The following is a 64,503-nucleotide window of genomic DNA, read 5'->3' as shown; positions in this document are numbered from 1 at the left end:
AGTGTGTTTCTGTTTGGTATGTTTTGCATTCTTGCTTATGTCTGAGTGTTCTTCCTTGCTCTCCTGTCTGCAGCCTCAGGTGGGGAGCACCTCAGTGACCTCCTGCAGCCCAAACTGCAGCTGCCAGCACTTCCATCCAGTGAGCAGTGAGCTTCTCGGATTTGCTTCTAGTTGAAATCAATATTTGCTGAGAAGAATGCATCTTAATTTCAGCGGCCAGTTCTCTGGGCGAGAATTGCTCTAAAACAAACCTCCAAACCCGCAGACTTAATGCATCCGAGTTCAGTTGTTTAGTAAATCTTTCTGTGCGGAGAAAATCCATTAGCTGACGGGCGGGGATGGGGAGGGGGCCCAGGAGAGAGCATGAAGGCCCCAGTGAAGCCTCAGCAGCAGACATGGGATCAAGAGCACGCGGACCCAAGTGAGGTGTCAGCTGCATCCCTGAGCCCTAGCCCAGGACTTCCCCAGCTTGCTGCCAGCCAGGAGGCACAGCCAGTGTGTCATGGCCAGAATGAATGGGAAGTGGAATGAGACCCCTTTCCCCAGTGCCTGCCTGGGGAAGTGTTTTCTAATTGCCAACTGTCCCGTTCTAAATCTACAAGGAGGCTATCGATTTTCTTTTCAGCAGGACTGGGGGAAAGCAATCATTTACCCCAGAACACAGGCTTTAATGAATCCGTGAAGCATATGAGGTCACCCTGATTACATCTTCCCCTGACAGCCCGGGATGGCTCCGCAGCACTCAGAAGACTTCCTGAATGAGGAGCTTTTCCAAACCCGGGTTCCTCCCTGTTCTCTCACTCTGCTGAGTCAGGGTGTAGCTCTGAGCTCTTCTACCTGGAAGGCCTTGGGCCCACTGTGGAGAAGCAGCCGGACCAGGTGGGACCAGCTGTGGGCTCCAGAGTTACAGTCACTGGCATCAGTGTCCAGCTCTGCCAATTTCCAGTTGTGTGTCTATGCAGCTGCTTTAACCTCCTGGAGGTTCAGTTTCCTCAAGAATCTCTATAGGGCAGGGACACTTGGGTGGCTCAGTGGTTGACCATCTGCCTTTGGTGTAGGGTGTGATCCCGGGGTCCTGGGATCAAGTCCTATATCGGGCTCCCCACAGGGAGCCTGCTTCTCTCTCTGCCTGTGTCTCTGCCTCTCTCTCTGAGTCTCATGAATAAATAAATAAAATCTTTTTTTTTTTTTTTTTTAAATAAATAAAATCTTAAAAAAAATCTCTATAGGGCAGATTGTTGTCAGGATACAAGTTCATATATTTAAAGGATCAGACATATAATAGGCAGACAAGACAAAGTAATGACTCTGTGGCACTCCAGTTTCTCCTCTCTGTAAAATGGGATGAATTTTATTTGTTTCACAATGAATCGAGGACTGAGAAGTAAAGGATGAACCTACCATGGCATGGAAACCATCCAGAAATGAAAGGGGGAAGGAAGGAGCAGGGGTTCTTTCATGGTCAAACGCAGGAGATCAGAAATGAACTCAGCAGATAGGAACAAGATCTGCAGGCAACGGTATAGAAAGCAAGTCCCTTTGCCCCAAAAGGGTCCACTCCTGGACCACTGGCTACAAATGAGGACCCTACACGTTTAGACCTTCTCCTGATCTTCCAGATGGCACAAGAAAACTCAAAGGGGCAGACACTTGCATGGAGTCAACAGACCCCTGGTAACAGTGAGTCCCAAACCCAGGGCTAAGGATGCCGGGTCCCCAGCTCTTTCTGTGCTGGTAGGTTCTTGTCTTTACCTGCCTCATTTTGAAGTGGGGTCAGGCCACCCAATAGCTGGTAGAAGACCGCCTATGCCCAGAAGGGGAAATGGAAGCTGAGGTGGTGTTGGTGGGGAAGGAGGGAGCAGGGAGGAAGAGGTATTTTTACCTTGAATTATTTTTATTAAATGTCACAACGGCTTCGCAGCACTTGGGATCCGACTAGACAAATCAATGAAAATAATTATAGTGAACATCCTGCCTTCCTACCTCCCTCCTCTTTCCACCCCCGTGGCTCCCGTGGACTAACAGAGAGGATGGCTAGCTCAGCTTTGCACTCTAGCCCAGGGGGAGCAAGGGCAGCAGCCCCCTCTGACCTCTGCCTCCTCTTTGCTTTGTCTGCAGGCAGCCTGACTCAAGGCTCAAATCTTGGAGAGAGGAGCAGCTCCAGCAGCAGCAGGAAAAAATGAGCCAGAGGCCAGAGAGAGACAAGCAACTCCTACAGGGATTTAGAAACTGAGAAGAGGGCTTTTATTCTTAGAACCCATTTATGGCTTAGAAATAAACCTTCTAGCAAGCTTTATATTTCTAGTCAGGTGACAAGATTAGTCTAAATCACATGAATGAAGCCTGTAGGAGTTATCCAATCATCTGTCCATCTATCCATCCATCCATCCTCCCACCCACCCACTTGTCCACTCATCCATCTCCTCATCCACCTATCTACTTAGCCATCCATCCATCCATCCATCCATCCATCCATCCATCCATCCATCCATCTACTTAGCCATCCATCCATGCATCCACCCATCCATTCATCCTCCCATCTACTTATTCATCCATCCACCCACCCATCTATCCATTCATCCATCCGTCCATCCATCCATCCATCCATCCATCCATCCATCCACCCAGCTATGTGTGTTGGACATCCTCCATTTGTTCTCCAGATGCACTCTTCCTGCCTGTGCCCAGGGAGGTTGACCTGCGTGGACTGCATCAGTAGGCTCCCTTGCCCCTGCTTCTAGGTGAGTTCATCCCATGGAGAGCTCCAGTGGGAGATGAGGAGGGAGGTGAGCAAGGTTAGTGGATTTAATTCTCCATCTTTCTCCCTCAACTAAAGATCATAGGTCCTGACACGTGGTTCTCTCCACAAAGTCCTTTCTATCCTTGGCTTCTGGGAACCTTTCCCTCAGGTAAAGGCATCTCTTGTTATCTGCTCTCTGGTACTTTCATATCTCTTGCCATTTTTCTTTGCCCTGTTCAAGGCTTTGCAAATAACCCTTTTATTACACTTTCCTCAGGTTATTTTAATTTTAGTTGGCCATTAGCTTCCTACCGGGATCCAGACTGATACAGATACACTGTGTGACCCTGAGTAAACTATTTTATCTCTTTGAGTCTCAATTTCTCCATGCGTAAAATGGGAGTATAAAATCTGCTTTGCAGGAGTGTTGTGAGGCTCATGGAAGAAAAGGGACTTGTCCAAAATTGCATGGCTGGCTAAGTGACAGAGCTGAGAAGTGAAGACTGAGATATCTGGAGATATCTGGACCATAGCCTAATCTTCTAATTATCTCTTAGGGTCTGGGGCTCTTGAGTGGTGACCTTGGGCATTGTGGGATCAGGGGCAATGAAGGATCACAATAGTGAATTGATTAGGCTGGCATTGGTATCTTATACTCATCATTCAGGTGTTGGCTTGAAGTCCTAAGAAGGGGAGGCAGTTAGCATCCTTCTTCCCACTGCTGTAGGGAAAGTCTACCAGAGAGCTTGAGCTGTCAATTCCATTCAATAGCAGCAACTGAGAAAAGGATGCCCTGGTGTTGGCTGATAAGGTCAAAGAAATACTGTTAAATTTCTTTCTTGACTAAGCAGATGGTGGAGGGAAGGGGAACTGGTATTTGTTGAGAGACCTCCATGTGCCAGGCACCTTACAAATAAATTCTCCCTTCTAATCTCCCAGCATTATATGAGGTAGGAATTCTCCTCCTTAGACTTCAGGTGAGGAAACTGAGACATAGAAAGATCAAACCTCAGCCAGTACGGGGTGAGGTACATGAGGCACACCTCAAACCCAGTCTGTCTACCTGCATGGTCTCCACTCTTTCTACAAGCCTAGGATAAACAGAAGGAAACAGTAACCTATTTTATTTGCTCAGCATTTTATAGTTTTTTTCTGCATATTCAGGGCCTTTGGTCTATCAATTATCCTCTCCTTCCCTTCTGCATCTTCAAGCCTACCCTCTTCCTTGGCTCCTCCTCCTCAATGTAAGAATGTGTTTAAGTCTTCTGTGTCCTTGAAAAGTGTGCTCACTCAGCCCTGCTTGCTCTACCAGTCACCTCTCTTTCTTGCCCTATCCTCCTTCCTCACCTGCTGCAGCCAGCCTTCTGTCCCCATCAAGCCCTATCCAGCGAAGGCCACCAGTGACCTACTGGTTGCCAATTTCAACGGGGGAAATCTAGTTTCATCTTCTCCAGCTTCATTCATTCAGCAAATGTTGGGCCCCTATGGCGTGCCAGGCATGATCCTAGATGCTAGGGACAAAGTGGTGAATGAAACAGAAAGCCAAATCCCTGCCACTGTGGAGCTTCCATTCTAGTTGGGCTGCAGTGACATACCACCAGCTGGAATAGCAGCTCTCACAGCTCTATCCCTCTCACCTGATTGTGTGACTCCCTGACCAATTTTTCTTGGTCTTAGGTGAGAGCTTTCTGTCCTCTTCCCTTTCTCACCTGTGGAAGCTGACCTGCCCTGTGGCTCTGTCCTCTGTCCCTACATCCCTTACTCAATCCCTCCCTGGCTTCAACTAACTTAACCCACATAACTATTGAATCCCTGATTCAGCCCAGGCATTGCTTCTGTGCCCTAGATGTGTTTATCCACTACCTTCTTGACTCTTCTATACAAGTGGCTCACCTCAAGCACCCCTTGACCATAACATATCCTTAACTGAATATTCTCTTTGTCCCCACTATTCTGCTCCTTTCCCCATATTCCCAGGCATGCATGCCAGACTCCTGGTCTTTGTCTTCTGTATCCTCTGCTGTTGCTCTTCCGAGACCCAATATCTGCCACGCTGATTCCTCCTTTCCCACTTCCACTGCCATGACCTCACTCCATCACTTGTGGATCACCACAGCCCCATCCTCACTCAATTTCTGCCTCTGTACACACCTTCGCCACACTTGGCCTCTAGGGGCCTGGTCTACTGTTTGCATCTGGTTTTGAGTTTCCTGTTGGAATTCCCCAGTGGCGTCCTGGTGCATCCAGACAGTAACTCATATTTCTAGCTCCACCCACCATGTCTTCTCCTGGGCACACTGACACCTGGCAGTTCCAAACCCTATGCTGTCCCTCAAATCCCTTAGTGTTTGCATGTCTCTGTGGCTTTGTTCTATTGGTTTCTCTACCCTGGGACCTCTTGCCGGATGGTGCCTGATAAGCATCTTCTCTTCCTATAAGTCTCACCTAAAGACCACCTTGTTGTACAGGTGTGGCTCAGGCTTCCAGGGAGAGTTATTAACTCCCTCCATCCACAATTCTGAAACCCAGTGTTTCTACCTCTATTTACTTATGGAACGTCAATTTATGCCAGGCAGTGTGCTGTGCTACATTTTATGATTCCAGCCCTCAAAATGACTCTGGGGTAGCTAATCCTCTATCCATTTGTAGGTGGGACAGCTGAGGCTGAGGCTAGTTGAGTAGTTTGCCCCAGATATTAGAGCACTCAAGGGTTAGGGGCAAAGCTGGTACCCAGGACTTTGGGATTAAGAGCCTCTTGGCCAGGTAGCTTTTCCTTTGATGACACATCATGATCTTTTGCTTGTGTGTTTCCTCCCCTGACTATATTCCTCAAGAACAAGGACTGTGCCTTTTTTCCCTTCCTCTTCTCTCTCCCCTCTGCCTAGCGCAGTACTTGGCATGTGATGGGAAGCCACGGGTCATGTGTTGAAGGGATGTGTGCACATATACATAAGGGACTACAGACGGCTTCCGTGTCCACAATCTCATGGAATCCTCACCAAAATACTGAAAACGGCCATTAACATCTTGCTTTTGCAGCCCTGGAACCTTGAGGCAAAGGGAAAAGCAAGAGCTGCAGCTTTCTTGTTTCTGTGGATGTGAAGAAATCCCACACTTAGAGCTTCAGGGTTGGACTAGGCCAGCTCCAGTAGAGACTTGCCAAGACACAAGAAGTTCTCTGAGTGGATGAAGTGTTGTTTCCAGAGCTAATAAAGCCAAGTTTCTTGCTGCATTCTCCAAGGGAGAGAAATGGAGTGCAGCGTAGCCCTCATTGGCTCCAGGTGAATAGAGAGTGCAAGGTCAGTCCCGCCGGGGTGTGACTTGCCCCCACAAACATCCGCTGAGTGCTGATGGTGTGCATGGCACCGTTCTAGGCCTGGCCAAGTTGCTGAGTTAATACCGCTGCCTGATTGTAACATCAAGGGAAATGAACTCTTAAGAAAAAAAAAAAAAAAAAAAGCAAGCAAAATATGCTGCTGCAAGTAGGGAAAAAAAGGATCATTGTGGATGCATATTAAGTATATCTGACACTGTGTATAATATATTTTCAATGCCAGGCAACTTGTTAGCTTCCTAATATGTGTATTCTGGGATGTTTGCAAATATGTTACAGAGCTCCGCAAACAGCTCTGCACGCACGCTGGAGAGGCTGCTCCCATTTTAAGCGGATACTTAATCTGTGGCTTTTAAACTCTCTACTGCCCCGGTTAGCCCAGGCCTGGTTTGGTGACCCCCAGAGCACCTCATCTCACTGACACCCTTTTTGTCACTGGGGGACAGAATGTCAATGGATCTGTCATCTTAGCTCAGCTCCCAATGGAAGGTGCAGCCCCACCATTGGGTTGTCTTAAAATCCTGGAGTGCCAGGACTAGAGGGCCCTTTCTAGAGCATTAAGTCCTATTGCCCATTTTACAGCAGAGTAAATTGAGGCCCAGATAGGACAGTCATTAGCTTAAAGTCACTGGTAAAAGGTGATGGCAGAAGTAGGGCTAGGTCCAGGCCACCCACTGCATCCCTGGACATCCTGTTTGGTGGTCAGAGTTTAGGAAAGAGGCTGCATCTGTGCCAGGCGTCATGACATTTTTGGCAGAGGCCAGAACCAGGTATCAGGGAATGAAGGGGGAGACAGCATCCATTTCTCAGGCCTCTGGGTAGAATAAAAGCCCCTGTCCTTATCCACAGTCTCCTCCCGGCACCTTGCCTTCCAGAGCAAAAGGTGTAGGCCCCAGCCCCAGCCAGTCCTAAGCCCTGCTGGGATGGGAACTGGAAGCCTGGTGGGGGCAGGTACTGTCCTTAGCTGCTCCCTCTGGCTGACTTGCTGTCCTCTGGCCTAAGGAACAGAGCTTGCAGGACTCACCCCACTAAAGGAAATCCCCACTCAACTTGGTTTTCATAATCTGCCTGCAGATCTTGCCTGGTTAACCCATTGGGTCATTTTAATTTTCCAGAAGCTTTTCGACTTCCCTTGGATCCTTAATCAGATAAGGGGATCTGTGTATGTTTGTGTGTGTGCCTGCACGCTCGCGCCTGCGCACGGTGCCTGGGCTCCCTCGGTTCTCCGCCCCCACTTTCCCCTCCCTCGCTCCGTTCCCTGAGCGAGCTCTCTCTCTTCCCCTCTGTCTCCATAATCACTTCCCATCTCTTCCAGAATGCTTAATGGAGTCTGGGATGGGAGGAAGGACGAGCGCATTTCCAAACGGGAGCCCGCCGGCACCCTGTCCTGCCCCGTCCCTGGTCTCTCTCCCTGTCATTCCGCAGGTCCATCTGGTGAAGGGTTTTGTCGGAGGAGGGACAGCATCTTCCTTCCCGGCCTTTGCTCCCCTCTGGGAGGGTGCTGGTCCCCCTCCCCTCCCCCACGCTCCGTTGTCCCTGGGTCCCCACAGGGCGGCCTGCGGTCTCCAGCCAGCGCCGGCAGAGGGGAACGTAACCGGGAAGATGCATAATCGGACGAGGAGGGATGCCAATGGCTGGCGGGGGGCGGCAATGCCCAGGGAGAGAGAGCCCGATAGGACGCCTCTAATAGCTTATCTCCTAATACTTGTTGTTTGAGGCTGTCGTCTTCCCCTTCGAGCCTGTCTGCCCGGCCAAGCGCGGCGCGGCTGGTGTCAGCAGCCTCCTCCTGCCGAGCCGCTCAGCAACCCTCTGCCGCGGTGGCCTCAGCCACGCTCCTCTTAGTGGGCATCTTCTCAAGCCCCGGGGTTTGGGGGTGGGTGGAGGGCCTTGGGGGGGGGCGGGGGTTCAGCTCAGCACCGCAGGAGGAAGGGGAGCTAAGGGGGCTCCATGCTTTCTTGGCAGATCTTTTCCTGGGCCCCAGCTGTCTTTGTTCCGCTGGGCCTGGTGTGGTACTTGGCACACAGTAGGCACTTAATAAATGTTTATAGTTCTGAACTGCATTATCTGTTGATGGCATTGGGTTGGACCAGATCCCTCCAGGTCCTTTCCGGCCCTCGGGGCTATGATTCACATATCTCATCAGGACAGCACATGTACTGTTTCTGGGCACTGCTGGGAATGTGGGGTGTTCAGAGCACCGGCTCTGTCTCAGGAGCTCACGGGATGCAATCACAGGTGAGAGTGCCGGGGCTGCTCAGCATGGATCAGTACTTGCGCTGTGTTTTCCAGAATGAGACAATACCCACACTCTAAGGGGCTCTTGGAGAATCATCTTGCCTTACCCCACTGTTTAGCAATTAAGTACTAGAAGCCCCAGGATGACTTGCCCAGGGCCTCCCATCCATCAGAGTTAAGGGGCAAACTCAGGGTGGATGACTCCCCATGCAGTGCTCTTTCTCTATAATAGCAGATTGCAGAAGAGTTAAGACCTGGACACAGGAGAGGTACCTGTGCTACAAAGCTGGGTCAAGCATAGTTGGGCACTTGGGATCTATACGAAGTCCCCTAAGGATTCAGGAAAAGAAGATACATCCTAGCATTTGTGGCCTTTAATCTTCAATGGTTTGTCTGTTCCTTTGTTCATTCATTCATTCATTCATTCATTCAATGATGATTTAATTAGCACCGTCTCTATGCCAAAAACGGGGAATTAACTAGACTGAGTCTTTTCTGGACAGGAGTTGGCTCCTCCTTGTCCCCACGTTGGCTCTGTGTCTCTAGCCTTGCTCTCTGAGGATACTGTCTGCCCTCTGGATAATGTTGATGCCCCTCTCAGCAACCAGGAGACCTGCTCCTGAGCCCATACAGGCAGTACTTCTTATCTGGCCTGTCCCTGCTTCGTGGATGGAGCCCAGGCTCTCTGCCCAGTGTGGAGCATATCCCAGCTGCATGCTGTGTGCCCCACCCCCGCCCCACTGATGCCAGGAGTGTGCCCTGGCTTGGTTGCTTGGCTGCCCCTGGATCACCTGGAGCCCCTATCCTTTCTGTGGCCTCAGCTGTGCCCAGAGAAGGATGATCTTTGTCCCCAGGGAACTCAGATGAACTGCTACGCAGGCTCTGACCTTGGGCCCTGGCTCTTACCAACTTTGTGATCCATGGCCTGCCTGGCATCTCTGTTGGAAAGCTGCTTCCTCTGGGATAAGGGTTTTTCTAGGAGAGGAGTGCTGTTTCCACAGCTGTCTGCCTACTTCCTGCTGCCACAGTGCCCTATCCTTGCCTGCCCAGACCTCCTCATTTGGCCTGCTCCTGCTGGTCCTCCTCCCACGGGACCTCCTCCCACTGAGGCTGTGATACTGCTTGCTCTCTGGTTGTAGCCGTCCATGGTCTGGCCCAGAAGTCTGTGATCCAGAGCCAATTGGGCCAAGCCACATCCCCAGGCATCTTCATGTGTGTCTGCAATGCTAAGTCCCAGGTGAACAGGCAGGAAGAAGTGGACAGGCACTTAGCAAGTCAAGAAACACCTTCCTGTCCTATGAGCTGAGGCGTAGTCCATAGTTACCCTGGAGAGTGGTCACACACTGGCTGATAGCTTGTCTCTCCCTGGGAGTCTGGGGTTGGGCTGGAGTCTCAGAGCTGCCTGCTTTGGGGCCGTGGGCAAAGGTGCCTGGGGGGTAATAGGCAGTCCTATTAGCATTGCCTCTCCCCAGCCTCCCTCCTCCTCTGCCCCATATTCACTCTGCTTCCATTATTGGCGGGTGAAGTGGAAAATAACCTGGCTCTTAGGGGAATGCACATCTCTGCTCCTTTCTCTGGCTGCTAATGGAACCAGCAGCTGTCCCCAGCCATGTGTGGCTGCCCTGACCCTCTGAGACTAGGGGGTGGAGACCAGCCTGGGGAAAGTACTTTGCTCAGTTCTGTTTCGGGGGGGGGGGGGCACAGAGCTAACATCATGCAGGGACCACTGAGAAACAGCAATAACAGCAATTGATTTGGAGGTGGAGCCTTGAACAGAATAATCGCAGCCTTCATTTACTGAGCACCTCCTGTGAGTCAGGCAAAATGCAAATTGTTTCAGTTGCATTATCTCATTTAATCCTCTCACTGAGCCTGGGAGATAGTAGGGCTTGCTATCATCTTCCATTGTGGGGACCAAGGCTCAGAGAGGTTAAGTAACTTGCTTATTATAGTCACGCAGCTAGAAAGGGCCAGAGCCGAGATCTGGACCAGACGTCCCTGACCTCAAAGTTCTTTCCTCAGGCTGCAGGAGAGCTCTGAGAAGGGCCCTTATTCCTATCCCCCACCCCTCACCCCCTGCCACTGGGGAGGTGGGGAGGCTTCCTGGGACTACCTGATACATCAAATCTGGAGCCACAATTGGAATCTTGGTTGAGGGACCTTGTGGGTCCCTCAGGAACACAGGATTGTGTATCACACCTTTTGAATGGTCTTTAAGGTCACCTTTGCCTTTTGTTTATGGTGGTTCTATACAAATCGTGTGTTTGTATCTTACCTTGTCTGGGTTGCCCACCTGTGTTGTGCTGAAGAAATCCACCTCTGGATGGACCCAGGGATCAGCCCATGCAGAATGGGCGAGGTGAGATAAGGCTGGATATGTCCTTGGAGGTGGACAGTGGAAGTTCCAGGGCCAGCCAGAGCATGACAGAGCAAGAGGGTGAGGCACGGGGAGCAGCCTAAGGCTGCGCTGTCCTGCAGGGAGTCCCGGGCCAGCTCCACACCACGGGGGGCATGGCAGGGGCTCAGAGTGGCTGCCTGAGGGGGCTTCATGGGCAGGCATGACGCCCTGCACATAGGAGGTGCTCAATAAATTCTTGGGTGAAGAATGAATGGGCTCCCTTCGGAATACTTCCTATTCTAACTTGGGAACACCCCTTGCATAAAAAGGAAACAAATGAATGTCTTTTGAGCATCTGCGCTAGGTTAGCCTTGCTGACACAGGCGATCTCAGCTCGTCTGGGCTTTCAAAAAAGAATGTTCAAGCCTCCCCTTGGGTTCCAGAACAGCCCCACTGCCTGCAGAAGGGCGGGTCCCCATCTTTCGCCAGTTCTGCTTGGGAGCCAGGTGGACTCCGTTCTCCCTCTCCAGCTTTAGCTCCGCTCATTCCAATCTTCCACTTTTGTGACAGTGCCGTGGTGGTGCTGCTCTTGAAGCCACATCCATTCCCTGAAAGGGTCGAGCGACAGCAGCAAGGCACAGACCTGCACCTCCAGGGCGTGCCCTGTGGCCCCTGCGCATGCACTTCGTAGGCTCCATGGATTGCGGGGAGACCGGGGGCTCTGGGGCCCAGGACTTGTGCTCGGGTGATCTTAGACAAGCTGGAGCTGGGTTTCTGATGTCGAAAGGCAACAGGGGGTCGGGGGAGGGCTCGGTGCCTCTCCCGTCTGGCTCTGCATCTCAGGTTCTGCTCTGTGCTTCCTCTCCCCACTACCAGGCAGTTCATCACATGGGATTTGTGACCTCTGGCTCTCCCATGCTCTGGCTCTCTGACATTGGGCAAGTTATTAACCTCTTTGAGCCTCAATTTCCTCATCCATAAATGAATACCCATCCCATGGGCTGTTGTGGGGATTAAATGAGATAATGTATGTAACCAGGGAAAGTGCTCAGAAGAGGCCCAGCTGATGTTTCTTTGTCCTCCTCCCCCTGGTTCCCACAACCATCATCATCATGTGGAGGCAAGACAGGGATCCCTGCTGCCACCTCTCTCAGCTCCCAGACAGAGACAGAGCCATCCCCAGCACAGAGGGGACAAGCTACGAGAGCTTCTGTTCCCTTGGAAAAGCCCTGCTGCGTCCGCTCTGCTTCACTCTTTCCAAATGTTGGAGTGTTTCTCCCACTTTTTTTAAAAAAAATATTTTATTTATTTATGCATGAGAGACATAGAGAGAGGAGGAGGCAGAGACACAGGCAGAGGGAGAAGCAGGCTCCACACAGGGAGCCCGACGTGGGACTCCATCCCAGGTCTCCAGGATCATGCCCTGGGTGGAAGGTGGCACTAAACCACTGAGCCACACAGGCTGCCCTCTCCCACTTTTTTTTTTTTTTAATATTTTATTTATTTATTCATGAGAGACACAGAGAGAAAGAGAGGCAGAGACACAGGCAGAGGGAGAAGCAGGCCCCGTGCAAGGAGCCCGACGTGGGACTCGATCCGGGTCTCCAGGATCATCCCCTGGGATGAAGGCGGCGCTAAACTGCTGAGCCACACGGGCTGCCCTGTTTCTCCCACTTTAAATTCCATTGTCATTTGGTTTGATCTCTGCCAACCCCATCTCCTGGAGCAGGGGCAGAACGACTGTCTGTCTCTGAGTTCTAGGAAGGGGAAGGAGAATGGCCAAGGAGAAAGCAGTATAGATGGGCCTGGAATATCAATCATATCCCGCTCAGGAAATGGTCCTGGGGCAGGGGCTGGTACAGGGAAAGAGGGGCCGAGAGAAGTCAGCTGGCCATGCCACAGCCCTGAGGCCCAGGACCTGGAAGCCTGGGAGGATTGCTTTGCTTCCCTGTTCTGAGAGGTGGATGGGTGGACCCAGGCGATCTCTGAGGTCTGTTCCAGCAGTAGCATTCTCAGGTTCTGTGGCCTGCTGGTAGAAATCGCCTGCCTCCTTCAATGGCCTTTTATCCTACCTCACCTCAACCTTGCCACCACCAAGGGACCCAGGCTTATAATTCAGAATTCCCTGCAAACTCTGTTACCAACTGGTATTCACCACTCAGACACCTCAGGGCACCCCTTGGCAGCCTGCAGATGTTTAGGGGGGACAGCTGGGTGCAGGCCTGAAAATCAGGAGTGGCCAAGTTGCACAATGCAAAAAACTTTCAACAGAGTCCTGGGTTCTGGTCCCAGCTCTGATGTGAGTTTCCTGGATGAGCCAGGAGGAGTCACTGCCCCTCTCTGGGCCTCAGTTTCCCCATCTGTGAAATGGGAGAGTCAGGCTTGTTGATTCCTGAATGACTTTCAACTCTATTTATCTAGGTCTCTGAACTTCTCAGATGCCTTAGGCTAGGGCCATGGTGGGGACTTCTAGGTTCCCAACTGCCTCTGGACCCCCTTCCTCTTCCTGGACCTTGAGACCCTTCTTTGCAGAGTAGGGCCATTACCCTTTGTCTTCTCGCCCCACCCCCTCCCATATTATGAATGTCTAGCTGTGGAAGTTGCTGTATTCGCCCCAGGGGAGTGGATGTGGACATGAAGGTGGACACAGGCCTCCCCTCAGAGGCACACATTCTGGTGAAGGACCAGAATGCACACGGACCATGTAACCACAGCACAGTTTGGGAGGAGGGCTATATGCCGGAGGTTAGAGGCCACGGAGGAAGTGAAAGGTCTGGAGGGAGGCCACTGCGAATCTTCACAGAAGAGGCCCCAGAAGTGAGTCTTCAAGGATGAGTAGGAAAACCCCGTTAATGAGGGAGAGAGTGTAAGGACATGGCGTGATGAGGAGCATGTGCAAAGCAGGGAGGCCTTCAGGACCCGAGGCATGTCTAGGGAAGGAGGTTCTATTAGGGTGTAAACTATGTCCCGCGTGGGGAAGTGTGGACGCCAAGCTACGGATGAGCCAGAAGGGAGGGTCTGGCCCTGATAGGGAGGACTTGGGACTTTATTTGTTGGTGACGAGCCATGTGTCTGAATAATCGTGGTGATAATAATGGCTATAGCACACACAGCACTCATTCTATTTCAGAGGCTGTTCTAAGCATGCAGTACTGTTCCATTTTATCCTCCCTCAAGCCCTAGGAGATATATGCTAGTAGCATCCCTATTTCCCAGATAAGGAAACTGAGGCACAGAGCAGTTATTGCTGAGGGTTACATAGCTGAAAGTGACTGGGATTCAATTCCAGTCTAGCTCCAGAGCCTGTACTCCAAGCTACCAAGGGGGTGGGTGTGGGGGTGGGGGTGGGATGCATCCCCAGAGGGTGCCAGCTGCCCAGCGCCCAGCGGTTCCTCATCAGGCTGGGCGCCCCTCCCGGGCCTGACCACTGATCACCGCTCACCCACTTCATTGGGCAGATAGGTGAGGGATGGCAGCCAGGAGCCTGGGTTTGAGGGGAGCATCTGTGCCCAGTTCTGAACATCTGCCTCCATTTTGATCTGATTACTCTCATCTTCTCTCTGCTGGCAGGAGACAGCACCTGCTTTCCACGGTCTTAATTAAGCTGCATTTTTGTTTTTATTTACTTAGCACCCGGATGGGAAGAAGTGTCTCCGGTGCACAAATGAGGAGTGGCAGGTGAAGAGATGGGCTGGTGCTTGCAAAGCTTCACTTTCTGAGCCAAGGAGAGCCTTGGCTACTGGCCTGTACACTGCAAACCTCCTAAAATCTCAAGGACTCCCCACTGACTGCCCTTACCGGGCAGGTCCACATGCCCTGATGCCCTGGGCAAGCCTCTCCTGGATTTTCAGCTGGAGTTCAAATCCTCCCTTCACTCTTTGGTTGTTCTGAGACCTTGGCTGAGATAGTTGCTCTTATGGAGCTTCAGTCTTCTCATTTGTCAAATGTGGTTACTAATGCTTGCCTTTCAGAATGAATGTGATATAGGGATGCCTGGGTGGCTCAGTTGGTTAAGCATCTGCCTTTGGCTCAGGTCGTGACCCCAAGGTCCTGGGATGGAGCCCCTTGTGGAGCTCTGGGTCCGGCTCCATGCTCAGCAGTCGCTTCTCCCTCTGCTCTTTCCCCTGTTCATGCTCTCTCTCTTTCTCTCTCTCTCTCAAATAAATAAATACAATCTTAAAAAAAGTGAATGTGATATAAATGATATTCCATTAAGCTGCTAGCCTAGGGCCAGCACACAGTAGGGGCTTAAGCACTTTCTCCGTGTTTTCTGTTATGCTCCCCAAGTCCCTATGAGGTCTATACTATTGGCATCCCCATTTTCCAGTTGAGGAAGCTGAGGCATGGAGGGTGACGTTACTTGCCTAAGGTCAGGTGGTAAAGGCTTCCCGTGTACCCATCTCTCCTTCTATCTGGGCCATCCTTCCACACTTGTCCTGCCTTTAGCCAAACTGAACTCCTCACTGCTCCCATTTCCCGCTCTGGTGCCTTTGTGCTTTAGTGCTTCCCCCACTCAGAAACTATTTCCTGATTTGTTAACACAACAGAATTTCTCTCTCTGCTCTGAACTTGTGTCTTCCTTGGATTTTATTTTATTTTTAAGATTTTATTTATTCATGAGAGACACAGAGAGAGAGAGAGAGGCAGAGACACAGGCAGAGGGAGAAGCAGGTTCCTTGCGGGAAGCCCAATGCGGGACTCAATCCCAGGACCGCAGGATCACGCCCTGAGCCAAAGGCAGACGCTCAACCACTGAGCCACCCAGGTGTCCCTCTTCCTTGGATTCCAAATCCGAGGGTCCTGGCTCAAACCCCAGCTCTGTTCCCCAACTGCATGCAGAGTGGGACCACAGGTGAGTCTGGTTCAGATCCTGCACTCACCTTTGGCTATGAGGCCTCGGGTGGTTGATTGAAGTGCGTCTCTGTTTCCTCTCTGTTATTATGAGTAGGAATACTCGCCAAGTGCCCAGCACCATTAGAAACAGTCCCTGGATTCTGGAGGCAGCCTGCCTGGGCTCAAATCCCAGCTCTGCTGCTGAGGATCCATATGACCTTAGCAGAGTTACTCAACCTTTCCGTGCCTCAGTGTCTTCATCTGTGACATGTTTTGAGGGTGAAATGAGATAATACACGTAGAACATTAAGAAAAATGCCTGGAATTTCGAGCGCAGTAAGCACTGGGTGCTCCAATATCTCAGGATTGCTCGGGGAGTAATTGAGACTGTGAAAGTGCTTTGTAAATTTCCAAGCCCTGGACCAACACAAGGGATCGATTTTTCTCCTTCTGCCTTGGACTTGTGCCATTTGTGCTGGTCTCATCCCTCCCAAGGGACAAGGATCAAGCCCCATGGTATGTGTCCCTCCAGAGGCTTTGTGCTAAGCCCTGTGCTAAGCCCTGTGCTCAGAATCAGGTGCCTGCTTGGGCAGACAGCCCTACCTCAGTTTCCCTGAAAGCCCCAGCTTTGGCCTCCCTGGAGCTGAGGTGAGCAGTTAGCCTTCTGGGTGGACCCCAGCCTACTATCTGGGGCTCCCTGTCAGTACTGCTGAGAATGCCTGCCGTGCACCATCCTCCTGGAGGGCTGGGGAAGGTCCACTGCACAGTCAAGGCCGCCTGGAGAGGGACAGGAGGAAATCTCTCAAGCCTGCCCCCTCTGCTCTGACTTGCCAGGAATCCAGCCCTTTGAGGGGCCCAGAGACCACTGGCTTGGCCCCTCCAGCCAGGGTCTCCCCTCAGGGCCCCCTAGGCAGGGGCAGGTGCTTTGCGGAGGCAGTGGAAGGACAGGTGGGTGCATGCGGGACAGAGCTCCCCACCCCCAACTTCTGCAGTTGGCTTTACTGTTCCAACAGGTCAGTGAGCTGCGGAGCTAATTCGGAGAATTGCCAAGGCAGCAGCAGCAGCTGTGCACTCAGCCAGCCCAACAGTCCGCCATCGGGGGGCTAACCTGGAGAGCTAGCACCGGCCCACTCCTCGTGGAGGCTGAGGGCAGGGCGGAGCCTGGAGAGCAGCCCCTGTGCCCACCTGCTCCCAGGAGGCAGGCATACTCACACAGCACTTGCTGCTGCTGGGGACACTCACATCTCGAGGTTCAAATCCTAGCTGTCATTCAGCAGCATGGGGACCGGGACAGGTGCCTTCATCTCTCTGAGCCTCTACTTCCTTATCTGGAAAATGGCCACAGTAACAGTGCCTACTCTATAAGGCTCTTAGAAGGATTTTTAACAGATTAGCATGGAAAGCACCAGGCAGTGTGTGGGGCACAGTGAGTACTCCCTATGCCTGTAACTCTGAGAGATTGTAGATAAGATGCCCCTGTCCAAAGTGGCCCAGGTGGGCGATTCACATTCTGTGGGACTTAACATTTCCATCTGGGTATATGACATGGAGATATGTTGTAGGACTATTCTCACTCTGTTTTCACAATTTTTCCCCCACTACTGTGGTGTGCCAGGCTGGGGGCCAGTGCTGACACCAGGTTAAGATAACTTGAACAAGACACAGTCCATCCCTCCTTCCATCCCTCCCTCAAGGAGCTCACCCTTTACGTCTTGTTGGTTGGGAAGTGGAACCACGGGATTAGCTGAGAAGCCAAGGGAGTGGGACATGGAAGGTCAGAGAGAGGGAGAAACTAGCTCTGATAGGGCCCAGGGCATCCTTGAGGGCATCCTTGAGTGTGAATCTGCAGTTTTCCTGGGACTAACCCATGGGGGGCCTTGACCCAGGCTGTTACTCCGCCAGGAGCAGGAAAAGACCATCTCATGTGCTCACTTCACACCCGGAGGTAGGGTGCAGGCTCAACGTGTACTGCACTGTGAGGAGACTATGAGCCCGGTTTGCCAAACTGTATGGCTACTGTGGGGCTGCTGGGTGAGGGGGGCTTCCTCATGCTCAGAGAGGATTCTCCATGACATAAAAGGCTGTGCAGAAATGGCCTTTACAGAACAAATTTTCTTGGTATCTTCTTTTCCTTCTCTTCCTCCTCCCCCTCCCCCTCCTCCTCCTTCTAAAGGAAATATGCTTGGTAAGAAACATGTGGCGGACCCCTGCATTGAGCTCCTGGTCATAGTTTCTTTTTTGGTTTACATTTTTTAAAAAAATTGTAGTTAATACACAACATAAAATTTACCATCTTAGCCACTTTGAAATGTATAGTTTAGTAGCTCTAAGTACATTTGCACTGCCGGGAAACCAATCTCCAGAACCATGTCATCTTCTAAAGCTGAAACTCTATATCCATTAAAAAAAAAAAAAAAAAAAAAAACTTTCTGGGGGCACCTGGGTGATTGGTGATTGAGCCTTTGGCTCAGGTCATGATCCCGGGGTCCTGAGATTGAGTTCCACATCAGGCTCCCCTGCCTCTCTCTCTGCCTGTGTCTCTGCTTCTCTCTGTGTGGGTCTCTCATGAATACATAAGTATCTTTTAAAAAACAAAACAAAACAAAACAAAACAAAAAAACCCTTTCTGTGTCTCCCTTGCCCCCACTCCCTGGAAACTACCATTCTACTTTGTCTTTATGAATTTGACTACCCAGGTCCTTCCTATAAGTGGAATCATACAGTACTTGTCCTTGTGGGTCTGGCTTATTTATTTAGCATCATGTCTTCATGTCATCCACGTTGTAGCATGGAGCAGAATGTCCTTCCTTTTAGGGTTGAATAATACTCTACCATCGTATGGACATACCACATTTTGTTTACTCATTCGTCTGTCAGTGGGCATTTGGGTTGCTTCGACCTCTCGGCTGTTGTCAATGCTGCCGCTGTAACATGAGAATGCAAATACCTATGCGAGTTTCTGCTTCGTCATTCTTTCGTGTCCCTACCCAGAAGTGGAATCACTGGATCAGACGGTAATTCTATTTTTAATCTTTTAATGAACCGCCATACTATTTCTGGCCATAGACTCTTAGACACAAGAGGAAGCTCAGAAACCACACACGCCTGCTTATGGACAGGGAAATGGGACCCTTCTTTCTGCTGGTGTCATGTGAATTGGTAGCCTAGTCAAGATTAGAACACGGGGTTCTCGGTGAGTGCCTCTAGTACCTTCAAAGGCAGCTCTGGGAATGCCTCACAGAGGCACAGTAATTCTGTAGACAGGGGCACAAGAGCCCAGAGACGCAGGGGCTCTTGAAGCCACATGGCCAGCTGGGTAGGTGAGTGGGCATTCTCCTGGCCGCATGTGTTCTAGCTCCCTGGGGCTCCGGGAACCTTCCCCATCCTAAGCTTTCAGGTCTGGAGGCAGAGCCCTTTCCTCCGGTCTCCAAAGCCCCAGCAGGATGGAACTGGATGGTGTGGAAAGAGCACGACACGGAGAGCCTAGGCCTTGCTGTGTGATCTCAGGTGAGTCATTCTCTTTCTGAGACCTCAGGGCCTCAATTTACCCTCCTGTATGGTTGAGAAGAGGCAGCAGAACTCCTGGGACCCTTGTGGCTTTGCTCGTCCCCTTCTGAGGCAGCCTCAGTTCCTGGGGTGTGTGTTTACCCGCTCCCTCTGGTGGAGGCAGGACCAGGGTTCCCCTAGCTCCGAGGTCTTCTGCTTTACAGGTGGGTAGATGACGGCCCTGGGGACCAGGAGCACTGCAAGAAGAGTGGATGGGAATTCAGGCATCCAGGCCGCCCAGACAGGAACACCCCACACCTTTCCTCTGTGTCCTTGCCATGACTGGAAAGGCATGGGGCACCCTAGTCCCTGCTGAGCCTGCGCCATTTGCCCCTAGGAGTCAGCGTTGCTGAGGACCCAAGGGGACAGCCACCCCCAAGGCCTTCATCCTTCAGCTCCGGGGAAGGCCCTGGGCCCTGAGGGTCAGCCCGTCACCCTGAGCTCATTAGGGAGGCATAAGGTTCAATATGAGAGTGACACCAAGAGATGGCTGGGTCTCTAATAAACGTCCCCTCCCACCCCAGCTGGCCGGCACTGTGCAAACATTAGGTGGTAGCCAATATCACTTATGTATTACTGAGCACTTAGGCAGCTGTTCTGGGTTTCTGCCCAGAGGGCCCTCCTCCCTTTTCCCATCCAGCCGGCCCCTGTCTCCTTACCCAGGCCACCTCCTCTCTGCTCTCGCCAGTTTTGTCCTGAGCTGCCCCTGCCACCTGAGGGTTGATCACAAAGTGCAAGCCCGTCACAGCCACATGGAGGCATCATTACCCCAACATTCCAGCTCAGGAGACTGCCTCTCAGACAGTGTAAGAGACTCCCTCAAGGGCACGCAGGTGGTAAGTGGTCCAGAGCCAGGGCTGGACCCCAGGCAAGTTTGGGGAATGATCTGAGTCCTGGGGCAGCCTCCCACCTGCTTGGAGCTGTGCTGGGGAGGAAAGGGGGCATTTGGTTCTAGCAAAGTCAGTGACTAAATGAGTGATTATGCTTTAGAAGCCAGCCATGCTCATGGGCGATGGAGCCCGCAGGCCTGGTCTGGGATTCCAGGACGGACTCTCTCTGATGGCTGTGTGGCCCTGGACCAAGCGCCCAGCTTATTTGAGTGGCTGCTGCTCCATCCTTACCTGGGGAGTCAGAATCATGGGAAACATCCTGCTTGGTGAGGCTGTGAGCCCTGTGCTGTGAAGGAGAGGTTCTGTTCCCACTGGTGGTTACTGTTTTACCCTTATGGGTAGAGCACAGTACTCTCAGGAGAAGAGAGAACTGGAACCTTCTGAAGGAAGACCTGACTCCCACCCTGCCAATTCCAGGAAAGCTTAGCCTCTACCACCGCTAACCCCAGCTGGAGGGGACAGTCGGTCAGCCCTTCCCATCTACTGACCTACTGTCATTGAGGTCAGAGCCCCAGGAATCTGAGGGACCTACTGGTCTCGCCGCTAAGGCCCAGAGAGGGAAAGGGGCAGGTGGAAAATCACACAGCAATCAGTGGAGGAATGTGGTCCCTCCCAGTTCCAAGCCTCTTGCCTGTGCTGCTGGCCCGGGGCTCAGCAGAGGATCTGTAGACATCTTCTTCTTCTTCTTCTTTTTTTTTTTTTTTTTTTTTTTTAAGATTTTATTTATTTATTTGAGAGAATGAGAGAGAGCGAGAGAGAGAGAGAGCTCGAACGCACCAGCAGTGGGGAGGGGCAGAGGAAGAAGCAGACTCCCCCTTGAGCAGGGAGCCCTACAAGGGGCTCCATTCCAGGACCCTGAGGTCATGACCTGAGTCGAAGGCAGCCGCTTAGCAAGACTGAGCCACCCGGGCGCCCCAGATCTGCAGACATCTGGACGTCCTCCCTGGGTGAACATTTACAGCAGGGGTCACCAGCAGAGTTCCTGCATGCCCTGTGATGTGGGGTGGAAAGACAGCAGGGAGGGATGGAAAAGACTCCAGAAGGCCCAGAGAGCTGGCCTTGCCAACCTGAGGGATGGAAGAAGCCCTGCCATCCACCGTGTGCACAGCAGTGGGCTTGGGGCCGGGCCAGGAATGGGGGATTCAGACTGTGGTGCAGTGATTATCCTGGCCAGCTCCTGGTTCCCATTTTCCAGTTGAGAAAACTGAGGTGCAACAAGGTTCAGTGGTCTCCCCAAGGCTGCATGGCTTTGGTTCTGCAGGGACACCAGCTTGACCAGCCTCCAGAGGCCCTGCCCTTCTCCCTGGGCCTTACCTTCCCCACCGGCTTTTGGGCTTCCGGGCAGGCCCAGCCTGGGACTCAGGTTCTGCTCGGTCTGGCTCCTGCCCCTCTCCTGGGTGGGGCGGGGCTGTACTTATCTCTCTCGCTTACCCCTTGCCCTCTGGCTCTGGTCCGAGCTCCCTGTACCGGCCCCTGGGGCTGCCCCCTGGTGAGTGATGACGTCAGACTTAGCACATTGTCATGCCATGGCCACCCCCAGGCTGCATCAGCAGCTGCCTGGCTGAATAATTCATCGAACCTTGTTTACTCTTCCTGGCTGTTAGTGGCTCTCAAAACCCCACCACAGCCTCCTCCCAGGTCCAGCTGCCCTGGCCTCCACCTCCCTCTCCAATTTGGCCACCGGAAAGCTGTTCTGGGCCTGGACCGTGTGCATTGGCCATGAATTATTCAGGCCTCATTTGGCTGGAGCCAGGGCGGATATTGGGGCCGGAGGAGAGTCTGGGCCATGCAGTTCGTCCCATTTGGGGCCACGTGGAAGGTGCACGAGGAAGACAGAGAGATCTCTGTTCCCATCTCTATCTGAGCTGAAACCCACGTTCTGTTGGATCCAGAGTCATCTGCCAGTTGTGAGCCCCAGGGAGCCGTGTGCCTCCGTGAGAGGCTCCCAAGCCCGAAGCACAGAGACACACACTTAGCTTACTATCAGGCTTCCGGCCTGAGGGTGGACTGCCAGGCCTATGTTCCAGCGAGGGGATGACACATTCTGTCCGAGGGGCCAGGGACATGGCTCAGGAGTCTGACAACCTGCGTGTAAATGCTGATCCCTCTGCCTCGCAGCTGAATAACCTTGGGCAAGTTCCTTAACCTCTCTGTGCTCATTTGTTCCATCGGTCAGGTGAGGATAAGTGTGCCTGCCACCCACAGATCGTCGTGCAGAGTGGACTAGATCATGCCTCCAACATGGCATGGAGTGTCTCACATGATCTACTTACACACCACACTGTGTTTTCACGGCTTGGTTACTTGTTTGCCTCTCCCATCATCCGAGAGCTTTCTGGAAAGAGATACGGGGTCGTATTTCTCTCAGCAAGAGAAAATAGTTCTTTTCTCCAAGAAGGAGTCCTAAGGTGGCTCCTAGTAGATGCTTGGTAAATGCTTCCTGAATGAATGAATAAATGAATGAGTGAGAAATTGCTCTCCAGAGAGGCAATGGGCTGATTTATGGAGCAGTGAGTAAGCTCCTTATTGCCAGGAGTGTTCCATTGGGCCACGATTCACCAGGCATTTCATCGAGAGGATTGATGCCCTGGTTAGAAAGGTGCTTCTACAAGCTCCTCCTCCCTCATTAAGCTGCAGTGGTTCCAGGATTTAATGAACACACATGGGTTGTAGGAGTTGGTGGTGGTAGGGGGTGATGAGGACAGTGATGGTGATAAAAGGGATAAATCCTATGTCAGGTGGGGTGAGGTAGACAGAAGAAACAGCTGACCCACTGGTCCAGCCTATCATATACTCTGTTCCTCACAGGCAAGGAATGATGGCTTCTCTGGATTTTAGGCGCTGAGTAAGTACTCGGTTGAATTTTACTACATGGGTGAGTGTCCCCAGTCCTTAGACCATCAGGCCGACTCAGGACTTACCCTTTCCCAATGCAGCATACAAACTCCTTAGTCTGACCCGATCCAGCTTCTGTGGCACTGTTACTTAGTTCTTTGCCTCGGTTTCCCCAGCCATAAAAGTGGGTCCCCTGAGTCGCTGATCTAAACTGGCTCATCCTGGTCCGCCTGGGCCTGCCTGGCTGGACCCTTAGCCATCGGGCTTCTGGCAGCCACAGGCATGGGGGTAGCACACCCACGAGGTGGAGTACTGATAAACTATTTTGATATTTCTGTTGCTTTCAGAAAGACAGCTTCCAGGATTCAAGACCAGGTGGTGCTGGTCTTTTTTTGGAGGTGCTAATTAATAATTTAACTTCATATAATGATAATTTTATCTTGTTGCAGTTTGTGGATTTATGATTATCTCATCCATCCGCTGTCTGGTGCTCAGCATGGAGCGTCTCTCCCGCTGTTTACGGGAGCATGCTTCTGGGAGAAGTTCCCCACAGGGAGGGGCGCCGTGGGAGGCATCTGCATGGAAGGTCTCCCAAACCCATTTCTTCGGCCCGGCTCCTGGAGTCTGTGCAGTTGGGCAGCTTTCTGCAGTCTCTCAAGGGCTGCTTTGCCCAGGAACGGAGGATGGAGCCAGTGACCTTTCAGCTCCACTCATCTTGGTTTCTGTGGAAATGGGTACCAAGAGGGAGCCCAGAACCAGCCTATCGCAGCGGGAAGGGCTCTGAGAGAGTGTCACAGCTGGCACCACCCTGCCCTCCTCTGTTAGGGGGACTGAGGCTAGAGACAGGAGGTACTGGCCTGGGGTAATGAAGCAGCCAGTCACAGGGCCTAGAACCCCCGTCTCCCATGCCCAGCGAAGTCATGCGCCCTTGAGCCTCTCCCTCTTCCGCGAGCTGACCCATCCTTCCTGCCCCTCCCCTGAACAGAGAGACTGGCACTTGGTTGGGGGTGGTCCAGGTGCATTTTGCATGGAGGCAAGGAGTGAGCCCTCAGGCCCCCTCCCCCCATGAGGGTTGGGGACCAGAGCACCCTGACTGCTTTTCTTGTTGGCAGGGGACAGATGGGGATAAATCCCCAAAAGAAGGATTTGCAAGCATGGTTGGGGACCCCCCCCCAACCTGCCCCGGAACATAAACAAAACCCTTTCTTGGCCTCAGGTTCTCCTCAGCAGGTGGCATCCTACTTGTCCAGAAGTGAGTGTGGCTTAGGTTCACCTCACCTGGAAGAGACAGTGGAGCTAGGACCAGGGCTAGGAAGCAGTGAGGCTGGAGCAGGAGGCAGGGGCTGAGCTCTGGAGGACCACTGCTGATGTCATCTGCAGCCTCTGAAGGGTCTGAAGCCAGGAATGACCTGACTGCTTAGGTGAGATGCTTGGCCTCTAGGGGCTTCCGTTCATTCTCTTGTGATATAAGGGAGAGTGCTCTGGTTGGATGGCAGAGGCATGTCTGCCCAGACAGGGCGGGCTCAGCTGGGTTTCCTCTGATGCCAGACAGGGCTATGGAGTGGGATGTAACTGTTGGCCTCTTCCCCTCTGTCCACTTGGGGTCTCAGTTTCTCCTCCACCCAAAGCTGGGCTGGGCCCCAGGCCCCAGGTTGGCCTCAGCCTGCACTAATGAGATGCTAATGCTCAAGACCAGATTGGCTGTGGCATCAAAGTGTGTGGGGACCTTCCTGACAGCTTGAGAAGCCTCCAGCCACTCTGGGCAGCTTGAGCTCTAGGCCGGGATGTTTTTCCAGCAACTGTACCTGTCACTTCTCATTATAGCTGGTGCCCACTGTACCTGCCATGGGGCCGTAGGGCATAACTGGCCCTGTTCTTCCCCAGAGTCCCAGGGAGGCTGAGGCCAGAACTGATGGGATTCCTGGGGCCTCCGGAAGCTTCCTTGGTGCCAGGATCAGGTCTCGGCCATTCCAGATCCCCTTGGCTGTGGCTCAAGTGCGAGATCTCACAAAGATCTCACATGCTCAGAACGACATGAGGACTTTTCTCTGTTTTGACTTCTCTGACCCGGGCCTGTGACAGTTTGCATTCAGACAAATCTCAACAATGACACAAGCCTTCTCCCCTGGATGCTTAGAATTCAAGAACTTTAGAAGGTCAGAACTGAGCAGTCCTTAATGATTAGCAAGTGCAGGGGATTTTATTTTTAGCATTTGTTTTTGGTTTGCCTTAAAAATTGTCCAAATAATGCATCTACAAATCAAAAAAAATTTTTTTAAATATCAAAAGGCTTATAATAAAAAAGCACAGTCTTTCCCCACCCTTCCTACTTCTACTCTTGCTTTTCACAGGGACAGCATATTTTTAGCTCTTTCAGCATTCTGTTTGCTGTGTGCCTTCGTATTTTTAAGTAATGTGAGTACAATGCTGTTTCTTGCTTTATCAGTTGTAGATACCATCTATTGATTTCCCACTATGGTAGGCAAGGATTTCGCTCTGAGACCCACCCCACTTCTGTCCCTTTCTCTTTATATAGATATACTGTACATTTTAGTCAAGTCTAGAACACTATGATGATGATGTAAATGTGGCTCACTTGAGATGCAAGCAATGGATTATGATTTTCTTTCTCATACTTTTGTTCTGTTGTGGCAAAGAAAGTTGGTGCCCTTAGGATGACCTGTCTGCGCCATCCATTTCTCTGTTTCTGTTTCAGTTAGGTAGGGGTCATGGGCTAGAGTTCTCCCTTTGAGCCAAGGCAGTGAAGAGGCTGTCTGCCTCTTCCAGCTCTGGCTTCCCTTGTGAGGAGACTCTGCAGGCTCTGGGTTCCATGGGGTCCTCCAAAGGGAGGACTGGCTGGCTCGTATGGGATCACATGTGAGTGAGAAATAAACTCTTATTGTCTACCATTGACATCTAGTATTAACCACCTGGAAAAATATACCCAGAGGTAACAAGCACCTCATATTTTCAATTATGTTGATTTTTAAATTTTTTTTTCCAAATGGTGCATCAGATCTGCCATAGCATTATTATCAGCATTTGTTCACAAACATTGCCTTATATCAACTCCTCTTTCAATCCCTCCTGTTTCCCTGGGTTCTTCCCTCCTGGAGCCCTGAATTCCTTGGACCAGTCTGACCTATTACTCTGTAGACCTGCCGCAAAGTTGTTATCCTGCGAATTTCCTCTGCCAGTCTCCTCCGCTGAATCTCCTGTCTTCCTGGATTCTGTAGTTCAGATTCACCTCCCAAATTGGCCAGAGTACATCATCTGGTAGCTTACTAAGTAAAAAAGTGTGCCAAGTGAATTTTTTGAATCCTTCCATATCTAAAAAAAAATATTTATTTTCAACTTCTATATTAATTGTGTGTCTAGGTATAGAATTCTTTATGGAAAACAATTTCTCCCAAGAATTTAAAAGGTACTGCTTTACTGTTACCTAGTATGCAGTGTTGCTCTTGAGAAGCCTCACAGCCATCCTGACTCATGGTCCTTTCTATGAAACCTGTCCCCTCCTCCCCCAAAGGTCTTAGGATCATCTCTTTGTCTATAGGTTCTGACATTTTACAACAGGATGCCTTGGGGTGGATCTATGTATTGTTCTGGGTACTTGGTAGGGACTTTGATCTGGAGGTTTTTAAGTGCTGGGAAATATACTCGAATTATTTCTTTGATAATTCCTTTCCTTCCTTTTTCTCTGTTAGCTGGGTGCCAGCTCCTGGGTGGCAACCTGTTTGAGTTAACCTTGGCTGCAATAATGTTACATAACAAACCAACCCCAAACTTGATGGCTTAAAACAAAAGAAAACAAAAGTACTTACTCTCACGGATCTATAGTGGAGCATCACGGATTTAGACTGAACTTGGTTGAGTGGCAGTGTTGCCTGGGCTCCCCATACACCTGGAAGTAGGTTACTGGGGGCTGATCTAAGATGGGGTTGGTTGGTGGAGGTTAGCTCTGCTCTACATGTGTCTCACTCTCACTGTGGGGCAGTGGGCTAGTCCAGACATGTCCTTGGCCTAGTGATGGTAAAGAAGCAAGAGCTCAATTCCATAAGAGCTTTCAAGCCTTTGGTCACACCTGTGGCCACTAATGGCCCAAAGCGAATCAGATGACAGCACCCCAAATCAAGAGATCCCTTTAGTGGAGTGAATTGCCAAATCACGTGACAAAAAGTTTGGATATTGGAATGAGCAAAGAATCAGGGCAATCAATGCAATCTGCCACACTTCTTTAAATTGTATATATATATTTTTTCAGTGCATCTATGCATCTATGCCACACTGACCTACTTTCTACATTTGGTGGACACTGTCTTATAACACATGTTGTGTGTTTTATGTCACATTTTACATTTTCTTTCTTTCTTTTTAAATATTGTATTTATTTATTCACGAGAGATGCAGACAGAGAGGCAGAGACATAGGCAGAGGGAGATGCAGGCTCCCTGCAGGGAGCCGGATGAAGAACTTGATCCCAGGACCCCAGATCACGTGATCACATCCTGAGCTGAAGGCAGATGTCCAACCACTGAACCACCCAGGAGTCCCTTCCTCCCTTTCTTTCTTTCTTTCTTTCTTTCTTTCTTTCTTTCTTTCTTTCTTTCATTAAAGATTTGTTTTATTTATTTGAGAGAGAAAGAAAGAGAGCACAAGCAAGGGGAGTAGCAGAGGGAGAGGGAGCAGTAGACTCTCTGCCAAGCGGGGCTCCATCCTAGGACCCTGAGATCATGACTTGAGCCAAAGGCAGATGCTTAACTGATTGAGCCATATGGCACCCCACACACATTTTTTATTTTCTAGAGCTCTTTCCTGTTCTCAAATTTTTCCTTTTTCGTAGTATTCTATTCCTATTTTATGAATGCAATATACATTCTATCTTAATTAGAATATTCTAATTAATATTCTAAATGTAAGGTTTTTACATTCAGAAAACAGTTTATAATTCTTTACATCATTTCTTTTCCCTCCTGGGTCATACACCTGCCTTTGTTCTGCTTGATTTCTATCTTAGTGATAAGAGCTCACAGCATGGTGTTCTAAAACATAGACTCGGGGGTGACCCCTTAGGCCCATAGCTCAAGTCCATGGCTTATTAACTAGATGACTATTCTTGGGCTTGGCTTCTTTTTTCCTTAGAGTCCTTATCTGTAAAATGAGAACAGAAATAGTAGCTTACCTCAAGAATTATTGGGAGCATTAGAAAAGTCACCACATTTGAAGCACCTGGAAACATCCATTCCTAGCACCCGGCAGGAAACCTTAGTTACCAGTTGTCCATGGTAGGATCTCTTCTCAAATACATGTGTGATACTGAGAAGCTGATTGGCAGTTTAGCGTTGAATTTTGTGGAAAGGTGGACTTCAGTGTGGAGTCCTGGGGTAGGGGGGAGGGGCGTAGGTTGGTCTCCTGCTCTTAAAGTTGGACATCATGTTGGCATTTTAAACTATTCTTTTGTATTCATAACACTTTTTTCCCCCAATAAAGTGGGTAGCAGTGAGAAGTTCTATGACTTATGGAGCCTTCTCAATGATTTCTGTTTAGATTTCCATGTAATCCCCCCATTTCCAGTTCCAATGGTCACTCTCACTCTACCTGAGCCCCTGGGGTTTGCTATTATTTTAAGAGGCCTGAGGAAAGAAATATGACACAGCTGTCTTTAACTAGAAGTCAAGGCTACATTTTCACACTGTTTGAGCTGCAGAAACTGTCGTTTGATGAATATTTCCATGGCAGCCCATATGTAAAACAGGGAAAAGTAGAAATGCCCTGTGGGGAGTGGGGTGAGGTCTGGAGACCCCCACTTACTCTTTCCACGCCAGCATCCCTTGGAGACGTTGGATCTCCAGCACCCTCTTTGAAAACCCTGAGACACAACCATCCCTGCCCTCCTTTGATGGATGACCCATACCAGGCAAGGAGAGCAAAATGTCTGGAACTTGGCATCTGACCCCCAGTTCAATGCTCTCCCTTCCATACTTTGTTACATCTGAACAGAGAGTATGTGGTTGGTTTTCATTTCACCGCTGCAAAAAAGTTAAGGATATAATTTCAACTTCCTCCCCACAAACTCCTGCAGGGTCTAGCATCTCTGACTCTATCTCGACATTCTGTTTTCATCCCTGCCACCACTGGGGATAATGACAAGGGGCCAGGAACTGCTACCTGCCAAGGACAATAGTTCTACCTTTGATTTGTCCTAAAAGTTTCTCTTCCCATAATGCAGCCTCCATCAGACTCTGTGATCTGAGTTCCCACTTGTCCCCTTCGGGTGTCCCCGTTCCCGTCAGCAGTGTCTCTGCACCCCTAGCCCATGCTTCTGCTCATCTGAAGAGCCTCCCAGGTCATGGATTCTAATGGCCAGACACAGCTGAGAACACCTGTTTCTCTGTCTTGGGCAAAATTCTACCTTCTTTCAAATGTCAACACAAATGCCGCCTTTTTGGAGAAGTCTTGCCCTGAGAAAGTTACTGACTGATATCTTGAGATTTATTTATCCTTCTATAAAATGGGTGCTTGGAGCATGCCTTCCTGAGTTTGGGGGAAGATCAAATATGCTCACATAGGACTAGCACAGTGCTGATCAAGCACACACACACACACACACACACACACACACACACACACACGGGCTCAGTTTAGCCATTTAGCTCTTATTATTGTGTGTGCATCTATTGTAAAAATGTCCCATGCTGTCTTTTGGTGTGGGTCTACTTTTCCACCAGATGGGTGGGTCTCAGCAATAACTGTGCCTTAGAATCACCTGGGGGGGGCGCTTTTTAAAAATTGGGTTCCCTGGACCCCATTTCAGATCAATTGACTCTGAATCTCAGGAGATGGAGCCCAGGCGCCAGCATTTTAAAAGCCTCCCAGGCCTGGATACTATCAGATAACCAGGACTGAGAATGCTGAGTTGGTCCAGGAGCTGCTTGAGAGCAAAGAGCAGTCTCTGCCCATTTTAAAATTTGTGACATTGCGATTTATACTAAGAAATATATATTTGGTCTTTGTCCCATTTCTGACACAGAGATTTCCTAAAACTCTCAGAATTTCCTAAGTGATTAGAGTGAAAAGGTGTCCTTTTTATGTTAATGAGGCAACTTTTGGGAAAGCCTCTAACTCATTTTAAGGAGTGGGCTGGTTACCAGGAGAGCCAACCTTGTGATTAGAAGGTTGGAGCTTTGAGTCCCTCCCTAACTTTCGGAGAGAGGGGAGGAGAGGTGCTGGAGATTGAACACTATTGCCAATGGCCAATGATTTAACCAACCATGCTCATGTATTGGAATTTCCATAAAAACCAAAAACGTGGACTCTGAGAGCTTCCAGGTTGGTGAACATGTGGTGATCCAGGGAGAATGTTATGCTCTGAGAGCATGGAAGTTCTCCCTTTCTGTGGACCTGGTCCTGTGCATCTCTTCCATCTGGCTGTTCCAGGGTTGTATTCTGTCAAAATAAACCAGTAACCCAGCAAGCAAAATGTTTCTCTGAGATCTATGAGCTGCTCCAATGAATTAATCAAACCCAAGGAGGGGGATCCTTGGAACCTCCAATCTGTAGCTGGTCAGTTCAAAGCACAGGTGACACCTGTGGGGCAGGGGTGGGGAAGTGGAGGAGATAGTTTTGTAGGGCTAAGCCCTTCACGGGAGGGGGGGTAGGCGCTGATGCGATCTCCAGGTAAATAGTGTTAGAATTGAGTTGAGTTTAAGATACCTAGCTGGTGTTGGAAAATTGCATGATGGTTTGGGGGCAACCCCCATACATTGGTCCTGGGTGTCGAGTCGTAGTATCATACACAGCGCCTTGCATCCAGGATTCCCTAACTCTTGAATGGATGAATGAATGTTAGATGTGTTAGGAATAGAAGTCAAAGCTGGAATGAGAGGGACTTTGTGGATGAGGGTTTTGCCTTGAGGTGAATTGGGATCAGACCAGACCTGGCTGGCTGATGGGGTTCCAGCAGAGGGCACTGGGATGTCTGCTCATGCCTGAAGGGGAGGCTTTGCTCCCAGGTCTGGGGATCACTCACCTCACAAAGTGCTTTCATTAGACCTCATCCCAATCCCACAAGTAGGTGCTATTCCTTCTTAATCTTCCTATGATCCCATTGGACGGAGGAGGAAACTGTGGCCCAGAGACATGGTGACTTGACCCCACTCCCACACTCTACCACTGTCTCCCAGTCAGAGAGCTGCAGATCAGTCCAGGGACCTGTGTCTCCTGACACCTGGCCCTGTGCTTGGAGTGAGGTCAGAGCCACCCCATCTTGTCTTCTGAGAATGAGTCATGCAGCAGGGAGGCTGAGGAGTGGAGAGTCCCCTCTGAGAAGGTGGCTCCAGGACCGGGATTCCTCTTGGGGACAGACGTGTGGGAGGGGGCCTGGGGAAGCTTGGGCTGTAGTAGAACTCCTCTGTGTGTGGTGTGTGTGTGTGGTGTGTGTGCCTGCTGCAGCGCTATGCATCATGTGTGCTGCCATATGGGATGCTTGTTTGTCGTTGCCGTAGTGGGTGTGTGCCGTGACTTCAGAGCACCAAGAGCTGCTCAGAGCCAGCTCCTGGCCATTGGGAGACGGACTCCCAAGCTGGGAGTTCAGGGGCTCCAGCGGCTGCTCCTCCCCAGGGAAGGCCACAGACGGGAAAGCCCTCTCGCCAAGCCAAGCCGGAGCTCCAGTGCCCTGGGGGGAAGGACCCCTTTGTCTAGGACACCACACCTTTCTTCTCCCTGGCCCCACTACCCTCACCAGAGTGGCTTCTTTCCAGAGAAGAAGTGGGCAATGTGCAAAGGCGGCTGCCTGTGGCTTTCCTTGCCTTGCCCCCACTCGCTGCCTCGCCCCTGCTGAGCCTCCTCATCTGCCAGGCTGGCTTCTGCGGGAAATTTCCCTGGGCACCTCTACTTCTGACTGCGTGTTAATTGCTTAGTCTCCAGCCTCCCCATCTAGCTCAGAACAGGGGAGAGGGTCACCTTGCCACATAACTTTACCCCTGTTTGAACAGGAGGTGGGAGGAGCCAAACGGGGTAGCAGGCTGGGGTGCTGTGTCTACCACAAAGAGGACAGTGGGTGTGAGGGGTTCCATACCCCAGTCTGGCCCTCTGCCCCCTCTTCCTTCTTCCACTCCTGGATTTACATGCACAGAGGACTCCTCTCAGGACCTGAAGGTCTTTGAAGAGACACTCCCCCCTAGTTGCCCAGACACCTGTAGGGGATGGGTCAAGCCTGTCTCAGGTGGGGGGAGAGGTCTTTTCCAGGGGATGGTGTGGAGTGAAGGGGTGGTAGCCCAGAGGGGAGCCTGCTTGGAGCTAAGGGAATGGTTTACATGGGCCAAGGCCTCTTCCTCGTTTTGCTTCTCATTAGTGACATCGAGGGTGTCTTTTCCCTTGAAAATGACTATCTCAAAAAAAAAAAAAAAAGAAAAAGAAAATGACTATCTCTCTCCCCAAACTCATAGATTTGTCCCACTCCGCATAGCCCCTGCTGCTCAGGCCTTGGATTGACAGGGAGAAAATGGCTTCTTCCCGCATCCTTGGCTGTTCTCTTATTGTGTTGAGGGTAAACTAAGGCACAAGGCAGGAAGTCTTTCTTTCCAGGGCAAATGATCTTAATTCCAGTTCTGACCCTGTGACCATCCTGCTGGGTGACCCTGGGCACATCAATCCTCCCCTCTGTGTTTTGGTTTCTTTACCAATAAAAGAGTCAAAGACGTTGCCAACATCCCATGCTCTATGACAGTCCCTACCCTAGTGGAGCCAACAACTATATAAGAAACAGTAAGGGATTTACTGTTTTACTTTACAAATAGCATAAGGATTTAAAATCCCAGATCCTGGGATGCCTGGGTGGCTCAGTGGTTGAGCACCTGCCTTCGACTCAGGGCATGATCCCAGGGTCCTGGGATCGAGTCCTTCATCCGGCTCCCTGCATGGAGCCTGCTTCTCCCTCTGTCTGTCTCTGCCCCTCTCTGTGTGTCTCTCACGAATAAATAAATTTAAAAAATCTTTAAAAAAATCCCAGATCCAAGGTAGAAAGTTACCAGCGAAGGAAAGGAGAGTTAGCATGGTCTATGGCGGCACTGGGTGGTTGCTGCATTCACTTTTGTTGCCTCAAGGTTGGGGCTTCCCATATGAAGTCAAAGGTCAGTGTAAGTGCATGTTGTCTGGTTCCTGCCTCTGCCTTTACCCATAGCCCTCAAAGATTAGAAACCTCTGTAAATGGAGCCATTCCTGGGGGAGAACCAAGGGCTCCCTCTTAAGTCTTAAAAGTACATGAATATTGTCTTAGTAATGTGCTGTACAAATGGGAATGTTTCATTTTGATTATATTTTTACAGACATTTTCCTGGTGACTTTGTGCTATCCTTGTTCTGAGCTCCTAATCCAATCAGTACAAAGATCATAATAAAAAAAGAAAGTGACTGGGCAGGGAGTGGGTTGTGATTGGGTAGGAGAAGATTGAGAATACTGGACTCCTTGATTTAGACAAAATGGATTTGTCTTTCAATCATTTGGAGGATAATCAATCCCTCCATCACCAGATCCAACTTTGTGTACTTTGGCTTGAACTGGGAAAATCAAAGTCATGGAGTATTAAAACTTGAATTAGTACCAAATATAACAATGTCAGAAGAAGGGAGATGAGGGGACAAATTGCACTTGTGCTTGCTATCTGCAGTATGAACCTAAAGTCCTTTGCTTGGCTTTAAAGGCCATCACCTTGTCTTTTCCTCTACCTTCCCCTTCCCTCTGACACCCACCTGCACCCCACACTCTAGTTCTAGGCTGTGTGTCTTACACTTCCAAACACAGTTCATACCTCAGTGCCTTTGCATTTGTTGTGGTCCTCTCCCCGGAATGCCCTCCCAGTCACTTACTTGGAAAATTCCTCCTCCTTGTGATCATGCCTCAGGGGTCTCCTAGTCTGTCAGCACCTGTCTAGGCCTCTCCCTTATTCCCTGTGGGGTTTCTTTTTCGTCACTACTGTCTTTTGTACAAATTTGCCTCATGGTCCTTATCATACAAAATGACAGTTGTCTCTGTGCAGATCTCTCCTACTAGGCTATAGAATCTTTGAGGGAAGTGATGGTGTCTTATTCCTTTCTCTGTACTGAGCATGAGGCCTAGCTACAGCAGGGCCTTAGTATACATTTAGATAATAAATTGAGTGAATGAATGTGTGAATGAATGAATGAATGAATGAATGAATTGGAGAGCATCTGAAGGGGCACCTAGCATAATCTCCTCCTCAAAACTAGAAATCCTTCAATAATAAGACTCAACAAACTGCGCTCTGTGGACTGAAACTTACCAGATGCCTTTTTGTGTGAATAAAGTTTTATTGGAATACAATTATGTCCATTTGTAGACGTATTCCTCATGGCCATTTTTGCACTACAGCAGCAGAGTTGAGTAGTTGGGATTGTATCTTCCTCAAAGATCTGGAACTTTACAGAAAAGTTTGCCTACCCCCAGTCTATAGCATTGGCTCTTAATCTTTTTTTGGACTAGAGATACCTTTGGGAATCTGATAAAAAGCTTTGAATCCATGCACATATACAGAACATTTTGCATTCGGTTTCATGAGGACTGGTGCCCCCTTGAATCCCAGCCATCAATCCCTTCGGGATTCATGGACACAAAGTTAAAATTCTGTTGCTAGTGAGGCTGGAGCTAAGAAGGTGATGGAAAACATGGTACAAGGTACCTTTTAGGAGTAAAAGTCAAATCCCTCAAAAATCAAAACAAAACAATTGCACTGCCCTAGAGCATCCCTGACATATAGTTGGCCATCTAGTGTATAGTATCTTCAGTCCCATGAAACTCACAACTGTGCATTATATTGTGCTATTGCAAGAACACAGTTTGTGATGAAAGCTCATCTTCACACTCAGCTGAGCTCTTGTAACCAGAACCCACTGGTCCTCCTGGGTCTTGAGATCATGGTCCAATGGGCTAAAGCTCATTTTCTCAGCCGATGAGGAAAGGAAAGAGGAACCAGAAGGCAGAGGAGAGCCTTCCTTCCGTGATCTTCCCAAGGAGAGGCATTGCAAGGAGGGGCAGGGAAGAGGAGCCAGAACTATTACAATTGATCAAATGCAGTCTTGCTTCCTTAAAAACAAGGGGTAGCGGGGAGAATGTGTATGTCTGGGAGTTAATGAAGTCGTGAGCAATAGGAGTTAGGCCTCTGGGAAGCAAATTGAGGGCCAAATGAGCTCATTTTTTAGCAGAATTATTAAATTAGTAGTTGAAAGAAACACATTAGACATTATGAATCTTGCTTTTAGCAGAGCCCCTGATAGAGGGTTGCACAGATGCTTGCTGAATTCATTCCACCCAGGATTGGAAGGGGGCTGGCATCGCTGGGCTCCCCAGTGGGAGGGCTTGGATGGGGGTGATGTTTAATGAGCTTCTGGGTGAGGCACTATCTTGGGGGCTTTAGGTCTACTACTCCATTCAATCCCCATAGCACTCAGCAAGGAAGGAGTGACTTTCCTCATTTCAGAAGGAAGAGGAGCTCAGAGGGGTGTGGCTCTCTGCCTCAGCTCATATAGAATCAGCAGCTGAACATGTGGTTGAGTCCTGGTCTACCTTAGTCCAAACCCAGAGCTTTTGTCCCTGGGGGTAAGAGACACCTCCCTGCCAGGAGTTCTTGGGTGCCTTGGGAATGGAGCAAAGAACCATGGAAATAAGTCAGGTGGGAGGGTTCAGACAAGAGCCAGCAGGGAGGGCTGAGAGCCTCAGGTAGTGCTGAGTCATAGGTAGGGGGGAAGACTGGCCCTGGTAGCAGGGCTAATTTCATCCACTGGATTTAGAAAGGTATGGCAAACGGATAGGCATTCAGGGAAGGGCAAGGGCATGGAATCCATGTTGTGGAGAATGGTTGAGTGAACAAACAGGGCTGTGCCATTTGCTTGTGATATTCAGGCCAGTCTTGGAAGACGTTGGAGATTGCTGTGGCCTCTGAGGGTTGAGCTGGGTCAGCTGATGTATCATAGGAGTCAAGGAGAACTTGTAAGGAATGAGCTCCCCAACCTTGGAGACATTCCAGGGGCTGGCATAGCATGGGAGGAGGGCATGACTCCGGGTAAGACAAGAGATCGGCTAAAGTCTCTCTAAACGCTACAATTCTCTATCTGCTGAAGTCAAGCATGAGGAAGGATATTCCTTTTTTTTCTTTAATTTCATTTATTTATTCATGAGAGATACAGAGAGAGAGAGAGAGGCAGAGACACAGGCAGAGGGAGAAGCAGGCTCCATGCAGGGAGCCCGATGTGGGACTCGATCCCAGGACTCCAGGACCACAACCTGGGCCGAAGCCGGTGCTAAACCGCTGAGCCACCCAGGCTGCCTGAGGAAGGATATTCCAAGATCAAAGTTCCCCAGAGATTCCTGAAAGATTTGAGGAGTGTAGTAGGACAATCTGTATTTGTCTCTGAGATCTGCTAGTGACCAACCCTGTGCTTGCACACAGAAGGGAAGGACTTAGTGACCCCACAGGCTCTCTTTAGTCTGGGGATTGCTCCCAGGCAGTGGGGTGACTGATAGGCCTTCCCAAATCCTTCCAGCATGAGGGGGAGGAGGCCTTTCACTTCCAGGGAACCTTCTCTACCAGAGAGAGCCAGACCCATCAAAAATAAGAGAGAAGAAGGAAGCCAAGGCAGGAAGAGATGAGAGGGTGCAGTAGTCTAACTCACCTGCCCTACATACCCTTCCAGAGGTCCTAGTGTGTACCAGAATCTCAGACAGACAGGAAATGAGCTGTGGGGAGCCTACTGTGCAGTGGGCAAGGCGAGGCACGTCCCCAGTCTCTCTCATGCAAACTGGACACAGCCAAATGCCCCAAAAGAGGACAGAAAAGGAGATGGGTTTGCTCAGAGCCAGTAACCTCCTCTATCTGGGACATCTCTGAAGGTGATAGTGAAGTAGTGATCTTGGTAACACGGAGGAGGATTGGATTGGTCTGGAGGAGAAACACTGCAGGGATGGTGAGAGGATGGGAGGATGGAGGAATGGGAGAGACAGCCAGATAGATGGAAGAACCCAATTTTCCAGGGCTTTGAATGCCAGGTCTGAGTTCTTAATGAATGCTGGAGGCAACGAGGTGCCATTGAAACTTCCATGTAGGAGAGGGTCAGGATCAGAATCATGTGGCTCCTGGGTGAAGGCCGAGACTGGAGGCCAGGAGGTCAGGGAGGCAGTTAGTGCAGAATCCAGAGATATGGGCAGCCTCAGGTTGGTTGCTAAGAGGAGCTAGTGAAGAGCAAATGTTCTCAGCATGTGTGCCTGTGTAAGCACATCTCCAGGTGAATGTTTACTTCTCTGAGTGTACACATTTGGGAGCCAACATGCTTCTGTGTGTCTGTTTACCAGCATGGCTCAGGGTGTGTGATTTTATCTTGCTGTGGGGGAATATGCATACCTGTCCTAGGGATCATGACACTTTGATTCTGCCTATGAATATGTGTGTGTGCACATGTGTGGGTTGGTGCATGGACCCATGCACATGCACACCATGCTCAGGCCCCCACCCACTTTTTTTTTTTTTTTAAGTTTTTATTCATCCATTCATGAAAGACACACACACACACACACACACACGCACACACACACACACACAGAGGCAGAGACACAGGCAGAGGGAGAAGCAGGCTCCATACAGGGAACCCAATGTGGGACTAGATCCCTGGTCTCCAGGATCACACCCAGGGCCGAAGGCAGGCGCCAAACCCCAACCACAGGTGCCCCCCCATCCACCTTAATTCCATCTTTTGCCACCACCGTTCTAGAGACATGGACACTCCACATAGTGTACCATGGGATGGGCTGCGTCCATCACCTTTGGGCTTCTCCATCCCCAGCTGTAGCCATTACCATCACCCACTCCTGCCCTTGCGCTCTTAGGTCACCTGGTAATTGCTTTGACCTGCAGGACTAGTGCAAGTCCTTCCTGTTTCCATAGCAGAGGGCTAGGAGGATGCTGTGCATGAGGCCTCTGTTACTAGTTGCAGGACAGAAGAGGACCCCACTCTATAATGCCAAGGCTGGCCCTACACCATTCCAGACAAGATCCCTCAAATGCTCTGACCTGGGGCAAAGCTTCATTGATCCTGCTGTCCTTGAGACCTGAGCCAAGAGGCGTGCCCCGATCTGCTCTGCAGGTAGCCTGCAGAGGGCGTGAGAGGCTTCACTCAGGCTGCAGAGTCCCAATCACCCCTGTTCTTGACCTATGCGGTAACCTTGGGTTGGACCTCTTTTTAGCCTCAGTTTTCCCGGAGAGAATGGGCCCAGGCTGTCTAACCTGGAGCCCCATCTTGGGTTTGGGGTGAAGGTAACTGGGTTGTTATCTGCTATGCTGAAGTGCGTGGGACTTTTGGGGCTGGTCTTGGTTGGTGAATTCCTTTATCCTAAAAGAGGCATGCTGATTAATGTTTAACGCCTGGCTGTCTTCCTGCAAGAAAAAAGTCCTGATCTGCAAAGCCTGCCAATTTCTCCGGTGTAAAGACTCCTGTGACTGATTTCAGTTCACTAGCATGAAGCTACCAAACATGGAGAGAGAGGTGCGCACAATTGGTTCTTGTGAGCTAGTAGGAGTGGCTCCAGCACATCCCTGCTTTTATCCTAAACAACCAACAGCAGCCCAGTCAGAAGAGGAATTTTTTTTTTTTTAAGGATTTTATTTATTTACTCATGAGAGACAGAAAGAGAAAGGCAGAGACATAGGCAGAGGGAGAAGCCGGCTCCCTGCGGGGAGCCCAGTTCAGGACTCAATCTTGGGACCCTGGGATCATGACCTGAGCCAAAGGCAGATGATCAACCACTGACCCACCCAGGCATCCCCAGAGGAGGAATCTAAATCAAAGTCAGACAAGAAGCAAAAGGTCCAGCTTGAGTGCCAAGCACTGGGGCTGAGCGACAGATGAGGCTATAAAGTGAAAAAAGAGCCAGGAAGTTAGGCACTTGGAGGATGAGAAACAGGTTGGGAAGCGTGACGTGTAAGTGGGGCCAGGTCAGGCGGTTCAGGACGGAACTGCGTTATGCTGGGTGATGCATGGACAGCCCAACACGGCCGGAATACATTATCGCCTCCTGCTGTTCCCAGCCTGGGAGGGGGAGGAGGGTGTACGTGATGATGAGGGAGCTGGGCAAATAGACAGGTGTTCCCTGAGCACCAGGGATGACGTCTGAGCAGGCTGAGCCAGAGAAGGGCAAATCCAATTCTGTAATTGTTAGGGCATCAATTCTGGTGACGGTCCCATGAGGGTGATGCCAAGGGCCCGGGGAGGGGGGATGCCCTGGCTGACATCATCTGCTATTTCTGGGCCGATTCACAGCCTCCTCCAGTGGGAACTTCCTTCAGGACATAAATCACCCGCATCTTCTCATGGCTGCCTCATCCTCCCGAGAAAACAGGGAATCCGTGCACATAGGCGTCCCCTGGAGATGGCACAGAGCGTGGAGGGAATACTGTGATCCTGAGGTCACATGGATCTAACCTCTGCCCCTTCTTAGCAGAAGGGCTTTCGTCAAGTCGTTTCACTTCCCTGACATTCCAGCGCCTCAAATGAATAATAATACCTGTGAGGGACAGAAGTGCCACTACTGTGAAACGGTCTATGTGAAGGGTCTGGATCATTGCAGGTACTCAGTGAACATCAAATCTCATCTCCTTTGTTTCCCCTTTTTTAGAGAATATACTCCCAGTGGCCAATCTGTAGAAACTTCCAGAAGGCGATTGATGTAGATTCTTTTCTGGTCCCTTGTCTTGCTCTGTGGTGAGTGACTCATGGGTGGTGGGAGGCTGCCTTTGGGAGGGTGGAGAGGGTAGTGGGATGACGAGGACTGAGGCATCTACCTGGGTGGGGAGTCTGGCTCTGCTGGGGTTCGAGGGAAGCATGTTTTCTCCCCACAGTGTTCAGACTTCTCCTTAGTAACTTCTCTGTCAAGCAAGCCTCAGGGGCCAGGAGAGCAACCTGGGACCTCAGTAGCACAAGGCTCATTTCTCAAGCAGAAGTACCTACCTGCTTGTCTTACCTGTCCAGGTGTCTGCTTGACTCCTGCTCAGTGCCTCGTTCTCTGTCCTTCTGGCCTGGTTGTCTGCTCGCTGGTCCTCAGGAAAGATCGTTAGACTTGTTCCTGCCTGCTGCACTCAACGTCTGCAGAAGGCCGCCTGACTTCCTGTCTGTCCATCATCTGCCTGTAGCCTGCCTTCCCATCGCTCTGATTGCAGCTGACTCTCTTGCACCTGGGCTCTACATTATGAGGTCTGAGTGACAAGAGAGGTGATAAATGAGAGTGAGCAAGTGACAGACGGGAGCACACATATGGGGGATGGAACATGTGCATGCACAGAGGAGTGACAGTTGGGTTGTCCTCTTTGAGACAGGGTCACTGAAGGTCTCCCCAGCCCCAGAGGGGTGCCCAGAACACCATCCATCTCACCTCAAAGCACCGTCTGTCTGCCTCCCTGACCGCAGACAGAGGTGTCCCCTGCGGAGGCTTCAGGAGGAGGGAGGAGGGGAGGGACAGTACCCAAGGCAACCAATGGAGAGGCACATTTCAGCTCAAGAAGAGTGCTTGCAACAATGGAGCTGTCCAACAAACAAAATGGGCTGTTAGTGAGGTAGTGATCTCCCTGTTATTGGAGTCATTCAATCATGGACTGGCCACCCTCCTGTCAGGGCTGCTACGGTGGGGATTCCCGAGTAAGGAATGGATAGGACTGGGGGGTGGAGACAGGCCGACACTTAAGATGCTGACTGGTAGCCCCCATCCCTGTAAAGCACTTTCCACAGTGCCTGGTGCTCAGGAGGCAATCGCGACCAGGACCGCTGCTTGAAGGAGCTCGGGTGAAGTGACCTCGGCCCAGTCCTGCAGCCTTTGAGCTCGAGAAAGATGAAAGGCCAATTAGTGGCAACAGGTTATGAATAAACAGGAGCTGGGAACTCTGGATAATAAAGAGCTTCCCAGAATAGGAATGTCTCCATCTCCCTCACACTGATTTGCATGGCTCCTGTAGGCTTCCCTCCCCTCTCCTAACTCAATTTCAATTTCAATTTCAATGTCAATAACTTCCTTGGCACGACAAGCAGTCAGGGGCTGCCAAAGTGAATTGGAACATTGAGTTTCAGAGTCTCGGACCAGCTCGTCCAGCCAGTGTGGCCGTCCCTTCCTAGGCCTTCCAGGCCCTTCCTGTGTACATGCCTCATCCTCTGTGCCCTTTGGGGATACTTTTTTTTTTTACCCTCCCCAGCTGTCTGTAAGGTTCTTTGGAAAAAGATGCACTCCCTTGTTTGATCAGGATATTCAAATGGCGGTAGCCCATGGGACGTCATGTGTCCACCAGTGTGCCAGGGACAGAAGGCTTAGCCCCTCTCTCCTGAGACCCCAGCCAAGGGGGGAAGCAGATGAGAAGCAACAGTTCCCATAATGTGGCAGGTGTGTTGATGGAAGGGAGCAGGGGGCTCTGGGACACAGAATAGGGGCCTTGGAGCCAGGGTGGAGCCGAGGAAGGTAAGGGAGTGGGGCAACTTTCTGGAAGAGGCAGAAAGAGAGGGACTTCTGAAGGACCCTTGGATGGCAGGCCACCGGGTTCTTTCCCTCATGGGTCAGCGATGGCTGGAATGTCACCATTATCGCAGCCCCCTGTACATAAACCATAACAACTATTGGCCCCACATGGTGTTGGCAGTGGTCAGCTCCTCCGGAACGGGAGGGTGTGGCCCAGAGGAGCAAGAAGAGAGTAAAAGGGAACCAGGTAGGTAATGCACGAGGGCGGTGGGATCTGAAGTGCTGGAGGGGCTATGGCGGTGCATGGTGGCCGAGGCTCCCGGCGTGTCAGTCGGTGGGCTGCAGCAGTGGTGTGGCGCATCAGGGAGCACGCACTTGGACTTGGTGCCTTTATAGAGGGCGAGGACCCAGAGGCAGTGAACGAGGTACTGGTTGGCCAGGAGGCAACAGGGGCACCCTCTGGAGTCTTGGGCTCAGAGCTGGACAGAGGGGCTGAGGCAGGAACAGTCCTGGAGTGTGAAGATGACAGGTGGTGGGGCAGGCGATGCTGGCTCTGCCAGCTTGACATCCCTGCCCAGCGCCAACTGGGGGTTAGATGACTGACCATGGGGAGCCACAGACAGGGGCTGGAGCTGGTTTGCCAGGAGGCCACCATGAGTAGGACCTTGACCCCTCTCTTCCTCCTCTCCTCTCCCCAACTGGACTGCGGAGAATTCTGATGAAACACAGCTCCCCGCCACACCACTACCAAGAGTAGGGCCTGCTAGGGCAAAGCGCCTCTGCCGTCGAGAGGACGTGGGCGCTGCCCCCAGCTATCTTTCCATAGCCTTCGGCCAGCAGAGAAGAGCCCCCAGGATAGTCAGCCCTGGATAAGACCGACTAATGCTCACAGGCCAAGGGGGTCTGCTTGCGAGTCTGGTGGGTTTCCCATGGGATTGTGCTGACCCAGGAGAAGCAAACTCCTCGCCAGAAGTGCCTCCAAACTCTGGGTTCCTGGGGACCCCTCTACCACTGCGTTGTGAACATTTGCAGAGGCTGCAACCATCCTTGGGGCCTTCTCCCTTGTCCATCTTCAGGGATTTGGGAGAGGCAGTCGGGGAGGGGAGGCTGGAAAGGCGGTGGGCCACGATGGAATGAGGTCACTGAGGATGCAGTTCCAGTTCTGCTGCTGGGGACCTCTAGGCAAATCCTTCCATTTTCAGGACCTCAATCAACTCCTCAGGAAGGTGAGGGGAAGGGACCAGGTCAGGGGGTTTACAAAGAAGGTTTCTCAAAAGACTCTTGTAAGCTGTGCCCAGGGAAGAAGTTTGGGAAAATGGACTCTCCATCCTCCAACTTAATTAAAGCCTCCAAAAACTGTTCTGTTTTCCAGTTGAATGTAGGTGGTTTCCCAGCCCTTGGCTCCCCTTGTCCTCAGCCCATAAAATTCCCCAGTGCCTTCTCCCAAGAAGACAGTGGGCAGGGAGTGCTTCCGAATGGGGCTGGTAGAGCTCTGGAACTTTGTTTGGTCAGGTGTTTCCTGTACATCCTCGGCAACCCGGGGCTTCTCAAACCGCCCATTTTCATCCCAAGGAAGGAAGAGCCCCTGCAACAGAGTTTGGAAAATAGTAGACTACATGTTCGTCTGCAAGATTCTCTCCACCTTTGCAAGTCTAGGTGTCTAAAGAACACAGAACTTCTTTTCTCTAATGTAGGGAGGAGGGAGAGAAAGTGGCATTCTGAAGCTCTTCCTTTTCTTTCTTTCTTTCTTTTTTTTTAAAAAATATTTTATTTATTCATGAGAGATACACACACACACGGGGGGCGGGGGGGGGGTAGAGAGAGGCAGAGACGCAGGCAGAGGGAGAAGCAGGCTCCATGCAGGGAGCCTGATGTGGGACCCGATCCCAGGTCTCCAGGATCACACCCTGGGCCAAAGGCAGCGCTAGACCACTGAGCCACTCATGCACTCCTTGAAGCTTTTCCTATGTGCCCCATGCCGTGTCACCTTTTTGATCGCAAAGCTGCACTGTGGTGTAGGTATGAATTCCCCCACTGGCTGATGAGAACAGTGAGGTATGGACCAGCTCAAGGGATCTGTGGAGACTTCCCTCTGGCCCACTTCATGCAGGTGAGGAAGGTGAGGTAGCTCTGCTTCAAGGTGTGACACGGAGGTCAAAGCTCCCTTTCCAGTAGTCTCAGACTATCTGCCTCTACTAGTTCCCCTGACCGGGGCACTCCCTGCCCACCCTTCCCTTGAGAAAGACATTGGAGAACATTATGGGGTGAGGACCAGGGGAGCCAAGGGCTGGGGAAACCATCTACATATAACTGGAAAAACTAACCCCTGAGAGTTCGGATTCACATAGGGCTGACCTTGTGCAGAAGTATGGAGCTGGCTGTGTGGGTCTGTTGGTCGAGTGCGAAGGAGCTAGCCAGATTAGGGTTCAAATCCTGCCACAAGGAAACTCTCTTAATTAACCCAACTTAAATGATGTCTAGATAAACTGCCCTTTCTATTCCCTCTGTAAATCCTGCCAGTAGCAGCCTGCACACTGGAAACTACCTGGCAGGTAGACGATTCCTTTCTCATCTGCCCATGTTATGTGTGTTCCCAAACCTGTTTATGTCAGTTGTGCAGATAATTTAACCAAGCATGAATAAGCCAATTAAATATGAGTGCAGAAAAGAGTTACATTTCTGTGGTAATTAATTGACGGTTTGGGGCAGGTTGCTAAAAAGTTGCTGTTGAATTTGGTGTGGGCAGGACTCTAAAAGATCTGAAGAAAAAGAAACCTCATACAAGGAGGTTTGTGTACATTGATTGCCTTGCAAGGAATGAAAACCAGAAATCTCTTAGGGGACATTCATGTGGTCTCCATTACGTGTGATCTCGAGAAGCCAATTCACCTTTCTGAACTTCATTTTTCTTGGCTTTAAAATAAGTATAATAGTTCCTGCCTTGAAGAGTGTTATGAGGAGCAAAGGAGCCACATGAGGTCCCTTTCCTATCTTTTGTTCGCTTCTGGATGATCCCCTGGACTTCTTCCTGTCATGACTGCTTTCCCCCATCGAGTGTTTCCGGGGACTTCATCTAAGTTTGCAGTTGAGCTAAATGGATTCTGATTAGAGTTTAAGGCATGGACCTTCTCGAAGAGTGACATCGTTAATGAGGGAAAGCCCTTTCGAAGAATGTGTGGGGTGATGCCCAGCGTGGTGACAGTCTGAGCTGGAGACCCTCCATGGTGCTCCGCTGGTCACAGTTCCCGTGAGCCAGGGAAGGGTGTGTTTATTCTTGTTGAGGTGTCACCTGGCCGCCCTTATACTCTCGCTGTGAAGCGCCGGTTTCTCCAACTGATCCACCTGGACCAACTCAGCTTCTTCCTGGAGCAGGAGAGTCAGGAGATAAGGAAGGAAGTTGAGGCTGGACAGGGGAGTTTGAGCACTGCTCAGCTCAGATCTCTTGGGCTCTGCCTCTTGCCCAGGACTTCCAAGGTAGGAGAGGCGTGGCTCCCCCACACCTGCACCCCTGAGGGGCTCCTGCGGGTCTTCCCAGGGATGGAGGTTCTGCCGGTGGCCAGGTTTGGCTGCTCGTTGGCCGCGCAGGAGTCTCCTAGCACCTGTCATTTGACATCTCATGCTTCCAAATCCTGGCTCACAGAATCCACGGAGCCCTCCAAAGGGATCAGCATGTGCATTCATCCCCATTCTGAGGACCTGACCCTGCCTCCACTGGTGCCCCTGCTGGCCACCCAGCGCTCAGCCCACTGACCTCAAGGCTCTGCCAATTGGTTCATCCCCCAACTCAGCCAAATTGGCCTGAGCTGGAGCCCCGAGGCCAAGAGATGGCTGCTCTTCTGCTGCCAGGAAGCCAGTACCATATGTGCCCTTAGATGCCTAGGGCCCAGCAGAGGTGCCCACGGAAGGTCTCTGTGTGTAGGGACAGGGCAGGGGTGCGGTAGAGGAAACAGGGGAGGCGGGAGACTGCGAAATCTCTTTTCTTTTGTATTGGCTTCTGCGTCATGGAAGAGTTAAGCAGACCTGGAGTCATCACTGATGAGTGTGAAATCTTGGCATGTTCTCTTAGCCCTCATGAGCCTGTTTCTCCATCTGTAAAGGGAGTGATGGTTGCATCATCTGTTTGTTGAGAATAATGTCAATAAGGTAATGTCTGTAAGGCATTTTTTCCCCATATGTGGCCTGTTCTTGTCAAAGAAGTAAGGGAAACATTGAAAAAGAGCAAGAGCTCTGCTATAAGCTACTGGTCTGAGAATGGGCAGTGCTGGACCACAGGAGTGACACTTGATTGTCCTTCCTGATAGGGCAGCAAGCTCCCTGTGTGTCTTGGGCCACCAGGTCTAAGATTAGCCTTCTTGGCTCCTGGCTGGCTGATCCTGACAGATTTTTTTGGAGTTAGAGTAGAGAATCCATTTTCCCTTTGATAAGACTGAGGCCTAGAGAGCAAACAACTCATCCAAGGCCACATAGCAGACCAGGAGCAGGGTGGAACAGATTCTCAGAGTCCTGAGTCCTAGGCACAGGGCCAGGTGTCATGTGGAACGTGCGGTGGTGAGCCTAGGATAGCCTGGCAGTGGTGCTGCTGGGCCATCCCGCCCTTTTCTCCCAGGCTGCACCATGAGTGGCTGCCCAGGGCCCTGGCTGCCATGGGCTTGGATAGGACTACCCTCTTCATACTGACACCCGGAGCAGCTCCTTGGGGGTTTCTCAGGGAATTAACCCTTCAAACACCATTACAGAAGGGAAGAGAAGCAGAGAGATTGGGCAGACAGAGGCAAGACCCAGAGCAACCTAGAGACAGAGGGATTGATTCATTCACTCATTTAGTTACCTGGGCCTAATATTCAGCCAGGACGCAGCAGTATCCTGATAAAATGCTGATATCCCCCCATCTCAGGGGCTAACTAGTGACTTCCCAGAGTTCTGTGAGCATCACTGACAGCTGAGGATGGTCCTTCAGGATCTCCTGGATCCCGCCCCTTCCCCTCCTGCCATCATCCAAAAACTAAAAGGTTAATGCTTGGCCCACCAGGACCTCAGGCCCCTGCTCCAGTGCTGGTTGTTCAGTATTTTGATTATCACCCCTCTCATAGTTGCAGGCAAACACTTTGATCGAAATTCTTGGGTGGAATAGGAAGTATTCATCTGTGAAATGCTATCGTTCATTCATTCACTCACTCATTCATTCCGCAAAGGTTTATTGAGCACCCAGCATCTGCCAGGGAAAGGGTATGGATTCGGGACGCTGAACTGGGTAACATAAGGTCTCTGCTCACCGTCTCACAGGAGATGGGAGGCGGGGAGGAGAATGCACCAAGCGACTGAGGGAGGGAACATGGCAAGGGGACCATGCCGTGGGCTGACACCCCTGTTTGGAGAAACATGGAAGGAGACTGCGAGGCCCATGGATGGGACCTCTGAGTCCAGCTTGGAGCTGTCAAGGTTCTTCAGTTCTGTCCAATTATCCACTAATGACTCACAAAGAAGAGATTAGGAAGGGGATGGAGGACAAGGAAGCTTAATTATCAAGCAGAGAAGTGAGGGAACATTGAGTGGCCCATGACAGGTCTGGGGGAAGGAGGACAGGGGAGGGAGGCAGGAGGCCTGGCCCACTCTCTCCTGAACCATCCAGGACCACTGCTGGGGGCGCTGTGGGTGGGGAGCTGTGCCAGGCTGAGCCTGAAGCCCCAGTGACCAGAGTGGAGTTCAGGGTCTGGGCAGTGGAGGAAGGTCAGGACAGTGGGGACTAAGGTGGAAAGGGGAGAGGAATGGGGGTGTGTGGGGGGTGGTAAGACAGACCTCATGTGCTCAGGTGTCTGCACATCATTCCCCACCAGCAGGTCCAGTGCCACCAGTGCAAGGAGTCAGGTCTGTGGGTTTTGTTGGCTGGAAACCCTGGCTTTGGCCTTTAATTGAGACTGCTCTTGTCCCAGCCTGGGCAGGACACTGGCCCTTCTGTCCCCTCTAGCCCCACCTATTCCCTGGTATCTGGGTCCCCACCGTACTCTGGTCTCCTGGGGGAGAAGGAATTTCACAAGGCCTCATTCAGAACAACTACAAGCCACATCTCCACTCCAGATACCAAGGTGTATGGTCTGTGTTACGTGTTCTTCGTGTTCTTCTCTGGAATAATCCCAGAGGTCTTGGGCCAGGCTGATGAGGCACTCCTTTCCCATGAGGCCCAGCAGGGAAATGGGGCTCAGAGGGGTGACTTGATTTGCTGAAGGCCTCAGAGGTAGTGTAGCAGAATTGGGGCTTGAACCCAGATCTCTCTGCTTCTCCCCAGCCTTCTCTTCAGAGCTTGCTACTGATTTGTCCATCAGGCCTAAGGCTGCAGATGAGGAGATTAACCTGAGCTCTTGGCCAACATGAGTGGCTAGACCTGACTCCTCACCCTGGGTCTTCCTCCTCCAGCCTCACTATATTCACCTTGTGAGGAACCTTCTGGGCCCCAGGACTGGTGTTCTGAGATGCCCGTGATGCACACAGAGTGATGTTCTATAGCCCTTCAGGAACTCTCTCTCCTAATTCCACAGCATCCTCTGTCTCTGTTACATGCCTATTGCCCTCTGGAGGCACAGGTCCCCAGGACAACTGTCATCTCATTATGTCAGCTTTGGGCACTTGAGACCCCGCCTACACAGACTTTCTGTCCCTTGAGCACATAGTCTATCCCACGTTTGCCTGCTCCACCTCCCCACCTTCTACCTTGCTCAGACCGTGGGGGTCCTTACAGCATTGTTCTTGCTGAGACAATCAGGGCAAGTGGGAAGACATGAAGGATGAGAGCGGTGGGATTTGAGGGCGCATGTTTGTTGCATCCTGGGTCGAGTTTCAGTCCCACTAGGAAATTTCTCTCTGAAGAAGACAAGGCTTTATATATTTCTAACTATTGTCCTAGGGAAGGAACGGAAGGTTGCTGTGTGTCTACAGTATACCAAGTGCTTTGTAGACATTCTCTTCTTTATTCTCACAACCATCCCATAAGTGAGTGTTTCAAGTCTGCAAATGAGGGAGCCAAGGTTTGGGAAAGGAAGGTGACTTATGTAAGCTCACCTAGTTGGTATGGGAGCTGGGATTTGAACAGTGAGCTCTTGGACTCCAAAAGCCATGTTTTCCCCTCCATTTGAGAGTGTTTGAGAAGCAACCTGGAAACTCAGGGTTTGGATGAGGTGGCCTTGAGACAAATGTACCATCATAACCATATATGGGACTGCCTGGGAGTCCTGTATATGTGACAAATGGCACATTTGCTGACCATTTTACAGGGTTTTCTGAAATTTCACGTGCTCTCAATTAATGTCCACACCACCAGTCCTCAGACCCTGTGTACCTGGTCCTCTGGTAAAAACACATCTCTTGTCCTTCTGCATTAACTCTTCTTGGTGTCTGGGTCTTGACCTCTGGCCTGGGTCTGTGAGGCTCAAGCCCCAGCTGGGAGTCTATGACATCTTGTCTGGCACCATGGGGACCCGGTACACAGGGGTGCTGACAGTTTTCACAGAACCTCAGAGACAGATGCATTACTTGGCTCAATCAGAGAACTCCAGAGGTGTTAGCATCAGTTAACTCATCAGTTAACTCAATCAGTTAACTCAATCATCTAGCCATACAGGTGATCAAAAATTATAAGCAACAACAACAACAAAATTACAAGCAGAAGAATGACTCAAACTCAACCTGCTCATAATGACAATGCTTATATTAAGAGCAACCCTAGGAAGTGGAGTACTCCAGAGGTGGATCCCAAAAGGCAGCTGCTTCTCCTCCTCTAGTCAACAGGCTCCAGGTATCCAACATAGAAAGTGGCCAGTACAGCACCTTGGACCTTCCAGAAGGATCTAGAATCTCCCTAGGTTGTCCAGGTTTAGGATATCTTACTAGCTTATGTAGAATCATTTCCATTTGCCTTAAATTCTGCCCCTACTTCCATCCTAGCAGCAAATCTGAGATGCCTTCCCTCAGCAGATGGCAGGTCCTTTGAGCTTAGGATGCTGGCTGAAAGTCTTCTCTTTGTCTTTTCTGCTTCATTGAGCTTGGAATGCCAGGGCAGGAGCACAGGGTTGAAAGGGCTGTTCCTTCTTTTTTCCTTTCTTCTCCTTTCTGAGACCTTGGTTAGGGTTCTGACACCCTGAGTGCTTGGTTGGTGTGGGGTGACAATTGAGGCTCCTGTGTTCTGTTTGCTTGTTCGCCTGAAGACCCTGGGCTGGTGTGGGTGTTATGGGCCATGGGGATGGTGGTGGTGGGAAAGTAGGAGGGAAAGAGGGGATGTGTGATGTCTGTAAAAGCCGGACATGCCTTCTCTACCTGCAGTGGCTCAACCTGGGGTGTGCCTGTGAGCCATTCTCTTCACAGCAGCCAGAGGGAGCTGTCCCAACTCCCAACCTGATCATGTCACTTTGTTCAAATCCTTCAAAGGCTCCCCGTCTCCCATCAGACTGAACTCAGATGAAGGTCTTCAAGGCCCTTGGTGATTGAATGGAATGAAAAAGGCACGAGCCTGAGAACTCCCCCAATCTCCTCTCTCTGCCCCGCCATCTCCTCCCACCTCCTGTCTTCTCCCCTTGACGGAGTCCTCAGTAATTCTTCAGGACCCCACACACCATCTTCCCTGGGATGCCTTCCAAGCTCTCTGAAGCTCAGGTGGGTGCCTGTCACCCTCTCTAATGGTGACACGTTCATCCACTGAGTGTTGCCTCATGTATCACACTGTAGATGCTGAACTTAAAGAAAGCAGGGATACACCTTACTCAGAACAGTAGCCCTAGTGCCTAGCCTCTTGCTACTCAAAGTGTGGTCCATGGACCGGCAGCACCAGCATCATCCAAGACCTTGTAGAAATGCACAGTCTCAGGCCCCATCCCGGAACTACATTTACACACTGTCCACATTTAAAGAAGATACAGGTGATTTGTGCGCACATTAAAATTTGAAAAGCTGAGCTAGCCAGGTGTTTGGCCCAGAGTAGATGCCCAGTCACTATTTCTTGAATAAATGCAGACATGCATGAAGTCTGCCGTGAGTGACACGACGACTGCAAGCTTCGGCCTGCGACAACCCCGTGGACCCTGGAATGGCTTGGTGTGAGGAGATTCAGGGAGAGGGTGCAGCACCAGCACTCTGATACTGCCTGCCCAGCTCACACACTTTAAAATACATTGTGTTGTTGAGGGGCATCTGCCTTCGGCTCAGGTCATGATCTCAGGGCTCTGCATTGCTCAGTGGGGAGTCTGTTTCTCCCTCTCCCTCTGCTCCTCCCCACTGCTTGTGCTCTCTCTCTCTCTCTCTCTCAAATAAATAGATGAAATCTTTAAAAAAAATACATCGTTTTGTTGGAACCTTATGACAGGTGAATCATCATCCCTTGTTCGTAGATGTGGATATGTAGTCGAGAGATTCATTATGGACCACATGTTTGTGTCTCCAACAAATTCATATATTGAAACCCTAATCCCCAGTGTGATGATATGAAGAGGTGGGGCCATTAGGAAGTAGTCACAAGGTTGGAACCCTCACAAATGGATTAAGTGCCTTTACAAGAAGAGACAGGAGAACAAGCCCTTTGAGCTTAGGATGCTGGGTGAGGTCTTCTCCTGCTCTGCTCTCTGCCATGTGCAGATACAAGGAGAAGACAGCCATCTGCCCACCAGGAAGGAGGCCCTCACCCAACGCTGGATCTGCCAGTACCCTGCTCTTGGACTTCCCAGCCTCCAGAACCAAGAGGAATCACTATTTGGTATATAAACAATCCACTCTATGGTATTTTGTTGTAGCAGCCCAGACTGACTGGGTATTTGTCCAAGGTCACAAGGCAGATACTTGACACAGATAATTGTCTGGGGTTCCAGCTTCAGCCTGACCACCTCCAGCTGGAGGAGTGAGAAGAGAGAGGGCAGGGTAGGGAAGGGATGTGCTATGTAAGGCCTTGCTGGGCCAGGCCCAGGAATTAGCTCACTTCAGGCTGGAATTGAAACCTGCTTCCATCAGAAGAGGAGGATGGGGAGAGACTTTAGGCAGAGGCCTGAGTGGGTTTGATTTGTGGCTGAAATCCCAGCTTCTACTCTGGGGGCCTTTGTCTCCCTCAGCCCGGCTGGGGCTTGCTCTATTTTCTCCATGGTGCCCTCTCCCCTTCCGTGTGGGAAATGTATCCCTCCCCTGGGCTTTCCTGCAGCCCACACCCCCCAAGGCCACATTTCCTGAGCTCAGCACAGTCTGGACGCCTTCCCATCCCTGCACGCTCAGCCTGGGGCAGAGCCTGAGTTAGGACAATTCTTCCCTCTTCCTTGCATCTCTTGCTTTGCCTACCTAAGAGGGGCTGAAATCCACCCCTGGAACCTGAGGGACAGGACCCCGTCTAACCTCCAGCTGTTACAGATGGGGCGCTGAGGTCCAGAGACTGGAGCACATTTCTCAGGGTCACAGGTTACACGGCAGGTCATGGACGGCGTCAGGCCCAGGAATCCAGACGGCTATTTCTGGTTCCTATTGTGCAGGCAGCCAGCTCAGAGCCTATATAGGAAGTGTGCCCACAGGTAACATTTGCTGTTTTTATTATTAGCTATTATTTATTGAATACTTACCATCTGCCTGACATCGTGCAAAGCACTTAACATACATAATCACATTTTATCCCCATAATAACCTTATGATTTATTTACTATTCCTACCATTATTATCACTATTCTCATTTTTTAGACAGAGAAACAGACGTTAGGAGAGGCAAAGTAACTTGCCCCAAGGTGCACAACAAAGTGGTGAGGATTTAAAAGCAGTGTTGTGCCATCCCAAGCCCTGCCCTGCTAAGTAAATGTCCTCTTGAGTGGATTAACCTCAGACATTCGGGTCCATGTCACTGCATGGCAGGGAGGGCAGAGTCCTGGGTCTTTCTGAGCAGTGGGGTCTTAAGGATCATGGTGGCCACTGTCCTATAGACAGTCTTACAGGAACATGGTGTTTGGTCTACAAGGTACTCTACATCCTTCACATAATTTCAGTGATACAGTAAACCCACAGAGCTGCCAGAATGGATGTTTTCCCCATTTAACAGATTAGGAAAGTGGGTTTAATGTCCCAAGGCACACAATTTATTGGCGCCCAGGTGGTAGTGCCGATGCCATGACAAAAGTGTGCCCTGCCTGGGCTCATGATAAATGCAGGGATCCTCAGAGGCACTAAGCATAAACTCGCCAGGTGTTCTTGCCCTGAAGTCTGCAAGACTTCATACCTAGGGTGAGGCTGGGCCCGGAAAGACACATCCATCCATAACCCCAGGATTCATCTGTAGAAAAGGGAATAGGAGTGTGGGATAAATCCCTCCTCCAACCTATCTTCGATTGCTACTGTTCACCAGCCCTCACTGTCAGCAGATACTGATGGAAGAAGACATCAGTAAAGGCGGGAACTGGTCCAGCCTCTACTACTGACTAGCTATGTGGCCTTGGGTGGGCCCATAATTCCTCTGAATCTTCATTTTCTTGCCTATAAGGTGGAGGAATAATGCCTAACCTGAAGATCCTTTAGAGATTTTGTGAGGGTAGAATGATACGATATAAATGAAAGGCCTTCAGGAAGAACTCTGTATTGATGGAATGACGATCTCAGGCATCAAAACTGAAGCTTGGAAATTGTGGTATGGGGAAGCAACATTTATTGACAACTATGGACATTTCACAGATATTATTGCATACCACCCTCAACACAACTCTTCAGAGAGGTATTATAGGCTTCTGCTACTGATCCTAGCTGACTAGCTTTTTTTTTTTTCTGACTAGCTCTTAATAGACTTACCATCCCACAGATAACAACTACAAATTCTGAGCAAAATATTAAAAAATTATTTTCAGAAGAAGATTGACTCAAAAGCAGACAAATTTCAGAGTTGGGGTGGGGGAGGTTATTAATACTTGTGTTAAGAGAAGAGCATTGGTGAATTTCTCAGTTTTTACAAGGTTAGTCTGAGAGCAAGCTCCTGTCCTCCTGCCCTGGATGGCTAAAATTTGGATAGAAACCTGCAGTCCTATTGGTTTGAACAATGAGGGAATATATTTCAAGGCAACTATAGCAGGTGGAAAATGAAGGAGGAAACTCAGGACCAGAGAGGGGAGCCCCAGATTCTGGTTATAAACTCTGCCTAAAAAATATTGTCAACTTCTGAATCAATGTATGTGTGTGGGATAGAAGCCAAGTTGTGCAGCAAAGCCTAAAAGGGAGTAAACAGAAATTTCAGCTGCAGTCCCTTAATGCAATGACAGCTTTGTGGGGGACAGTTCAATCAAGTGACCTATTAAATTAAATAAAGAAACAAACAATCCCAAGACTCTCGTTAGCAACATGAAGAATCCAAAGTCTCCACAGCTTTAGCATGCACAATATCCAGGATACAGTCCAAAATTGTTGGTGTAAAAAGAAACAAGAAAACAGGACCCATAGGAGATAATCAGTAGAGATGAGTCCTAAAATGACCCAGAGTTTGCAATTGGCAGACAAAGATTTTACAACAGCTCTTATAATTGTGCTCAAGGATGTAAAGAAAGTATGCTCACAGAGTGTAAAGATAGAACCAGTCTCAGTAAATAAATAAATACTTAAAAAGAGAACCAAATACTAACTTCAGACCTGAAAAGTATATCTGAAACAATGAAGGCTTATAATCACCACTTATAAATCAAAGAAATTCAGGTTCCAAGAGATGAGGTAATTTCCCAACGTTACATTAGCAAGTGATAGTGTTGGAATTTGAATCTCAAGTCCATTTGGTTTTAAAGACTATTTTTTCCACCGTCATTAGGTAGGATTTAGAGATTAGTAGAAGTCTATAGGAAAACGAAAGTAGAATGTGAACTATTTTAAAACTTCAGTGAACCAGGAGACCTTTGTGGAAAATTTTGCCATTGTTCCCTGAGAGCAGCGGGTGGGACTACCTATCCATGGTCCTGAAATTTGTCCACTATTCAAAATTCTGGGTCTACTAAACCATTTCTGATTATTTGCGCCAATGAGTGGAAAGGGAAGAAAAGATAAACTATAGCAGCCCATGATTTAGAATTTATTCATTTTGGCTTTTAAAACTAATGTGATCCTATCCAATGATGTCCATGGATTTTGCCCATGTTCAGTATATATATTTTTGTTATGCCTAAATCTTATCCTCATTTATTTATGCCACCTTCTTGTAACTGAGATACAGTTAAATTCAGTTCCTATTTGGTGAGTTTAGTAACATGCATAATCCTGTGCATGGTATTGTGGAAGGCAGAGAAACATGAGACCTAACATTTGCTCTTCTGGAGGACCCACCTGAAAATGAGCACAGAGAAGAAGCAGGAAAAGGGCCAGCATGTGAACTCAGTGTCTACTGTATGCTCTTGGAAGACCCACGTTGGAGCTTCTGAGGAGGGTAGATGTCACTGTAAGGGAGCAATCACTAAAGACTTTCTATAAAAGGTGGGATATCACCTGGTCTATAAAAGCTAAGCTCAAGAGAGGATGGGAAAAGATCATTCTCGAGCATAGTAGGTGCTAAATAGATATTTATTTAATGAGAGAATAAGTGCAAGATTATTTTATCCTTGGCTGTTTTTAAGCATCTGTCTTCTAAAATGATTGTTTAAAATATTAAAAACAGACTATTTTATCACTATTTGTAATAGCTCCAAACTGGAAACTACCCAAATGCCTTTCAACAATAGAGTGGATAAATAAATTATATGGAACACAATTTCATTGTGTTCACACAATGGAATACTACCTAACAATGAGAAGGGGCACTCAACAATGACATGCAACATTATTGATGAGTCTTAGAATAACAATGTTGTATAAAAGAAGGCATACACCAAGGAGGATATATTGTAGGTTTCCATTTATACAAAGTACAAAAAGAGATATAGCTAATCTATGGTGTTTGAAGGCAGCATGGGGGACTTGGGTGGCAGTAAGTGGAAGGAGCACAAAGGGAGGTCCTCATGGTTTACGAAGGTTCTGTTCCTTGATCTGGATATTGGTTACACAGATGGTTCAGTTTTGAACGTCTTATTAGGCTGCACACTTATGATAAGAGCATTTTTCTGTATGTATGTTGTATTTCAACAAAAAGTTAACAAAAACAGGCTATGTTTCCCAATTTGAGTTCCCAGACCCTAGGATCTCTTGCCCTTTCTCATTGATACCAGATACCATGACCTCCTGAAGACGGTTTTCAAAGAATAGCAGGTGTCAGCTCTCCTAACTCCAGGAGAGAAAAAAACAAAACAGAGAATCTTTGCCTTTACTTTAATTGGGAAACAGAGGCCTGTAGACAGGAAGTAACTTGTCCTTTTGTCACATAGTGAATCAAGATAAGAAGTCTTCTGGGAACCTCCTTCTTGTGGTCTAGATAACAGATACTTTCTCAGCCAGACCTACCTGAAGAGACAACGAGTGTCACAGGAAGTCAAGGTAATGGATGGGACTATCTGGAGGTCATTCCCACTGACAATGCCAAAGCCATTCCAATGTCTCCACTGCCAGATCCAAATAAAGCAACATCTGGAAGGTCCTGGGCCTGCTACCTGCTTTTATGAAATTTGAGTAAGCCAGCTCCTCTCTGTGGACCTGGGACCTCAACTGTAAAATTGGAGATTGAACTTGATGACAACAAGGCACAAGAGTCCTTCCAGTCCTAATATTTCAGGATCTAGATCTAATGCAGGGCCATCTGTGTTTGATTAAGCTACCCTCAGGGGGCTGTGCTAGGTTAGGGTTGAAGAAGGAAGTCCTTAGGACATTTTAAAGCAGTCATTTATTCCTTCATTCATTATTTCAGTATTCATTCCAGAACGCTTTATTGGGCATCTGCTTTATGCTAGGTGCTGTGCAGGGGACACAAAGGTGAATGACAAGGTCACTATCTTTGAGGAGCTTGCATTCTGGGACAGGTACAGTAAAGGGTTGTAAAAAGCATGACAAGTGCTGCATGTATAGCTAAGTGTCTACTGCTGTGGGTGTACAAAAGACCTGATTCTTGCTTTACGGATGAGGTTCGGCCAGGGGGACTTGCAAGAGGAGGTGATATCTGAGCTGGACCTGGAAGAAGGAAATGGTCAGATTGGAGAAATGGTGGTAGAGATCACTTCCTTGACAAGGAGAACAGAAAAGAGAAGAGAAGGCCTTTTTGTTTGACTAGAACCTGGGGTAGGGGTGTGGGATTAGGGTTGAGCTCTGAATGCGACAACCACCACTGTAGGGGTGGAGGTGGCACTCCAGGTCCAGAAATAGTGGGAGACTGGATGAGGTAGGAGGGAGCCAGGGATGGGCCCCACTCCTTACATTCTTCTTTTTTGCCTTTCTCCCGCATTTGGATGAGTCTCGGGTTTCTGCCTCACGATAACGTTCCAGCCCCCTGAGGCTCTCTGGTCAATAAGCTCTTTAAGAAGCCAAAGAGAGGCAAGATCAATGCAGTTGCCATCGATCCTGCTTCAGTGGCCGATTAGTACCAGAGACTTGGCTGGCCCAGGAGCCCCTTGCTAATGCACCGTGGAACTCAGATTAAATTGGGAGCACCCAGTGGCCCTGGGGAGAGCTTCTGCCCTCCCCATACATCATGGGGCAGTAGCAGAGGAGGTCCTGAACCCCATCTGCTGGGAACTCTTTGCAGCCAGATGAACATCATACATTCCCTAGGCAGACAGCAGATATCTAATCATGTCATTCCCTTGCTTAAAACCTTCCGATGTACCCCACTGCCTTTGGGGTCTGTGCAAGTCCCTCATAGGGCATGCGTGTCTCTGTGATCTGGCCCTGGCTGCCTCTTCCCGTCTTATGTCATGTACTTTCCCATCACCCTCTGAGCTCAGTCCAGCAGGACTGCCTTCAGTTCTTCCAACTTGCCATCATATTGCAAGGGGTCATCTGTCATTTTTTCCGGAAAGCCTTCCCTGAGTCTCCCCTTATCACCACCACAAAAGTCTAACTTAGGCACCTTTCCAAGGTTCTCCCTGTACTTTCCTGAGCAGAGCAAAGATGAGAATGTACTGTAATTGCTGATTTTCTTGTCTCATCCTGACTGCAGATAAGAATTTCTTAGGAGCTTCAAAAATAAAATACAGATTCAGTTTCAGCTGGTCTGGAATGATGCTTGAGTATTGATGTTTTATCACCCCCTCTGGGAGATGCTATGGCACACCCATGGCTGAGGGTCACTGAGTTAGAGCCTAAGCTCCAAGAAAGCAGGGGTCACACTGATCACTTTAACCCCCTTGGTTGTCCTTGGCAACCAGCCCAGTGACTGGTACACAGTACATGCCCAGTGCATACTCACAGAATTGCCTGTCCTGGAGCACCCCCACTGACTGAGACTGCTTTCTCTTCCCGCAATTCCTTCCTCTCCAAGAGGGAAGGGTTAGATCTTGGAGTTGACCAGAGTCATTTAGGAGGCTTTTTTTGCAACACATCATATCACATTTAATTCTCAATGTGGTTCTTAAGGCTGGAAGATAAACAATTAAAGTCTCATTTTGCATCAGCGACTCTGAAATTCAAAGAAGGTAAGTTACTAGGCCTGGGTGTCACAGTTAAAAATGGACAGAGCCAGGATCACACCCCATTTTCTCTCTGAAATTTTTTCAATGAGTCTTGTTACCAGGGGTCTTTAGCCTCCTCAGCAGTCATTAGTTCTGCAGCCACTGTCCTTGGTCCTTACCCGTCAGCTCCCCTTCTCTGGGGCAGTTTTCCCACAGTGGAAGGTAGAGGGAACCTTCCCACCATGGAGGCAGCCCCAGTTCCTCTAGCCTCACGTAGACTAGCAGAGTGGCCAGAGAGAGCTCTGGCCTGGGAATCCGGTGACCTGGGGTCTAGGCCAGTCGCTGTCACCCACAGGTACAGTGAACCTGTCCTCCTAGAGCCATTTTTGCAAATTGGGACCTTAGAACACAGCGACGTAGGCCCCATAAAGCAAGTGGGGATCTTAGCCCTCAAAGCACTGCCAAGGAGAGTACATATGATGAGGCGTGCTGTGCAGCAAGCAGCATGACAGCTCTCTGGGCCCAGATATTTGCCCCATGCCCTCCTGAGCTTTGGCCTCTTAGTTGGCCTTTCCTCCTTCCCCATCTACAAAAGCACTGGCTTGTCTCAGTTCTGCCCACAGTAGCCTCACATACTGGCACGGGATACCTCACTGACATGCTCCATGGTAATTTGTTTAGACGAAAGAACTTATGAAGTGTGAGACAGAGATGGAGCTGTTTGAACAAGGACAGGGCATCAGTGTCTCCCCCATCTCTGCTTCCCTGGGGGCTTTGAGGCAAGGGGGCAGGGCCAGTCTGACTGGAATGGTGGGAAGCCTGCTCTCCTGCTGCTCTGGGAGGTAGAGAAGCTCTTTAGGAGCACTCATCCCTCTGCTTGAAGGCAGCGTGACACCCCAAGGCAGGAGAGCACAATGAGTTTGACAGCCCAGGACCCATAAGGACCCTTCCTTATGGAGATGTCCTGGTTGGGGGCAGGGGTGCAGGGAAGATGAGAGAGGGATGGAGACAGAGGTCAGGAAAGGGCCAGTTCCCCCATCCTAGTCTTAGAGGGCAATGGTAGTGGTAAGGAACCTGACCCACCGAGACTTAGGTTGGGGACAAGACTCCCAGGCAGGAAGACTAAAGTGCAGAGAGAGAATTAAGGCAAGCAGGCCCTTGGGCTCTACTGCCCCTCTCAGCTCCCCAAATCACTTTCAGCATCCTTGGTCCCAGCCTCTCCTGCAGCCATGGCCCCCTGGGTCCCAAGGGAGCAGACAACATTTGGCTTGAAACTTGTAGGATAATTTTTTTAAATTTAAAATGAATATTTTTCTTATGATACCCAGGACACTAAAGGAACCAAGTTGGATCCTGCTTCAAGAAAAGGAAATTTCTAGGGGTACCTGGTGGCTCAGCTGGTTAAGTGTCCAACCCTTGGTTTCAGTTCAAATCATGATCTCAGGGTCATGAGACTGAGCCCTGTGTTGGACTCCATGCTGAGCATGGAGCCTACTTAAGATGCTGTCTCCCCCTCCCTCCGCCCCTCCTCCCTCAAAAAAAGAAGAAGAGGGAAATATAAGCTGGGCTTTAAGACTCTACTGGGAAATCTGGGAAGGCTCAGGTATCCAGGAAGTCAAGGTAGGAGAGTCCAATCTCAGAATTCACATTTTTATTTAATATTTTTGTCTAATTTTTAAAAGTCCAGATATCCAGAATTTGAATAATTACTGTCTTCGTTATATTCTCCACATTGGTCCATGTTTGGTCGTATTTTTCACTCATTCATTCATGCTAAAAATATAATACTTATTGTAAATCCATCAACCAACATAAAAGCTAACACTTAGATAATGATCACTACTTAATTGGATGACTTCCTCTTGCCCATCCTATGTCTGCCTCCCTCCATCCAAAGTAACCATCTGAATCCTCTATCTGCCACTTATTTGCTTTCTTTGTTATATCCTTATTGTTATTGTATCTAAATGTTTTTCAGTTCTGAATTTTTACTGATCCCCACCCCTTCTTCCATTTGGGGGTGCCTGTAGTCATAGAATACAGGAAATGAGATATGGGTTGCTCCATTATTTTTAGCTGCAATTAAACTCTATTACTGAAATCACCTTGGCCTCCAGTGTTCTCTGAAAGTGGTGATGGGGGAATAGGGTGGGCGAAATTTCCTGTCCAGAGAGGTCACTATTTAAGAAAATGGTATGAAGGATGAGCTTTGCTGGGCAGGCTTTCTGGATACCCACCTCCTTCCAAGCCCTCACTTAATCCATCCTTGGCCAAAGCCTGGAGCCTTGTAAAACTAGTGTACCCTCTGTGACCACCCAGAGTGGATCGCTGGAAGCCCAGGGTGCGTCTGGCTAGCCAAGTTTGTTCTCGGCAATTCCAGCCAATGTCTGCCCTCTGGAGGGCACAGAGCAGGTGTCTACCCGGAAACCCAGGACACTGCCTGAGATGTAATTATTGGGGTGGAGGGCAGCCAGGTGTCATGCCCTGGACTGGCAGCGGCCAACCCCATCCTAGGCCACCTCGATGTCAGTGTGCTAGCCCCGGGCCTTCCAAGATGTTCATAGTGAATTCCCCCCTCGCGGCTCCTCAGGCTGAGAACCAATTTTATCCATGAGTGAGTCTGCATAATCCTCTTCCGGTCCCCATCCACTGCTTGGGAGGCTCCACTGTGGGCGGGGAGGGAGGCTGCCTGGGCTGGGAGGGCCTGAGCCACTCCCAGGCCTCAGGGGGAGCCCATGGAGGGACAGGTCTGGCCTAAGGTGCCAGGACAGCCATCTCCTCCTGGTGGAGATGTCTAAGTACTCCCCTTGGCTGAGCAGTCCATGTCCCTCATTTCCCCCAGGAGGAAACAGAGACATTCATTCACCAGCCCACGGGAGGTCACTTTGAGGCCACTATCAGGACCCCATCCCCATCAGGTTTTTTTTTTTTTTATTTTTTTTTTTTATTTTTTTTCCCATCAGGTTTTTAATCTAAGTGGATTTGAGGTGGACAACCCTGATGGAGAGTATCTCCTCTGTGCCCCGTCCTCCTCCTGAAGGCTGAGGGTTGCAGGGAGGGGAGGGAACCCTGTCAGAGCTTGAGATGCAGTGGTGGTCCTGGAAGCCGAAGATCCCCCAAGCGAAAAGGGCTTCTAGAGAAAGCCTCACCCTCAAAGTATTGATGGGGAAACTAAGGCCCACAGAGGGAAGTCATTCAGTTAGGGTTTCCTAAAACTGCTCTGGCAGGATAACATGCACCCATCTTTCTGGCCTCCTGTCCTACGAGCTCCTGTCACCCACTTGAATCCCGGAGCCCTTGTACCTTCCCCTTCTCTGGGGAAGTGTCCATACCAGAAGTCAGTCATCCCAGAGTGGCCCCACAGCCCACTGGCTAAGCACAAGGGCTGGCTTGCATGGTTTGGGTTTCAGGCCTAGCTCTGCCTCTTTCCTATGTGATGACCTCAAGCACATGACACAACCTCTCCAAGCCTGTTTCTTTGTCTGGAAAACAAGGCTGCTTATCATAAAGCAGCTCATTCAGACTCAGGGTGGAGTTTGAATGAGATGCTGCAGCCACCAGTCCGCCAAGTGCCTGGCGCCCAGTAAGCAGTCAAGAAATCCCAGTGGTTGTAATGGTCATTGGGCTGGTGCACTCCTATTCATCCTTCACTGCTCTGCCCGGGCATCCTTTCCCTGTGGAGGCCTCTCCCATGGCCTCCCACACAGACTTTGTGCCTTCATTTCGGGCATCAGTTGCTTCTTCTTGTGGCTGGGGTACACATTTATCACCTGCGGGAATGTGAGCTCCTGAGGCGAAGGGATGTCCCTCATTCTCCCACATCGTCCACAGGCTGTGGCAGTTCGTGTCTCAGTGGCAGGTGTGGCACGGGGCTGTCCTGATTCTTACTGGTACCCACTCTCGCCAAGCTGGGCTCCTCCTGTCCTTTATGCCCCTTCTTCCAGTCCAGCCTTTGGATCTGCATTTGGTGGCCTTCGCTGCCCTCTCCTGACCACAGAGGGCAGGACAGTGCCTGGGGTGGGAGGGAGGGTGGGCTGGGGCATGAGACTCCACTCGACTGGGCCTTCCCGTATGCCTCTGTGCCTGGGCCCTTGACTGCTCTGAGCCAACGGGGAAACCAGCCCTGCCTGGGCTACAGGGGTCACCCTTGAGCCCATCGCCTCAGAAGGCAGTCCCTGACAGTGGCCCCTGGGCCACTCTGTGCCACACACAGGTCCCAGAGTCACTCACAGGCTCACAGCTATCTCCTGCCTTCCTCAGGGAGCATAACAGATTGAAAGAAGAGATGGTTCCAGCTAGGAGAGTCCTATAATTATCAACTGCGGATTATTTTAATTAAAATGCTTTGCATCCTCAGCTCTTAATTTCTAAAATGATTATAAATGTTACTATTAAAGAAAAATCTTTGAAGTGAGATCCATAAATCTCAGCCTGGGCTGAGATGACAGGGGAGCTGATGCAGCAGAGGAGGCCCCGCCTAGGGCTGAGGCACCAGGGGAAACCAGGTTCGAGAAGAAAGAAGAGAGGTGAGGCAGCCAAAGAAAGAGAACAGAGGAGCCACCCCTCCCCTTCCACCCTCTGGATTGTTAGCATTTGGGACTGAGAAGTCACACCAGATCTGGGTCTGGAATTTGCCTCTGCTGTTTGCTGTGTGACTTTGGGCAGCCCAAGGAACCTCTCTGAGCTGGGTTTCTCATCTAAAAACGTTTTCATCTTTCAAGTTTCCTGCAGAAAGAATAAGCAAACTGCTGTCTGGTAGGGCTATTTTGAGGCAGGTTGGTCATGTAGGTAAAGCACTTTGCAGAGTAGCTATAGTATAGCCATTTTGGTTAACCCTGGCCCCATCCTTAGGAGAGCCCCGGGTGTTCTCTGCTACTTCAGAGCTCTCTCTCCTGGTGGCCATTCGCTCAGGAGAGATGGCTGTCCTCTGTCCCCACTCCACAATCCTGAGGAGGGGGTCTCAGGGGCATGATTGCTGGCAGCCGGAGCCAGGCACCCAGGGCAGGCCCTTCAGACCTCAGCGGTCCCCATGACGGAGGGGCAGGGCTGGAGGAGACAGAGAGGCCAGCCCTCCCACTTGACATGCAAGGAAATGGAGGCCCAGAGAGGGAAGCGTCCAGCCCAAGGTCACTCTGCAAATTGCTGGCAGGTCATTTTACCATTTTAGCAGATGGCTAAAGCCTGGCTTTCTTGTTTATTTTAAGCCTGTCTTTGTGATGGCTGAGCACAGATCACCTGAACCAGGCGGGGGTGATGCCCACAATGATGAACCCTGATGAGGGGGGCCGGGAGGAAGGCAGGGAGGAGGGCCGGGAGGAGGGCCGGGAGAGGGGCCGGCAGCAGTGAGAAGACGCTGAGCCCCGGCCTGGGCCCGGGGGCCCAGGATCAGGGCGCTGGGCCTGTGCTCCGAGCTCTCCTACAGCTGGCTGCCCTGACAGCCTAGGGCGGACCCCTTACTGCCCTGAGTCTTAGCTCTCTCCTGGGGACATATGGGGATGGTAATCACTGCCCAGCTGACCTCCCAGGCTGGTGGTGAGGATCGGATGAGATGATAGATCTGAAAGTGCTTCGTAAGCGGGAAAGCGTGAAGTAAATGTAGGAGATTATTAACATTAATATTAATGAACTCACTCGCAGTTGGCCACTAGCCACTGCCAGGACAGGAGATGAACTTTCCCAAGCCTCCATCAGGTTTGCAGAAGGAATGATTCTCACATTCCTGTAGAGCTAAGTACTTGAAGAAGAAACACTCCTCCCCATGGGATTTTCAGCCAGGGAAGCTGAGGCAAGGTGCAAGAGGGACCCCCGTCCCCTGGTAGGCAGAGAGACAGAGAACACTGGCTTTTTCATCCAGGCTGATCTTTCCAGGGGAGCAGGAGGCACCCAGGCTAAGGACTGGGCCCCCTTTTAAGGGTCAAAATGAAGGCAGAGGGGCTTCCTTTCCTGTTGGGTTCCCTTGTTCCAGCCTCAGAAGACTAACCTAAACCCCTCCTTCTGGGGAAAATTGCCAGGTTGAATTGACAAGGATGGAGTCAGGCTCCTGTACTCTCTCTCTTTCTAGCACCTTCCTCCACTAAGTCCCTCCGCCCAGACATGCACATGTGGTGGGCCTTGCTTCTATGAACATAGCTGTACATGGAGCTGCTATGTGCCCAGGGCTGATTCTCCATTCATCACCACCCCCCTTCTCTCCTTCATTCATGCTCAGTAAAGTTTTGGTAAAACTGTAAGATGTACCGGACACTGTGTCAGGCACTGGGGGGCCCCGAGGTGAATGAGACCCTGTCCCTGTTAAAGCTGAAGGGCTGCTGCAGGAGCAAGTGACAGAAGTGCAAACAGGACCTATGCCACCTGCTGGGGTTTGGAGCTGCCGGAACATTCTGGAGCCTGGGGGTAAGGGGAGAAACCAGGAAAGGTTTCTTGGAGGAAGTTGTTCTGAGCCGAGCCTTGAGGGAGGATGCGTGATGTTCATACCCCCCATCACTTAACCCGAATGGAACATTCCAGTATCTTGTCTCACAGAAGTAAGCAGCATAGATCTTCAGGCTTGGAGGAGCCCCACTTCCAGCTAAATCCCCAACCAGCCACAGCTCCTGCAGATGCAGAGCCCTCCACAGCTACTGCCTCCGGGGGTTTGGGATCAGAGCCCAAAGATGGGGCTTGAACCCCAGCCGTGCCTCAAGCAGACTGTGCTCTCTGGCTTCCATGCCTGAAGGATGGGACCAGACTGGGAGGACTCTGTGAGGTCACCATTATGA

The 64,503-nt window shown here is 50.2% G+C and overlaps 2 long non-coding RNA genes across 2 annotated transcripts; one reads left to right on the top strand and one right to left on the bottom strand.

Moving 5' to 3' along the window:
* Positions 1-18,498: 18,498 nt before the first annotated feature.
* LOC144286115 (uncharacterized) lies at positions 18,499-21,397 on the bottom strand. The gene is made up of 2 exons (XR_013354217.1): positions 21,231-21,397; positions 18,499-19,223 (listed from the first exon to the last, which is right to left on the bottom strand). It is a non-coding gene; the product is annotated as an uncharacterized LOC144286115 (long non-coding RNA).
* Positions 18,548-42,291, top strand: LOC144286114 (uncharacterized). Its single transcript, XR_013354216.1, has 3 exons — positions 18,548-18,987; positions 39,429-39,514; positions 39,782-42,291. It is a non-coding gene; the product is annotated as an uncharacterized LOC144286114 (long non-coding RNA).
* The last annotated feature ends 22,212 nt before the right edge of the window (positions 42,292-64,503 follow it).

Source organism: Canis aureus, chromosome 16 (genome assembly GCF_053574225.1).
Source record: "Canis aureus isolate CA01 chromosome 16, VMU_Caureus_v.1.0, whole genome shotgun sequence".
Classification (NCBI taxonomy): domain Eukaryota; kingdom Metazoa; phylum Chordata; class Mammalia; order Carnivora; family Canidae; genus Canis; species Canis aureus.
This window is presented reverse-complemented; position numbering and strand designations above follow the sequence as displayed.